The sequence below is a fragment of the Colossoma macropomum genome, unplaced genomic scaffold, assembly GCF_904425465.1.
Source record: "Colossoma macropomum unplaced genomic scaffold, Colossoma_macropomum, whole genome shotgun sequence".
In the NCBI taxonomy this organism is placed as follows: domain Eukaryota; kingdom Metazoa; phylum Chordata; class Actinopteri; order Characiformes; family Serrasalmidae; genus Colossoma; species Colossoma macropomum.
The window spans coordinates 1,988,627-2,060,715 of NW_023494804.1; the positions used below are offsets into that span (position 1 = coordinate 1,988,627).

Genomic DNA, 72,089 nt, shown 5'->3' on the forward strand with positions numbered 1-72,089 from the left:
TAGTGAATACTGAATAATTCATAGTAGTTACTGAATACTTCATAGTAGTTACTGAATAATTCATAGTAGATGCTGAATAATTCATAGTAGATACTGAATAATTCATAGTAATTACTGAATAATTCATAGTAGATGCTGAATAATTCATAGTAGTTACTGAATAATTCATAGTAGATGCTGAATAATTCACAGTAGATACTGAATAATTCATAGTAGATACTGAATAATTCATAGTAGATACTAAACCATTTACAATACATATTGAATTATAAGCCACAAGATTAATAAAAATGTTTTCATTTTTTTAAGTGAAAGCATCTTAAACGTAATAAAACTATTAAAAGCTGTAAAATATTGCTGAATCTAATTGTATATATTTACTTTTAACATTTACATATAATATTGACTACATTTAAGACGCTTAAATCACTTTTTTGCAGTTGAAGCCGAACGTTCAAGTCCCTGTAGAGCCCGTATACACAGGTTTTGATCATGCACATTCACACAACATCACATGTCAAAATAACTGTTATCTTAGCTCCATCCTGAAACTGTACGTTAATAATAAGGTTTATCCTGACTGTGGTACAGGTTAAGTCCAGGTTTGAGCCGTATGCTAATTATTTTTGGCCATATTTCTGGGTGCATTAATTGCTGTGTGCGTGTTGCGTCTCACACAGGGGAGCAGGTGTGGTAGTGATGGTGAATGAAGGTGTGGGGGGGGCGGAGGGGGGGGGGCAGGTGTGCTACAGTGAGGCTGGTAACTAAAACACTGCTTCTGCATCTGAGCACTGGAAAGCGATGGTTTAGCATGGTTCTGACACACAGAGGTTCTTCTGGTGCCGCAAAATGTGTCGGATCTTCAGCGCCTGGCTGGTCCTGACGTTCCTCAGCATCGCTGGAGGACACAACACCCTGCAGGAAGGTAGGAGGACACAGACAGCGCAGTGTTTGAGGGGACAGCGTGATGATTTATGGTGATGTAATGTTTAAAAATGTAGCATTAACAAAAAAAGCAAAAGACAGTTCTGGCACACGGACAGCAGGCAGGTTCAGTCGTGTGCGAAAGTCTGTGCACCCCTGGTCAAATGATGTGTTTTGATTTTCTAAGTGAAAAAAAAGCACATCCTCTACAGAGAAACACTTAGACATGACATTCGTTGTGCTAATTCTAGTTTAAATCTTTGGAATAACATAACAAATTCAATTGCAAATGTGCCAAAACATTTGCACAGGCCACAATTTATGTTTTTACTGCTCCTAATATGTCAAATAAACATTAATTGTGCATTAAAATGAAAATCAATGAACCATGTTATTAGACCAGGGATGCACAAACTTTTGCATACAATTGCACACACAAACACACGTACATATACATTCTATTGTTATTTTAATCTGCTGAATGTAATAATTCACAAAATAATTGCAACTTTGTTAAATTATTATTGAGATATTGCCTATTCACATAAGAATAACTACAATGTTAATATAATAATAATAATAATAATAATAATAGTAAAAATAAACAAACAAACCAACTAATAAAAATTAGTGTTATTTCTACTCTTCTACTCTTTTAGCAACTAAATATTAGGTCGGTAAAGGACATTCATTTAATTTATCTGTTTAAAATCTTGCCTGTTGGTGTCAAAAACAACAACAACAACAACAACAACAATAATAATAATAATAATAATAATAATATGTTCTATTATCTAGCATCTTTCACAAAACCCCACTGTAAATCAGGATGAGAGTTAGAGAAACAGGATTACTGTACAGTAAATAACACTAAAGGTGTCATGCTGAGATTTACAGGATGAAATATGAACTGTATAAGTGAATCTGTACTGTCCTATGTGTTCATCTGTTTTTCTCTGAAGGCTCTAACCCTCTACTCTGTGTGTTCCAGGCTATGCCTTGTCCCTCTCAGGTTACCACCTGTGCTCTGGGCTGGACTCTGTGCCGGTCACCAGTGTGGTCTCCTCTCAGATCGCGTCCTCCCAGCTGAGGCCGTGTGGAGGCTGGTTGCCGTGGAAAACATGTAACGTGACAATTTACACCACAACTTACAAAACCGAGGTCAACTACATCCAGAAAGAGGTGACAAGGTGCTGCGAAGGCTTTGAGCAAGTGGGCAGTTACTGCGCTCTGAGTGAGTAGCCCAACAGAGGACGCTGCAGAACACACAGTGACCACCAGATGATGCTGTTAGCATTTCCCACAGAAGTTTCACTAGTCATATTAGATAAATAAGTCATATTTATTATTATCTATTATTATTAAGAAGAATTCATCAGCATCTTTCAATGAAGGATCGTGCAGTGCACAGTAAAGACCACCAGATGGTGCTGTAGGGATCACTAGGATTTCACGAGTTGTCAGGCCATAAATAAGATTCATTTACATATTAAACATCTAACTATAAGTAAGAAGACTTTTTCCAATGTTCCTTTATTGTAATAAGCAATAGTTAATGTAATGCTATAATAAGTAATAATATAATAAATAATAGTTAAATTGTATGTATGTAGAGTATTTCACTAGTTTGTTATTAGTCATTTAATAACAATAAAGTTTTTTGCATCATTTTCCTATGAAGAGCATATTATATATATATATATATATATATATATATATATATATATATATATATATATATACACACTTACATTGAAAGGTAAGAGTGTTGTTGGAGATACTTGTTTGTCTTTGGACAGCGATGATATATATATAGACAATATTTCAGTAACACTATCTTTCAGCGAAGCATCTATAAATGAGTTTTCATATTAATCGTAGGATTATAAAGGTTGTAAAGGCTTTGCATCCTAAATATGTCCAGTATCATTGACTTCATTTACAGAGATTATTTTTGGTGTATCATTTTTGATGTCAGCCCTGAACAGGAGTGCGGAGTTCACTGCTAAACCTGGAGTGTGTCCAGTGCGGTCTGGCCTGGGCCCCGGGCCCGGCCCTGGCCCCGGCCCCGTCCCCGGGCCTGGTTTACAGTGCGAGTGGGACACGGACTGTCCCGGCTGGCAGAAATGCTGCCAAACTGAAAACACCAGCCACTGTGTAGAGCCTCACACACACGGTGAGAACGTTAGTCCATGCTTTACTGAAACACTGTGACACTAAACTGAGCCAATCAGAGGCCTTTAGAGAAGCTTTAACCCACAGCAGACTGAACGCACTGTTACTGCTGCATTGCAGAAAATCGTCCAATCAGGACGGTTCTCTCTGTGGAATCTGGGCAGATGCAGTCAAACAAGCTCTCCCATTGGTTAGGACTCCAGGAGCTGAACTGAAGGCCTCACACTTTAGGTTAAGAACACTCTTAAAAAAACATGGTTCTTTAAGGGTGCTTTAGTAAGGGCAATGGTTCTATTTAGAACCATGAGCTCGTTATAAAACCATCTGCATGCTTAAATGGTTCTCTGCATGGTGAAATGGCTCTTCAGACTGACAGAGAATGTGTTGTATATGGTTCTATATAGCACCGAAAAGGTAAAGCAGAACACTTTTTTTGTTTTTTTTATAGAACCGTTTTCTATTGAGACGATGTCAAGCTGGTAACAATATAAGAACACTTTCTGATGTTTTCTGGAACCATTTTCTAAAAGGGTTTATATAGAGTCATATACCACATATTCTCCATCAATCTGAAGAATCATGTCACCATGCAGAGAACCATTCAAGCATGCAAATGGTCCTATAGAGAACTTATTGTTCTAAATAAAACCTTTGCCTTGAAGAACCATCCTTTTTAAGTCTGGACCAGCATAACAGGATAGAGGAATCAACCAATCAAACATATAGGCAGGAACCTAGTCTCTCTGGATGTTCTAGATACTGATTAGCTACTAGATACTGGCTACAGTCACTGACTGTGGACAAGAGCCATAGTCTAAGCTACGTGACTACTGCACACATCTACTAGAATCCTATAATAAACTATATTTTTACAGTTTACAGTTTATTTGATTGATATTCGATTTGCTACATCACCTCACAGACGTGTCTGTCAGATGCTGTCAGTGATTAATAATGTTTATCTGTGTTGTTAGTGAATGTGAGCGGGTGGCTCAATGTGACCGTGGAGGTGAAGGTCCCTTTCCATTTGGTGAACACCAACAGTGGACTCTTCAACCACACACGACTGCTGCACTCCGTGGTTCGTATCAGTACACAATTCTTTTTTACAGTTCTTCTTTATTCTGCGATGCAAATTTAAAAATATATCTAATTAGAGCCCATGGTTCTAATAAAGTGGCCAGTTATTGGAAGCACATGGTGGGTGTTTCTAATAAAGTGGCCAGTTAGTGGAAGCACAAGATAGATGTTTCTAATAAAATGGCCAGTGAGTGGAAGCACAAGATAGGCGTTTCTAATAAAGTGGCCAGTGAGTGCAGGCACAAGGTAGCTGTTTCTAATAAAGTGGCCAGTGAGTGGAAGCACAAGGTAGCTGTTTCTAATAAAGTGGCCAGTGAGTGGAAGCACAAGGTGGGTGTTTCTAATAAAGTGGCCAGTTAGTGGAAACACAAGATGGGCGTTTCTAATAAAGTGGCCAGTTAGTGGAAGCACAAGGTAGGTGTTTCTAATAAAGTGGCCAGTTACTGGAAGCACAAGATAGATGTTGCTAATAAAATGGCCAGTTAGAGGAAGTTCAAGGTAGGTGTTTCCAATAAAGTGGCCAGTGAATGTAGAACTTGTTAACAGTGTGTGTGTGTGTGTGTGTGTGTGTGTGTGTGTGTGTGATGTAGGTGACTGGAGCTTTGAGTTTTCCTTCAGTCTCTGTGTACCATGTGACCTCATGGCCTGCTGGACCGGTCAGTACAACCTCCACACTACTGCTCGGCTCCTCTGACCTTTCTGACCTTCTGACCCATGCTAAGATGTCCACCAGGCTGCAGCTTCTTCTGGAGAACATTGAGGAGATCACCGCTGTGGACATCAGCGGTAAGAGTATGTGTGTGTGTGTGTTTTGAAATCAGTTTGTTTTCATGATTCATCATCAACATTAAACACCAGCTTTACATTACAGCTCATGAGTCACAGGAGAACATCTCTCTCTCTCTCTCTCTCTCTCTGTCTCTCTCTCTCTCTCTCTCTCTCTCTCTCGCTGTCTCTCTCTCTCTCACAGTCTGTGGACATTTTGAATGGAAACTTAAGACTTACATTCTTTATGGTTCTTTAATGGTTCTTAAGTAAAGACAAAAGGTCCTATCTAGAACCATGAACACTCCAAAAACTATTTGTTTGCTTAAAATAGTTCTCTACATGGTGAAACGGTCCTTCAGATTGATGGAGTTTATATAGCACCAGATTGATAGGGTTTATATAGCACCAAAAAGGGTCCTGCTATTGATACAAGCTTGACTTCGTAACGTTAGAAGAACACTTTTGGTGCCATTTTCAAAAAGGTTCAACATAGAACCATATACAACACATTCTCCATCAATCTGAAGAATATAGGTATATATGGTTCTATACAGAAGCATTGTCTTTACTGAAGAATCTTTAATAGTGTACTTGTTTAACAGCGCTTTTTACTGATCCTTTCATCTTATTCCAGCATTATTTTGATTTTGTTTTATATTTTAAATAATTTTTTAAATGTTAATTACTCTAATTTTGCACATTGCAATTCTTTCTTCTTATTTTACTATTATTTGGATTTGGATATTTTAAACTTAATTAATTCTATATTAATTTATTAATTAATTCTTAATTAATTCTATCTAATATTTTACAGTTTTATTATCTTAATGGTTTGTTTTTAATGCTTGTGTTTTCATTTTAACCTTCGCCTGATTATAGATTTGTTTTCTGGGCCTTTGTCCGTGTGTCAGTCTGTAAAGCTGCTTGTAGGAAGCGTGCTATATAAACAAAGATTTGATTAGATTTGATTTGATTAGCTATGATTGATACCCAGTATTTTGCATTTCGTGGAAACGAACCAGATTCATTATTTACAAGAATCTTTCCAAATAATGTCCTGCAACGCTGGCTGTCCTGTGTGTGTGTAGACGTGGATGAGTGTGTGACTGCGGTGTTGAAGGACTGCGCTCCTCATTCCAACTGCACCAACACACATGGATCATACACCTGCACCTGTCCACCTGGATCTACTGACCTTTACCCCAGCAGGCCAGGAACGCACTGCACAAGTGAGTAAACATAAAAAACTACAATGTACAGTATAATACATTACAGTGTAGTGACCTTCCCACCGGCAGGAGCGCACTGCACGAGTGAGTAATGCTACAAATTGCATTTACAGTTATAAGTTGTACTTAAAATAGTAATCAAAAACAGTAATCTCTTGCAATTCAGTAGCCAGTAATTAACTGTAAATTAATTAACAAATAATAAAAATAGTATTAGTATTTATAAGTACTTTGTGGCCACCAAATTACCACCGCAAATTTAATTTAGCACCAATCCAGCTGCACTCACGCTGGGGCTGAATCTCAAACAGCTCCCTGCTCCCTACATAGTGCACTACGTAGGAGTTTATACTGGATCCTGCAGCCCAACAGAGCAAAATACAGCTAAGAAACAGTCATTTGGAATTCAGACTCATCCACACTCGATAAATGATGCACCGTTTGGCTGTAGAGGCTGGAATTTCTAAACTTTCATAGCTAGAACACTATTTAGGGAGTACGGAGCCGTTTGGGATTCAGCCTGGGTTTGATGCTACTTCTGACTGAAACACGGACATTAGAATTGTGTAAAACATTCAAGTGACATTTTTAGACTTTTATACTGCAGTTTTACAGTGAATCATACTTACAGTACTTTAATTCAGGCCTGTGATATTAATGATGGAGTTGTTTAGCATATTTAGTATCTTTTAGCCTGTTAGCTTGCTGAACAACCTAGTTCTAGATATGAAAATAAGTTGTCAGCCCCTCAGTTTAGATGAAGACCCAGGAAGGAATGTATGTATATTTTTAGGTAAAAATCTAGTGAGCATCAGATACTACCTGGTGAGCACCAGGCACTATGTAATGAGCAGTCGATACTATGTGGTGAGCACCTCATACTATCAGGTGAGCACCATATACCATGGGCTGAGCACCTGATACTATCAGCTCAGCACCAGACATTAGGTAGTGAGCACTAGATACAATCAGTTGAGCACCAGACACTATGTGGTGAGCACCAGATACTATGTGGTGAGCACCAAACACTATCAGATCGAAACCATACACTATGTGGTGAGCACTAGATACTATAAGGTGAGCACCAGATACTATGTGGTGAGCAGCAGATACTATGTGGTGTGCACCAGATACTATGTGGTGAGTACCAGATGCTATGTGGAGAGCACCAAACACTGTCAGATGAGCACCATAGACTACCAAAAATTAATTTACCACATTTTTTGGTGCTTGCCAGATAGCATCTTGTGCTCACCATATAGCATTAAGTGCTCATCACATAGTATCGGATGCTCACTACTTAGTGTCTGGTGCTCACCTGATAGTATCTGATGTTTTTCCCCTAAAATATCAAATACACCACACGTCCTTTCAGGGGCTCTGTAAGTTTAAACAGAACCGGGTTCTTTCTTCATCAGTACACTGCCTGGTCAGTGTGAGCAGCATTAGAGTCAGAGATTATTCATTAACCGCACAAGGATTTTTATGACATGGCGCAGTTTTACAGAGGTCAGTTGTTGTGAGGCGGTCGGTGTGTATATGTTGTGGATTTTACAACGGCTTCGAATGCAGTTCAGCCAATCAGATTTTAGGACCGCTATCTGTTTTATAGTCAGTATTTTGCTGCTGTAATTATTATTTTAATTGCAGTTGTGTATGTAGTTTTGTGATTGTACAGCAGACTCTGAAGCAGGCGCAGCTCTCTGACTCCACTGAACGGTTTGTTTATATTGATTGTAGGTAACTCCTCCACCCCCAGTAGAGAGATCTCTAATGTCAGTCTGGTCAGCGCAGGACCGCTGCGGAAAGCTCCTGTTGAGGAACCATCACTATCCACCACTCTGTCCACCACTCTGTCCACCATTCCGTCCACCATTCTGTCCACCACTCTGTCCACCATTCCGTCCACCATTCTGTCCACCATTCTGTCCACCACTCTGTCCACCATTCCGTCCACCATTCTGTCCACCACTCTGTCCACCACATCCTTCAGTACAACGTCCAGCACTCCAACCAGCACTCTAACTACTACTGACCCTCCTGCATACAGTATGTAACTCTTAACAAGCTTATTAATAGAAATAAGTTAATAAATTGATTAATTAATTTGTTTATTTATAAAGGACAGTGCATATTAAGCAACTTGTAAATGTGGCAGTGTCTTCCAGCTGGCTAATTTACAGGAACACACATACACACTCAATCAAAACTGTGCATAACACAGTAAATTCTAAAGCAGAGATGGTCAGATGCTTTGTTTTTGGGAACAAAAAGCCAAAAAGACAAAACAGTGCTCCTTATATCTTCCTTCACTGTCCATTTTATCAGCTCCACTGACCATATAGTTCCACTCTGTAGTTCTACAGTTACAGACTGTAGTCCATCTGTTTCTCTGCATACTTTATTACCCTGTTCTTCAGTGGTCAGGACCCCCACAGGACCCCCACAGGGCAGGTACTGTTTGGGTGGTGGATCATTCTCCGCACTGCAGTAACACTGACGTGGTGGTGGTGTGTTAGTGTGTGTTGTGCCGGTACGAGTGGATCAGACACAGCAGTGCTGCTGGAGTTTTTAAACACTGTGTCCACTCACTGTCCACTCTATTAGACACTCCTATCTTGTCGGTCCACCTTGTAGATGTAAAGTCAGAGACGATAGCTCATCTGCTGCTGCACAGTTTGTGCTGGTCATCCTCTAGTCCTTCATCAGTGGTCACAGGACGCTGCCCACAGGACGCTGTTGGCTGGATATTTTTAGTTCTCGGTCCAGCAGCGACACTGAGGTGTTTAAAAACTCCAGCAGCACTGCTGTGTCTGATCCACTCGCACCAGCACAACACACACTAACAGCACCACGTCAGTGTTACTGCAGTGCTGAGAATGATCCACCACCCAAATAGTACCTGCCCTGTGGGGGTCCTGTGGGGGTCCTGACCACCGAAGAACTGGGTAACAAAGTATGCAGAGAAACAGATGGACTACAGTCTGTAACTGTAGAACTACAGAGTGAAAGTATATGGTCAGTGGAGCTGATAAGATGGACAGTGAGTGTAGAAACAAGGAGGTGGGTTTCATGTTATGGCTGTAATAGTACTTAAAGGTAACCCATTAATAGTTCATTTACTGAGCTGTTTTTATCTGGACCCACACGTAATCCAGTTACATCTGCCTTGATAACTCTACAGTACAGTGTCAGAGGCTGAGCCTGCTGTGCTACAGTATGAATGCTTTCTGTCTTCAGATAATCAGACCCTCAAAGCAGTGACTCGTCTAACCAACGTGAACTTCACTGAGGCTCTGCTGAACACCAGCAGTGAGGAATACCGCACCCTCGCCGAGAGCATCATAAACGAGGTAATGAGCCACTCCGTAGAGAAACGAAGAGGGTCAGTCGCTGCAGTAGAGCTGGATTAACCTAACATGTTGATTCTGATGAAATGATAATGCTTAGGTTAACGTAACGTGCTTTAGCTTTGAACTCACTCCAAAAATATGACATAGTTGTAGGTGAACTCACTTTAAATGTAGGCAATATATGTTATATTTCTCAAGATGAGATTGTTGTAAGACTATTATAAGATTATTCAAACTATATCTAGACATTCTACCCTTTTTAGTAATTTTATCCAGTAATATTACCTCACTGCAATTTTACTTCTTTAAAGGAATAATGCTTGATTATCAGCCAAAACTACAGTGTAGTGGAATAATTCCCCCTGATTCCTTTGTATAAAGAAAAATAGTCTTGAGATGATCTTATAATTCTCCTACAGCAGCATCATAATGAGACATATTAGATATTGTGTCTGGATTTGAGATGCCTTCACTAGCAGCGTGGTGGACTCCATGAACATAAACAAAAACATAATAAAATATGTAATTAATGGTGTCCCTGTTGACAAAATAACTTCTAATGATTTGGAAATATCATACATGTATATTTATACATATATTATATTATACAGTACACATACAGTATATTATACATGTACGATATACTGGCCACTTTATAAGAAACACCTACCTTGTGCTTCCACTAACTGGCCACTTTATTAGAAACACAAAGCCTGTGCTTCCACTAACTGGCCACTTTATTAGAAACAAATACCTTGTGCTTCCACTAACTGGCCACTTTATTAGAAACACAAAGCCTGTGCTTCCACTAACTGGCCACTTTATTAGAAACAAATACCTTGTGCTTCCACTAACTGGCCACTTTATTAGAAACACCTACATTGTGCTTCCACTCTCTGACCATTTTACTAGAAACAAATACCTTGTGCTTCCACTAACTGGCCACTTTATTAGAAACACCTACCTTGTGCTTCCACTCACTGGCCACTTTATTAGAAACACCTACCTTGTGCTTGCACTCACTGGCCACTTTATTAGAAACACCCACCTTGTGCTTTCACTAATTGGCCACTTTATTAGAAACACCTACCTTGTGCTTGCACTCACTGGCCACTTTATTAGAAACACCTACCTTGTGCTTGCACTCACTGGCCACTTTATTAGAAACACCCACCTTGTGCTTTCACTAATTGGCCACTTTATTAGAAACACCTACCTTGTGCTTGCACTCACTGGCCACTTTATTAGAAACACCTACCTTGTGCTTGCACTCACTGGCCACTTTATTAGAAACACATACCTTGTGCTTTCACTAATTGGCCACTTTATTAGAAACACCTACCTTGTGCCTGCACTCACTGGCCACTTTATTAGAAACACCTACCATGTGCTTCCACTAAGTGGCCACTTTATTAGCAACATCTTCTCCTCTGTCTCTCCAGACTTTGCACTCTCTGCCTCCAGACATTCTGGAGTTGGTGCGCTCTGGGAAGGTGATAGTGCAGATCACTGGACTCTCTCCAGGCAGCGTGGTGGTCAATTTTGCCCTCGTCTTCCTGCCCAACAGCACTGAGCACATCCTAAACGTGGCCGACGCTCTGATGGAGTCTCTGCTGAACAGCTCGCAGTTCAGCATCGACAGGAACAGCACTGTTATACAAGGTTGGCTCATATTCTATCATCAACACACAGCGCTTTAATTATTCAGGATGTTGTGTGGGGTCCTGTTATAAACACACTGCCCAGTAAAGGTGTAGACACCTACAGCTGTGCAAATATTTCTGCACCCCTGGCCAAATTCCATGTATGTTTTGATTTTCTGAGTTTAAAATTAGTGAACAGGTCCTCTACAGAGGCACTTCCGCACCTTTTAACACACGGTTACTGTTTATTTACTGAATTCAACACAGTGGCTAATATAAAACATGAAAAAAGTAAAAATTGCAGACAAAATCTGTGTACTGTGTAATTTGACCAAGGGTGTTTAGACTTTTGCATTCGACTGTAGTTTTACAAGATGTTTTGCTTGGGTAAGCAAAGCTGATCAGAATAATCGTCCGTGTTGAGGGTGTGTTAACTTTTTTGCCTTGCCAAACACACTGCTTATCAAATTTTTTTAAATTAATAATACAAATGATTATGTTTTCTTTGTAGGTTTTGAATTATTTAACATTTTACATAGATATCTGTTTTAGGTTTCACCATTTTTTGGAACGTGATGTTTTACAGCCCTCTAAGTTCTAGGCATTAACTGAGTACCCATTGTGAGGTTCTAAGTTTGGGTAACATAGTAAGTACTAAGACAGTATAACTAAATCACACTGAAATCAACAAGTTCTAGGTATTTTCTTTGTACGTGTGTGGACCAGTCTCCACAGTGCTGATTCATTTCTTTATAAATGTGTTTCGGTAAAATTAAGTAACCAGACAGTCTAACTTAACAAGCTTAAGTAGTTCTTTGCATAAAGCGTTCTTTAAATTGATAGAGAATGTGTTGTATATGGTTCTATATCGCACCAAAAAGGGTTCTGCTATTTTTACGATCTCAAGCTCGTATACAATAGAAGAGCCTTTTTTGGTGCCATAAAGAACGGTATACAACACATTCTCCATCAATTCACCATGCAGAGAATGACTTAAGCATGAAATGGCTTTAGATAGAACTCATGGTCCTAAATGCAACCATTGCCTTTACTAAAGAACCCAGAAAAAACCATCTTTTTAACTGTGACGTTCAAAAGTGTCCTGAGTCTCTGGATAGATGTGATGAAGTCCTGTGACCTTCTTGCATGTTGATCTGTGGCTGTGCGGCAGGTTGTTTGTGTAATGAGCTGTGCTAACGCGTTCTCCTCATTATCAGATGTGGATGAGTGTTCTCTGCAACAGGCCGACTGCTCCCCCTGGGCCGACTGTGTGAACACCTTTGGGTCGTACACCTGCTCCTGTCAGAGAGGATACACTGACGCAAACCCCTCGAGACCTGGACGCACCTGCCAAGGTACAGCAGCACTTCAGCTGCAGCGCCAGATCCACTCAGAGCCGGTGGAAAGTTCTATCGGTCTGTTCTACAGGCTTTAAACGCCACAAATGCACACACAAAGAAGTTCCAGCTCGATGTTTAAGTCTCCAAACCAACATCACACTGATGAAGATGTGAGGACAATAGTAGATAATTCACTCTCATCCTCAGAAGACGCTCTTTCGCCAAGTTTAGACTGAGTTCTCTCTGAATTCTCTTTCAATCATCAGATTTGCGCAACTGCATGCAGTTACACATTTCCACCAGAGAGGTCTCCAAACCCCCAAAACTTACATAGCGCAGCTTTAATAAACAAGCGTATCCTCTACCGTTTAAACTTATTAAAAAAATGCTCGTCACTAACGGAACACTGAGTTTTAGTCTGTAGGCGGAGCCTTATTTTAGCCACGCCCCTGCATTTTAGAGCAAGAAGTGAGGCTGCATCCCTGTCCCTCATGGCCACATGGTGAGCAGTTAGATTCCCAAAGGAAATGTGTCCCAAAGTCTGAAAATCAGTGTGGAACTTTTTTTGCAGTTCAGCACTTTTTGTGTGCCTTAATGAAAAATATGATGATTTTATGTATGAACAGCTGTTCAAAGCTGTGTTTGCTGGTTAAGTTTTTGAGTTATTCAAGGCAAAAACACTACATCGTTAGGGGTGAAAATCTCTTGAATGTAGGCAATAAATGATAAATGTAATGCTTAATTTCAGGAGAATGACATTAGATCAAACTACATTCGCTTTATTGTACATAAATATACATAAAAAACATTGAAAACAATAATATAGGGTATAGATATTTAATACATTAATAGTGACAGGAAGTAAAGTAAGTTTTTTAAAAGTTTTTTTTTAGTAAAAAAGTATAATTATTAAGTATTAATAATGAAGAATTAATTAAGTATAATATTAATTTTTAATTTGAGAAGTTTTATTTAATATTCAATTTTAGCAAAAGGTTTTTTCGTCTAACACTTTGCATGTAAGATTTTTCTGCCTATTTCTAGATGTTTATATTTGCATCTAATCTTATGAAGTGCAATTCTTGAATTTAAGGCTTGTGCCTTCAGTAGTTTCTGAGATATAGAGGCCTTAAAAAGTGGATAAGTCCTTAATTTTAGTCTTTCATTAGCAGCAGAGAAAATGATTCGAAATTTAGCGAGTCATTTTATCTGAACTATTCATATGAAAGCCAATACATTTTCTGTTTACCTACCAAAACAGCAACTACTGTGATAAATGTTTTCCAATTTATGGCAGATTTTTTTCATGTGCACTGGAGCAATTTGGCCATCAATATCTGCACATCAGAAGTATATCAGATATATTAAATTCTGGTATCTATTAGTAGATACTATCTAGTATTACTCTTGTAATAGTTGGGTATTATTCTTAAAGTAACAAAGATTTTCAATATATGAGCAATTAAAAAGGAAATAAAAATAAAAAAATAATACCCTGACTATAGTTTAAATGGATATTTCTCATATTTGACAAAATTGAATATAAAATACTTGGTACAGTTGGAAAGAGCACATTTAAATTAATGCTAAATGTGAAGTTAATATCATGAGCTCGACTGTATGTTTAAGATATCAGACTGAAATGCTGTTCTAAGCCGTATAAGTCAGCTGCTGTGGTGAAATTAGCTCATTAAGACAACATTAAAGGTCATGTCCACCTCTACTAGTGTTTATTTCTCAAGATACAAGGCTAAAATCTTGCACAGACTCCCAGTTCCAAACAAGTAAACAAACAAACACATGTATTTGAAGTATGAACTATAAACTGTCTCTAATAGAGTATTGAGCAAATCTGAGCTGCTCAGCGAGGCACTTTTCTGAAATCTGGTGTTTTGAGGCAGACTCCATTCAGTTCTCATCATCTCCAGTTCTTCTGTCTCCATAGAGAACAGCAATGTGACAGAACCCAGCACTGCACACCCGAACGTGACCGAGTCATCTGCATCTACGACCCAAACGTCTGCAACAACGACCGGACATGCTGACAATGTGACCCGCACAAGTCCTGATGCTTTAACTACAGATGCTCCCACCTCTGCTCCAGGCAGCACCAGCACGATCTCCACCTTATCAACATCATCTACAACATCATCTACACATTTATCCACAGCATCATCTACAACACTGGAGCATCCAAACCACAGCCAAACCACAGAGTCACCCTCAACACCTCTGTCTTCCACGACTACCACGACCACCGCTGCATTCCTCCACACACCAATCATCTCCGAAACAGAGGCCATCTCAGTGAACTGTAGGGCCGGATCCATCGCCGTCTTCGTGGCACAGGAATTCCTGAGACTGAAACGCATCTCAGAGGCTTCGCTGTACCTGGGCCAACCACACTGCGGCCAGATGGGTGTGAACAGCACCCATGTGCAGCTCATCGTGGCCTGGGACGAGTGTGGGGTGCAGATCCATAGAGTAAGCCTTCAATAGATAACAGCCCACAACATGAGAGGAAACCAAGGCCAGCCAGTCTAAAGCTGCTTGGTACTCTGACCACTGACTTGACTGTACGACGGCGTTTTAGGGCCACTGTTAATAAATATAAAAACAGTAGACTTTGAGAAAAAAGTTAAAGTGGTCTAACTGTAGGGGGGCTAACTGTAGGGGAGCTAACTGTAGGGGGCTGCCATAACGCGTTGGGGTCTCGGTTGCTGTACTGTAGGGGGGCTGCCATAACGCATTAGGGTCTCGGTTGCTGTACTGTAGGGGGCTGCCATAACGCTTTGGGGTCTCGGTTGCTGTACAGTAGTGGGGCTGCCATAACTCGTTGGGGTCTCGGTTGCTGTCCTGGCGCCGGAGCTCCACTCACTCCTGTCTCTCTGTGGATCATTTTGATCATCATTATCGCTGTCTGTGAAACTTCATGCCTTCTTTGAATGGGGGGAGATGGAGCCCCGATAGCCATGTAGACGACCCTGCCTGAGGTTCTCCTTCAACAACACAGACAGACAGTTTCCTCCGAGTCCGTCTGGCTCTTTATTCTAGATAAACACAGTTTCCTGCTCAGCCGTTTCAGCCGGTTCTTATACTAATAACAGGCTGGTGCTGATGAGCAGGAGAGACAGGGAGACTGAGTGTTTCTTTATGGGTGAATCGATATGAAAGTAGAACTCCACCAACTCACCGCGCCCTCATTTAATTTGTCTAGCATTACTATAATGTCCGGCTACATTGAGGGGGCGCTATATCTGTAGTGGAAAATGAAGTAGCTGGAACCAAAAGCGAGTGGGGTTGAGTTGAGCCATACCATGCAGTGGAAAAGTGGCATAACAGTCCAGTTTTTGGTTCATATGGTGGCTGTTTTGCATTAAAACTGAGAACCAGGGATGTGCATTCCAACTCATTTTGATGTTTGAGTGTCCATCAGAGTTAAAACGTATATTGGATTAACTGCAAACAACAGAAAGAGGGAAAAAAAGACTTGAAAACATGTTTTATTATTCAAAAATAGCCGAGGGAAATTAGAAGGTTTTTTTGTATAATGAGTCACGCAAGCTGCCTGTTCAGAGGAGCTAATGAGCTAATGCTAACTTTGGAAGCTGATGAGATCTTCTACATGAAGTCCTTTATCTGTGTGCCAGCAAGTCACTTTGCCAGAGGATGTATATATATATATATACACATATATATATATAGTATATGTTTGTGGATCAGCTAGAGTAGTTAACCTGAAAAATGTGAATTTAACATTTTTTCAGGCCATCATGCAGGAATTTTATGTCATTTTGGAAAGTTAAGGACATAAAAATCACTAAAAATCAATAAAAGTATATTTTCATTTTTCTATAGCAAACAGGTTTTGGGCAGCAGGACGCTAACATTACTTCTACTGAGCACTGATTGGTTAACATAACTGCTACAGAGTACTGATTGGTTGACATTACTACTACTGAATGCTGATTGGTTGGCATTGCTTCTACTAAGCACTGATTGTTTCGCATTACTGCTACTGGGCACTGATTGGTTAGCATTACTGTTACTGAATGCTGATTGGTAATGATTTCTCAGCCACTGATTACTCTCTCTACTTTCGTAGGTTTTACTCAGTATCTGAGAGAAAACTGTGTATTAATTGTTGGAACAGAAAGAAGATTTATTGTCTAACATAAAATTGAAAACATTTCTGTCAGCAACACTGTTCAGGAGTTCTGTGTCAGTATTAATGTACAGCAGGAATGGAAAGGTGTAGGACATTCATTCTCCATTGTCTAAAGTTGTTTTGGCGTTTGTGTCTTTCAGAACAACACCGAGAACACCACGGTCCAGGTCATGCTCTACAACAACATGACCATGTGGGTGTTGCCCAACTTTGCTCCAATTGCACAGCTCGAGGTGCCAGTCATCTGTACCTACATGAACAAGATCATCATCTCCACGGGATACGAGTCCTCCAGGTACCCGGCTGCTATAGCAACCGCCTCTGCGGACCCTGTAGATCTCTCTGTCTCTTTTAGCCTGCAGTAAACACAGTGGAGAAAATAGTGGTGGTATACACTGCACCACAATTAGAATGGAGAGTTCTAGAATCCACCAAGAATTCTAGAACAGCTCAGATTTTCCAGAATAGCTAAGGCTGGCTTTAGGCTGTGAAACGTTCACGCAACTTTAGTTGCTTGAAATGTACACAAAGCTACATTTTATTGGTGTTGCATGATATAAGGCCTCCTGCAACTCACTTGAAACTCATTTGCAACAGCCGCAACTATCTCAACTTTGTGGAACAGCCAATCAGAACACACATGACGTACCATGTGATGATATCATTTCAATTGAGTTAGCTTATTTAGCAAACTCCATTCTTCACACAGAAACGATGATTAAAATGTTGGCAAAATAGAATGGCTATATTCTGTTTACCTAGCCAATCATTGTGCCATCTAGTGGAACATTTGAATATTGCATGCAACTATTTTTAAAAGTGATTTCATGTTGTGTTGAAATTAAGTTTCATGCAACTTGCAACGTGCAACTAATTGAATGAAAGCATGAAAGTTGCACCATGTTAAGTCGGCCTCAGAATGCGTTCATGATGGCAGGAAACCATTGACAGAAAGCTGGGTGTCACATATTTTTTAAAGGAGCCACAATTGGAGATTGTGCTGCTGCTGGTGGCAACTTTCCCAACTTTTGATGACGGCTGCAGCGGTGGAATAAACCAGATGTCTTTTCTTTCTATAAACATGAACGCAAGAGCAGGAGAGTGGACAAGACACTGCAATGTTTTATCATTCTCACACCAAAATGGACGACACGAGACTATGTGTGATGTCTGTAGAACTGTGTTGTGATGGTGAGAATTTCCAGTATGTAGTTCTGCTGAACAGCTCTACAGCACAGACACTGTGCATGAACAGCCGTCGTGTGTGAGCTGCAGAGTCGCTGCTGCATCACTCCTGCCACACAGAGGCAGTCAAGGCGTTTCCATGCACTCAATAATCAAATCATAATTGGATTTCTGCAGTTATCTGGTTATTCAAACGGTCATGTAAACAACATACTCTGATCTAGAAATCTCATAAAGAGGCTGGATTATAGCTCAGTAGTCAGATTTCTCAGTGCATGTGAACTCTTACTCTGATTTCTTTCGGATTTCTCAATCTGCCCATGTGTGAAAACAGACTGGAAATAAGTGAGCAGCGTCGCCGCGACACGCAGCGAAAAACATTTGCAGTGATGATGAAATTGACTACATGCTTGACGAATTGAGGGATTTAGATATTCTTCATATTTTTCAGGTAAAGCGGCGCAATGTTTTAAAAAAAGCTGCAGCATAAAGTTTTACATTACGTTTACCTCTCGTCTTCTCCTGTGAGTTTACTGGCTGGTTGTAAAGCAGAAATCTTTTTACTGTCTGACTCATGTAGACCTGGAGTTTCCTCATTCGGATTGGATTACTAACAAAATCAGATTTTCTGCAGTTATCCGATTATTAAGTGCATGTAAACACACTCAGTGTGGGAAAAAAAGGACTGTTCGGCTCACGGGATGAAGCGATACTGAAGCGATTTAGGAGCAAGAGAGAACACTGATGCTCAGAGCCAATAAGCACAATCACGTTGCTCTGCTCCCACTCTGCTCCCACTCCTCTCTGATGGATGGTGAATGTTTACAGTTGAATTCCAGATGCACCAAACCTAAATTTCAATGAAAACACACCATAATAAACATTCACACCTGTTCAGAACACTTTTCAAGTTAAAACAGTGTCTAGCACCTTCGCTGATTACTAATGTATTGTTATGCAATGCTAGTGTAATGTTTATATCCCTTCTTAAGCTACTTAGACATGATCGACGGTGCAGTGCTGGGATCAGGGACGTTCCATGTGACCGTGCGTCTGCTGAACGGGACGACTCCTCTACCGCAGAACTACACCCTCTCCCCCAAGGACGAGGTGATCATAGAGGTGGCGGTGAATTCCAGTGTCTCCCAAATCAAAGTGGTCATCAACAAATGTTGGGCGAATCCCAGCAGCAACCCATCGGAATCGCCCCAGTACTTCTTTCTGGAAAACAGGTCTGTGATTTCATCAACTGTAATATAGCATATCAAAATAGTACACTACACTTATTACAGTACAGTATGTGATTTTGGACACAGCCAAGGACTAAAATAAATACACACACTGCAAAATGTGAGTCTAGTGTATATCATCTTGAGTCTAGTGTATGTCCAATATATCTAATATTTCTTATTATGAGATATTATGAGAATATTTAACCTATTTCTGGACATTTTTATTTGTTTTAAATCATTTTATTTAGTGAAAGTGTCTTATTTAATTGGCAGATAATTATACTTGTTTCAAGCATTATTATTTTTTTAATTTTCTGAATTATTTCTCGAAACCATTAAACTTCTGAGCAAAAAAATAAAAAGGGCCAAGCCCAAAATGGCAAAACATAAGCTTTTAGTGGTCTTATCAACCAACCAATAAACAAACAGATAAAGTAAGTTAATAAGTGAGAGTTTTTCCCTTTGATTTCTTTAAATTTTATAGTTTTTTGTGTAAATTTGCAGACAGTCTTTTACAGAAAGAAGAGTCAGTATTGATCCACTCAGCACTGACGGCTTCAAACAGCTGGAAAACACTGCAGAGCTGGTTTGTGTTTAATGTGAGACCAAATATTCACTATAGGGTTTAAATCTGGACTCCGACCGGCCAGAACCAGCAGTAAAAAACATGATATTTGGACCTGTTTTTTTGCTCAGGAGTGAAGAATTATCTGCCAATGGAACGACACACTTTCTTTAGACAAACATTACTCAAAACAAGCAAAACTGTCTACAAGTAAGTTTATTATTCTTACAAAAGTCTTATGATGAGAAATGTATGATGATTTATTTACTATATTTAAGACTTGCCGCATAACATGTTTGCAGTGCAGACTGGTATCAAGACAGGGATGCGAACAATAATTATGGCACAGTATTACAGAACAGACACAGTTAACAGAGACGACTGTATCCGACGTGAAGCAGAGATTGGATGAACACCATGAGCTAGTATTGCTGTCTTTTCCCCTCAGCTGTCCTCTTCCGAACACCTACACCACCGTGATTCAGAACGGGAACTCCACCAGGTCTCTGCTAGCAGTCAATGTTTTCTCTATGGCGAACCTGGATATTATTTATCTGCACTGCCAGATCCAAATCTGCATCGAGACAGCGTCGGCCACCTGCAGACCTGTGAGTGTGTCTCGTTTTCGCCTTGATTTCAGACTGGCCTGAGCGTTCCCTCACTGCACCACCACTGTACCCTCAGTGATTCAGTTTACCATAACTGTACCCTCACTGCAATTTCACTGCACCCTTTCTGGGCCCCGAGCTATGTCCTCACTGGTCCCCATCTCAATCTGTACCATCACTGTGCTCTCACTGCACCTGAATTGTACCCCCACTGTATCCTTGCACCCTTCCTGTACCTTTTCTACACCCTTTGTGCCCCTCACTATACTCTCTTTACTTTATTGCACCCTTACTGTACCACCACTGCAATTTCACTGCATCTACCCCTCACTACAAATTTACTGATTCTTTCTTGCCCCCAAACTATGGCCTCACTGAACCCTAACTGTACTTTAATTTTACTCACTTCACACACTTTTCCCTTACTGCACCCTTAGTCATTGCACCCTTACTGCACCCTTACTGCAATTTTACTGCACCTTTTTTCACCCTTTTTTTGCTCCCAAACTGGGTCTTCACTGTACCATCACCACATCTGCACTGTAGTTTTACTGCACCCTCACTGCAACCTCACTGTGTATCTTCACTATATACTTATTGTACCCTCACTACACCTACACTGTACCCTCACTGCACCTACACTGTACTGCCACTGCACCCAAACAGTAGCCTTACTGCACCTTCACTATGTTTTCTGACTATATACTCAGTGTACCCTAACTGTACCCTTACTGAAGTACAGTGGTGATATAGTTAGTGTCTTTGTGCTCTCATTGTACCCTCACTGCATCTACACTTTTCCCCCACTGCACCCTCAGTCATTGCACCCTTAGTGAACCATCACAGCAATTTTGCTGCACTCTTTTTTGCCCCCAAACCGTATCTTCACTGTACTGTCACCACACCTGCACTGTAGTTTTACTGCTCCCTCAGTGTACCCTTACTGCACAATCACTGTAACCTCACTGTGTATTCTCGCTATATACTCATTGTACCCCCACTTTATGTCAGTGTAGCTGCACTGTACACATCTACACTTTACCCTAACTTTACCCTCACTGTACATCATTGTACCATTACTGTACCCTCACTGCGCCTACACAACACCCCCACTGCACCTACAATGTACACTCGCTGCATCTACACTGTACCCCCCCTGCACCATCCCTCCACTCTAAACAGAACAAATCTAGGACAAATCACAGTCTGTAGAAAAATAATTATGGTCTCATATATATATTATGTAAAAATATCACAATTATGTATTATATATCATGAGACAGACTTATTCTATTTCTTTTTCTTATTCTATCTTAGAGCTGCCTGGCGAGGAGCACCAGAAGCTCTAATGTAATTGGAACAGCAAAAGCTTCATGCGGACCTCTGCTTAGGTCACACTCAGGTGAGCAACAATCTTCCAGATTCTTCTCTGATTAATTAATTTATTATGTGTCAGCTATTAGTAAATTCATGATGCCTTTAAATTCTGTATTAATGCTGCACACTGTGCCTAACAGCTCTTAACTGTGGGAACATCGGTGTAACACGAAGCTTACAGTGAATTAGTGCATTATTCTAAATACAGTACACATACATCATACAGTATGTATAGTATTAATCAATACATTATTAGTTATTATCAATATTGTCCTCACACCAATAGGGTATGATTCATAATGAATACTTATGACATTATATTTTCCCTCTAGTGACCCTCGAAGAGGCTATTCAGGGAACGCGCATCATCGGTTTCATTCTGCTGGGAGTCGGTCTGTTTGTTTTTGTCACCATCGGCATGGCAGCACTCTCGTACTACAGAAAGAGGATGGGGAACTACAACTTTCACTTCAAACCCCGCCTGGAGAACTTCACCTATCACGTTTTTGACAAATAGATGATGTTAGTGAGTTTTTCATATAATGAGGCTTCAGACATGTAGTATTTCATAGAAGTCCTCACACTCATAACTACAGGACTTACACAACAGTTTCACAGTAGATACTAAATAATAAGCCTGCAGTTAAAGAATTAATTAACATATTAAATGAATTGTAGCTTAATGTTCAAATTATTTCTGCATGTTATAAGTATATATATTTAATACAACTATTACATTAACATCACTATATTTTTATAATGCCCACGAATAGGCCGATATACAATGCACTTTAGAAACTCTGCTGCTTTGTCCTTTGATGTTATTAATTTCATGTCTGATTGATTCTAATAGAAAGATGGTTGTTTGGAGTCAATGATGATGAGATACTGTATGAGATACTCTGTACGTCAAATATTCTTCAGTTAGTGAATAAAAGCCTTACATTAATCTTTTTGTGGTGTAATTTTTAAGCAAAATACATTGGGAGATACACTCACTGGCCACTTTATTAGGAACACCTACCTTGTGCTTCCACTAACTGGCCGCTTTATTAGAAACACCCCCCTTGTGCTTCCACTAACTGGCCACTTTTAGACACAGCGGTGATCCTGGGTTTTTTAACCATATCAGTGTCACCGCTAGTTTGAAAATGGTCCACCACCCAAAAATATCCAGGCAAAAGCAACTTTGTGGTCAGAAACTGACCGCTGATGAAGAGCTACAGCAGTGGTGTCTTATCTACAAAGGACAGGTGTGGCTGTAGGTTTTTATTCCAAACAAGCAGGAGCTCAGCTGATTTTACTTGTTTAATCAACTGGTCTCATTTTTCACACAGGTGATCAGGTGTGCTGTAGGTTTCCAATAAAGTGGCCAAGCAATGTAGTGGGGAAATTTCTCTCTTCTTCTTTACTTCATGTTCACTAGAGGGCGCTCTTCTATAAGCTTTGGGTGCCTGTGTGAACCAGCTGCTAGTTAAATATGGATAATTAGATGAAAGTGCTGATGATTAGAAATGAGTGCTGCAGGTAATTAAGGAAGGTTTGTGGATTGATTCCTGAAGACGCATCAGAGGTGAGGCCTCCATTATTAAAACTGGAGAGTTTAATCAGTGAATCAGAGAATCCGTGAAGCTTTAACATGTTTAATTCTGCCGAGTCTCAGTGATTTCTAAGCACACTGTAATTAATCAATTAACAGCCTCAATTAAGGATCAATCTTTATTACAGTGCAGTCATCAGCAGGCCGAGTGAGCGCTGGGCTTTCAGTTTGGGCAGTGAAAGAAAGCTTATAAACATGCGCTTGAGTGTGTGTGTGCACTTGTGCATGTGTGTGTGTGTTTTATGTGTGGTGGTCCTCCTGAGAGTTGGAGGGTACCATCTGGGTTGGGGGTGGGGGGGTTGGAAACACACAAACACATACAGAATAGTTTTATACAACATCAGGACTTAGGCATCTATATGTAATAATAATATGTCCCGTATATCTTAAAAATATGTACGTATTTATATGTAATAATAATATGTCCCATATGCATTATATACATCTACTCATATGTGAATTGCTCTTTAAGTTTTAAAAACGAAACAGGGGCTTTTGTTTTGAAAACGTCCACCTGAGCTTTTCCAGTGCTCTGCTGTAGTGCAGTCATTCATCTTCACTGTGTTCAAAAGGGGAGGCATCGCTATGGTAACAGCTCAGTGCAGCCTCATCCTATTCACATAATTATCGTGGAAGAGAGAGAGAGAGGGAGAGAGAGAGAGAGAGAGAGGTAGAAGAAAGAGAAAGAGAGAGACGGAGAGGAAGAGAGAGAGAGAGGGGAGAGTGAGAGAGAGGGAGAGACAGAGAGTAAGAGAGGAAGAGAGAGTGAGTGAGAGAGAGAGAGAGAGAGAGAGAGGAAGAGAGAGAGAAAAAGAGAGAGAGAGAAATAGAGAGAGTAAAAGAGAGGAAGAGAGAGAGAGGAAGTGAGAGAGAGAGAGGGGTAGAAGAAAGAAAGAAAGAGAGAGGGAGAGGAAGAGAGAAATAGAGGAAGGGAGAGGGAGAGGGGGAAGAAATAGAGATAGAGAGAGAGGGGGAGAGTGAGAGAGAGGGAGAGCAGAAGAGAGGGGGGAAGAAAGAGAGAGGAAGAGAGAGAGACAGAGAGAGAGAGAGAGAGAGAGTGAGTGAGAGAGAGAGAGAGAGAAACTCTCACTCTCCCCCTCTCTCTCTATCTCTATTTCTTCCCCCCTCTCCCTGAAAGAGAGAGAGAGAGAGAGAAAGAAAGAGAGAGAGAGAGAGAGAGAGAGAGAGAGAGAGGGAGAGAGAGAGAGAGGGGGGTGGGGCTGAGGGTGGAGGTGGAGATTTGAATTACACTAGTATTTATTTCTGTAAGAGAAAACAGCAAATCTGCATGTTCAGTAGATGCAGTGAGACAAACATGATCTATACTGAAATTAATCAATCAGAACTTTCCAATACTGGGCTGTGAAAACGATCAGATTCAAACATTATTAAATATACAACACAAAAATGAAATCTGATGCACTGAATTACTGAAGTAATAAACATGGCGCTGGTACAAAACGTCTTTAATTCATTTCCTGTCTGTGTTTCAGTGAAGAGTTACAGAAGGCTGCTGGGTAAATCAGTATTTTGGAGTGGAGTCACTGTTGACCCCCTGGAGTCAGGACACACTGTATTTATGAGCGTTAGGTGATCTTGGTGGGCTTCCAGAGGTCATTATTAATTCAAATGCTTTTCTCTCCTCTGCTCTGAAACAGGACCCTAACCTTGATCACCCATCGATGACTCTACAGACGTCTGTCCACAGGACTGACACTGAAACAGAGGATTAAACTCATATTTTACAACAGTTTAAACAGATCATCAATTATTATATCAGTTATTATATCAGTTTTATTATAATGTTATATTATATTTTCATAAAAGATCCATAATAATGTACAGTGAAAACAGAGTAACTGATGGTGATTACTTAATAATTCATAGAAGATACAGAATAATTCATAGTGGATACTGAATAATTCATAGTGGATACTGAATAATTCATAGTAGTTATTGAATAATTCATAGTAGATACTGAATAATTGTCACTGTTTAATGAATAATTCAAAGTAGTTTGATGATTGGTAGTAGATACTAAAAATCTCATAGTAGCTACTGAATAATTTGTTGTACAAACTTAATAATATTTAGAGAATCATTTATAGTAAACACTAAATAATAAATCTTAATGGAATAATAACCCTAGTATCTATTATATGATATTATAAGACAGGTCATATTCAAATCACTAGACCAGTGCGTTTCTTTATTTATTTTAAAGATAATTTATTGCAACAAATGATTACGATAAGTGATAAATAAGTAATAAAAATGTACACTAATTAATTAATTAAGGTAGAAATGTACATGAATAAGAATTGAACCCAGTGAGCGGTGAATCTGGACCTCTCTTTCCACATCTCGAGATATCTTTGATATTTAGTGGCTCTGTTAAAGGCTGTCTGAGCTCTAAATAATTCAGGAGATTTACATCAGGATGACTGACTGACTGATGAGAACAGACAGATCACACACACACACACACACACGCACACACACACACACACACGTATACACACACACACGCACACACACACGCACACACGTATACACACACACACGCACACACACACACACATGCACATACACACACACGCACACACACACACACACATGCACATACACACACACACACACACACGCACACACACACGCACACACACACACACGCACACACACGCACACACACACGCATATACACACACACTTGTGTGTATCACTGTGTGTATGTGTTGCTGTTTCTTCTATATTAATGTTTCAATGCTGGTACATGATATAAGTATGTCATGTCATAAATAGTGATGCAATGAAATTATTTTATTCAAATTTGCACATTATGTCCACATGAATTTTATATGCAAAAATATATTTTTTTATAAAATTAATGTAAAATGAAATAAATCAACACTGCAAAAATGATACTTTGGCAAGTGAAAACATCTTAAATATAGTCAACATATCTAATATTTCTCATTATAAGATTGTTGTAAGAATATTATAGCACTATGTAACTTTTTTCCATACATTTTTACTTGTTTTAAGTAATTTTATGTACTGAAAGTGTTTTATTCTATTGCCACATCATTTTGCTTGTTTTGAGAAATAATGCTTCAAAGAAGTAAAAGTATCTGCCAATAGAACAAAACACTTTCACTACATAAAATAACTTAAAACAAATAATAATGTACAGAAATAGGAGGAATAATCTCCTAATATTCTCCCAACAGCCTCATCACGAGAAATATTAGATATATTGTCTACATTTGAGATGTTTTCACTTGTGTAGATATCTTTTTTTACAGTGAATGGAGCACTTTTTCACTGTACCACTGTATTAATATGCAGCAGTGCTTGAATGTTGTACTATTAAGCTCTACAAGCTGGTTACTGTAAAACACTCATGTGTGCAGTGCGCTGACACATATATGCAGCACTGACGCATACATGTACACCTCGCTAGCGGCATTTAACCCACATACAGCAGCTGTAACATGCACACAATAAGAGACAGGACAGCCAGACTCAGAGATGACTTGCTATCATAATCATATTTATTTGCATTTGAATTTTGTACAGTGATGATTTACTGTAAGGAAGCACTTCATGGTTTGAACGACGTCTCTAATAGTGACAGTATAGCTGGAGCAGTAATACGGAACAGAAATGAAGTGTTTAGCACCGTTAGACCTTTTGCAAAACAGTCTGTGCTCAAATAATCTCTATGACTTTCTCTCACAGGGAAGCTGTCGAGTGATTTCCATCATTAGAATATACTACATATATACATACAGTACTTATAGCTTAAAGTCAGAATCCAGTTTACACTGTTTTCCCCCTTCAGGCCCTTAAACACTGCTTACTTCTTTAGCTTTAGCGCTGGAGCTGTGAGGCTAAAGTAGCTAACAAGTAATGGAGTGTTTTAGACAACTATTAGCATTAGCATGGTGCTACTTCCCTGCTGAAAAGAACAGCATAGACATTCCATGCTGGTCTAAGCTGGTCTTGTGCTGGTCTGGTTTAGCTGGTCACCTAGCATAATCATGCTGGTTGACTAGCATACTAGCATCCAAAACAAAACATATGCTAGTCTATGCTGGTTTTGCTAGCAGGGCTGCTGGGCTAAAATCATCGCCTCAAACCATTTGGAGCTGTTAAATCATCTGTTTATGCAGTTTCTGACACTTTAAGACACTCTGTTATATCTAAACATGGACTAAAGTACGTTAGCAGAGCTAAAAACAGTAGCAGCATCTCCAAGCCTGAATTTTGTCTGTGCTTTAGTCCATGTTTACAGATAACAGTGTGTCAACACTGCAAAAGATAGTCTCTTGTCAAGTGAAATGATCTCAAATCTTGTCAATATATCTAATATTTCCCATTTTGAGATGGTTGTGCACTTATTATAAGATTATCTATCTTATTTCTAGACTTTATTTACTTGTTTTAGGTGTTGTTTGCTGGTTTCAAGCTCATTTCTTAAAATAAGCAACATTATCTGCCAGTATAGTGAGATAATTTTACTAAATAAAATTACTGAAAACAAGTAAAAAATGTTTGGAAATAAGTTAGATAATCTTAAAATAAGCTTACAATAATCTCAACAGGAGAAATATTAGATTTATTGACGTATGTTAAAGATAATTTTATTTGACAAGATACCATGTTTTGCATTGTATAGCCCTATTGGAGCTGGATTAGCATCAACAGAGAAGTTCTGGTCTTGGAATCTGTGCGAGATTTGACTGGCCGTTTAGTACGGGATAGAGGATCTGTGTAATTACCCCAAATCACCCCAAATCACCCGGATTGAAACATCATTGAGCGGACGTTTATGTCAGCATTACGCGACAGGAGCTACACGTCTACACAATGACAACTCGCTGTGTGGCTAAACGGCAAATATGGCGTCAAAAATAAAAAAAAAGGAAAGAAAACGCAGTAGTGGACGAGTGCACTGCAAAAAATAGTATCTTGTTGAGTGAAATTATCTTAATTCTAGTCGATATATCTAATATTTCTTATTTTGAAGCACACTTGTTATGTTTGCACACTTATTATAAGATTATTTCTAAATTTGTAAATTTCTAAATTTTTAGTAATTTTATTAAGTAGAATTATCTCACAGAAACAAAATTATCTGCCAGTATAGTGAGATAATTTTACTAAATAAAATTACTGAAAACAAGTAAAAATGTTTGGAAGTAGGTTAGATAATCTTAAAATAAGCATAACAACAGTCTCAACAGGAGAAATACTGGATATATCGACTAGATTGAAGACATTTTACTTGATAAGATACTTTTTTTGCAGTGTGAGGAGACTTTACATCTCATTTCAATGTTGGGGTGAAGTGCGTTCTCCAAATGATGGTGCATAATCATAGTGTAAGGGAGGGAATATACACCAAATTGTTGTGTCTGCTTATTGTCTGCTTATGGGCTTGAGGATTAAAGAACTGGGTTTAAATCAAGCTCCATTTCAGCTGTTAGCCTTGTCTGCATGCAGCAAAAAATGGAGCCATTCTCTATTACCGGGTTTTTATTACATTACAGCATGGCTGTGATGTCGATTTGAACAGGACTGCTATTAGTGATTCTCTCTGGAATTATTACTTAGCACACTTGTATAAACTACGAACAGTGCAGATTCATCCGGGATTATAATTAGGGATCTCAATGATAATCACACGAAGTACAGCCCCTCCCCAGCTAAAACTAATCCAGCTCAAATGCGGCTATACAGTGTCAGAAACCACATAATCAAATCTATTTCCCAGATAAGCTAGCATATGTTGGTCTGCTGGCTTGATAAGGTAGGCAAACCGCTGACTGTTTGCCACTGTTGGCCCACCCAGGACCACCTGGACCACCCAGATTATGTCCTGCATACAAGATCTAACCTTTTTTTATTCTCCTCAAACAGATTTTTCCTGCACATAGCCTTTTATTTTGGAAAGTAAACTAAGACAATTGTTACAAACAACTGAGAGGCCTGATATGAAGTAATCATGTTGAAATTGTTGCTGACACTGTGCTGGATTAAAATGATGTACTAATCTAATTTACAAAGGATAACGAAAGAAGGAAATGAAGGAAAAATACGGAAATTGGACTTTGAGTGGAAAATGAGCACTGAAAAGTGGCTTAACCACCAGTGAGCCACCTGGAGAATGGTGAGCAAAAAGCTGGTAGACCACCAGTTTTGCTGTCAGTGGGCCAACGATGGCCCGCTATCCTCTTACTGTCTGGGATTAGAGATTACTGAACAACTCTACACGCTTTGAGGCAAATGTATGATGTAGTTAGCTTGATGCTAACTGGTTGTCCATAAGCTTCCATTACTTGTTAGCTACATTAGCCTCTTAGCTCCAGCGCTAAAACTAAAGAATCAAAGCTCCAAACATCATGGCTGACTGGCTGCATTTGGGGGAAGTGTGTAAACTGGATTTTTTGTCTTTAACCACTCTTCCTCCCGTTGCTGGTCAGTGTCAATATTTGACGTCCGGCGCGAATCGCACTACTGCCTTGCTGCGTGGTTCTGGTCGTTCCACCAGTGGCTCTGACTCTCTTCCAGAGGTACCCGGGGAATAATAATCACTGACTCGTCCCACGGCAGACTCAGACTCTCTAGCGGTGTTACAGGGCCGAGGAAGGAAGAGAGAGAGAAGAAGAAGGAGAAGAAGAAGACAGGAGATGAGATGTTTAATCTTAAGGGTGCAGCTGACCTTTGCCTCTGTGTTTAACATGCCCTTCCTACCGTCGCCTCGTTTGGAAGTGTGTAGCCCCCGTGTACCCATGTGGCCCCTCTCAGTGAGAAGTGAAACGCACTGTCCATCACGGCGTGTCTACCTGCACTTTTTGTGCCACAATCATTTTTCAGAAGGCATCATTCATGTAGCCTCAATATACTAACTCCTGGCCTCAATACATTAACTTGTGGCATCAATAAATTAGCTTGTTGTCATGATATATTAATTTATAGCCTCAATATATTCACTTGTGGCCTCAATATATTAACTCGTAGCCTCAATATGTTAACTAATGCATCAATTTATTAACTTGTGGCCTCCATATAAAATCATTTGTAGCCTCAATTTATTAACTTGTGGTCTCTGAATAAAATAATTTGTAACCTCAAGATATTAACTTGTGGCCTCAATATATTAACTCCTGGCCTCAATATATTAACTTCTGGCCTCAATGTATTATCTTGTGGTCTCAATATATTAACTCTTGACCTCTATATATTAATTTGTAGCCTCAATATATTAATGTGTAGCCTCAATATAGTAACTTGTGGCCTCAATATATTAATTTTTGGCCTCAGTCGCTGGTCACCCAGTTGAAACACCAGCATACAAAACACAACATAAGGTGTTTTTGCTGGTGACCAGCAGTGGAAGTTGTTAACCTTAATCCTGGTCTACGCTGTTTTTTTAGCAGGGTTTAAATAGACAGATGCCCATTTTTGTCCCTCTGACCGTCTGAAAAAGTTCAATGTTTTGTTCAGCATTGGTGACGAAAAACCCTGTCGGCTAAATGCAATAGGTCATTTGCACAAACCAAAGTTGCAAGTGGACGCGTACTGTTAGCTAGGCTAGCTGCAGTGAACTAGTCCAACAATAATGTGCATAAAGTTCAGCTGAAGCTGAAGAGGTATAGCATGAAAACTGTGGTGCATTGCTCTTCTTTGTTGTTGCTGCTAGTGGTGTAGCCCTTAACTTACATCGGCAAGTTACATCGGCAGTCATGTAACAGGTAAACTACATAAAGACCGGTTTGTACGTAGCAAATTGAACATTTTAAATATTAAATATTTTGTGTATCTGACGTATCTCTGACCCTATTTTTCTGAAAAAAAGGAATGATGTCATATTGCAATGATTTCTGAGCAGGTTCTGGATCTAGATTTATGTGGACTCAGTGCCTCACTCTTCCAAACGCCATTTAAATGGTAATGGAACGGTGCTTAAGAGGCCTTCCTGGATTCCTACAAGGGGAAATCGTGACGAGGGCATGTTAAAAACAGTAGTGAAACAGAGAGAACGTCTTGAACACGCTGAGAGTGGAGAAACAGTCTCTGTGTGCTTCAGGCTCTTCATCATTAGGGTATTTATACTGTAGCATGTTCAAGAAATATTCTACATGTTTATTCTGGGTGTCGGCTCCACTGCAGTTCTGTGTTAGAACAGCAAGAGTCAGTCAGGGCTTAAAGGCAAATGTGTGCAGACTTGAGCTAATGCTAGAGCTAACTGTTAGCCAAACTAGCTTTGTGTATGGCATAGCTGTGGCAAACTACAGCTGTTAATGAGGAACAGCGAATTGTGCAGTGAGCTTTGTGCCTCTTTAATAGCGGTGAATGCTACAATATTATAGCACAATATACAATGATCAGGCATAACATTCTGACCACCTCCTTGTTTCTACGCTCATTGTCCATTTTATCAGCTCCACTGACCGTATAGTTTCACTCTGTAGTTCTACAGTTACAGACTGTAGTCCATCTGTTTCTCTGCATACTATGTTACCCTGTTCTTCAGTAGTCAGGACCCCCACAGGACCCCCACAGAGCAGGTACTATTTGGGTGGTGGATCATTCTCAGCACTGCAGTGACACTGACGTGGTGGTGGTGTGTTAGTGTGTGTTGTGCTGGTCTGAGTGGATCAGACACAGCAGTGCTGCTGGAGTTTTTAAACACCTCAGTGTCACTGCTGGACTGAGAATAGTCCACCAACCAAAAATATCCAGCCAACTGCGTCCTGTGGGCAGCGTCCTGTGACCACTGATGAAGGACTAGAGGATGACCGACACAAACTGTGCAGCAGCAGATGATCTATCGTCTCTGACTTTACATCTATAAGGTGGACTGACAAGGTAGGAGTGTCTAATAAAGTGGACAGTGAGTGGACACAGTGTTTAAAAACTCCAGCAGCACTGCTGTGTCTGATCCACTCGCACCAGCACAACACACACTAACACACCACCACCACGTCAGTGTCACTGCAGTGCTGAGAATGAGAATGTCATAATGTTATGCCTGATCGGTGTATATAAAAGGAACCATTAAAGGGATCGAAAGCTGTTTAGTGCTACATTGAAGCAAGCTTTAAATTTGCACGATGGGAAAGTACAATGTTTATAAGATTGGATTTTTTAAATGTTAGACTGCTTTTTGACTGTCAGGTTGTTCAAGACAAAACAGAAGAGCTTTTTTAGATAAAGTGAAATTACAACACAGACACAAACACAGCAGGTAAGAAGACAAATACGGCACATAATACACTCAATTATACACTAAACACTTGTAGTTACTGACAAAGCAACAGCTAGCTTGACATCAAGTGTACAAATATCAGCTGTTTCCTGTAAAAAATGCTTTCATCTATTATTGACGTGGGCCTGTACGCCAGCGACATGCAATAAATCAGCAGAACATCAAAAGATATTATTCAGAATATCAGTCTTGGCTCAAATCGTACTGTTACTACATTCTGTGAGCGAGCGACAAACTCAAGGTTGAAAATTATGCATTCACTACAAGCCGTTCGAATTGCCTTGACCTACTTCTGTACCCAAGCCACTGTAACGAGACTGAAATCCTACAGCAGCTCACATCCATACATGAAATACACTAAAGACAAAACGAGTCCTTGGCATCCTTTAGGAAAAAAAGGATGAAGAACCATTTGATATGTAACATTACCTTTAAAAAAAGACAATACGAATGAGCCAACAGTGCCACACGCCTCCCCTATGACCCTACGCTTTCCATATGGAAGAGAACACATGGGGAATCAAACCAAAGCATGAATAACAGTACTTCATGAGAAGGTGTTTTTGTTTCCCAGTATAATCTAAAACCCTATGAAAATTAGCCCTTGGTGCTAACCTGAGCTATGGAAGCTGTCCAATCTAGAGTGCAGGTAAAAGCTTAACCCTTAGAAGTTCTATGTGAATTATTTCTGACTAGTAGTTCATTGAAACAAGTGGAGAAATTGTGTGGAAAGTGCAGATGCTAAACTTTCAATCCATTCCACGTCTGTGTTTGCAAGTATAAGAGGAGATATTTAAAGAGGATTTGAACTTGATGAAAAGTTATTGTGTTGTTTTTTCATTTTTAGACATTGAGTGTGTTTACATGCACTTAATAGTCTGATAACTGCAGAAAATCAGATTTTGTCAGTCATCCAATCAACACTTGTACATGCGCTTGAGTAATCAGATAACGGGAAAAATCTGGGTCTAAATGAGTCAGACAGTAATCAGATTTCTACTTTACAACCAACCAAACTCACAGAAGACGTGATATAAACGTAACGTAAAACTCAAACTTCATAAGCGGCTTTTTTTTAAAACATTGCGCCGCTTGACCTGAAAATATGAACAAACATCATCTAGAAGATGAAAAATATTGAAATCCATGTTTGGTTTCAGTGTCGCTCCAAAAGTGTTTTGCTGCGTCTCGTGGCGACGCTGCTTGCTTATTACCGGTACCGCCGTCTGTTTTCACACATGCTCAGACTGAGAAATCCGAAAGAAATCAGAGTAAGAGTTTACGTGCACTGAGAAATCTGATTATTGAGCTAAAATCCTCTTTATCTGATTTCTTAATTGGATCTTTTAGATCAGAGTATGGTGTTTACATGAACATTTGAATAATCGGATGCAGAAATCCAATTATGATTGGATTATTGAGTGCTTGTAAACGCATTATTAAAATGTCTAAAATTTAAAAATGCTAACTCAAATCTGTTGAAGTGAAATGTGAGTGTATGCAACAATGAAATAACTCAAATAGTACAGAGAAATGACAATAATAACTAAATAAAATGGCTTCTAAGGGTTAACTTCTAAAGTCGTGCCGATCTCAGGTGGGTTACCTTGGGTCAGGTAGTGCACAGCGCCACAGGTGTTGCTTTAGCGTCTGCACCCAACCAATATCTCGGATGGGTTGGCAGAGCTGAATGTAGTGGTACTGTTTTAGCACAACCCTTCAAATGAACGAGAAGGAGAATTTCAATTGCACAAAGTCATCGGGAAATCTCACAGATCGGAAAATCAAACAAACCACATTTAAAAAGCCAATCAAATCACAGTGAAACCACATAGAAATTAATACACGTCAACTTACTGGAGTGCTGTTCCAACTAAACATTTCCCCCTCATAATCTGACTACATCTGATTGTATATCTACAAGTCTTGGGTTCCTTTAAGCTTAATGTTTGAAACAGAGAGACAGGTGATTTTGGAATAAGGTGCTTGGCATCCTTTACTTGCCTGTGCATATTGCAGGGACACTTTGGTGACTCGGCCGAAATATATTGGAATCAGTGATGCAAAGGAATATATTTCCGAACTCAGCAATATGCACGGTGCGAAAGGATGCCAGAACCATTTCCAGTGAACGTGTGAACAAACACGTGTGAAACCAACCATAAACCAGCTCTACTCTACTGCATTAGACAGGTGGACTTCTCTTCCATGTGGACTTTTTTCACAAACGACAAACAAAAACCACAGTGAGACGGACACCAAGACAAAAAGAGACACGACACACATTCATATTTCACCTACCGTTCGCCTACGGCTCCCAAAACCCTCCCACCTCTCAAACAAAACGAACCAAGACACTTCTGTTTCTGCGTTTGCATTTATTAACAATAGTTTTCGATAAATATGAGCAAGCAGAGAGAAAGCACAAATCACATGATCACAGGTTATATTTGCTGCCCCATCGCACCACTTCAGCCTACTCTGTTTTTTTTCTTTCCACTTTTTGAATAATGCATGGAAGTACAGATAGCACCAGTGCTGAGCACGCATGTTTAATGTTGAATGAACATGTACGACCCCACCCGAACCCCTTGTCTGTCTTTTTGGATGCCGCACCACCCCCTTCCTCCATGTGTTTTGTCAATATTACTGTAATGCAAATCCCACCAAAGGCTGCAAAATGTTCATGAAAAGGCCCTCATGCTCCACCATGCTCAGCAAGAGCAGAGAGTGGCCTCAAATCGGTGGTCCGAAACCAGGGGCACAAAGCTAGCAACTTGAAGCCAGTGACAAAGAATTGGCAATTCAAAGCCAGTGGAGGCCCAAAGCTGGCAGCCCAGAGCCAATGGTGTTAAATCTGAAACGAGTGGCCCAGAATTGGCGACCCAAATTCAGTGGCCCAAAACCAACAGGAAAAAAAATTTAGCTCATAGTTTGTGGCCCAAGGCCAGTAGCCTGAGACTGGTGGTCTGAAACCAATGGCACAAAGCTGACAATTTGAAGCCAGTGGCCCAAAACTGCCAGCCCAAGTCATTGGCCTAAAACAACCAGGTCAAATACCAAAGGCCCAAAAACATGTTGTGGCCAAAAACAGGCAGCCGAAAGCCAATGACCTCAAACTTGTAGTTCGAAGCCAATGGCTGAAAATTGCTAGCCCTAAATTGGTGGTCCAAGTCAGTGGCCCGAAGCTGCTGGCCCAAACTGCAAGCCCAAGGATACTGGCCTAAAACTGCCAGCTAGAAGCCAATGGTATAAACCGGTAACCCAAACCTGGCGGCCGAAAGCTTGCATTCCACAACCAGGATGGGCAAATCCATCCCATGTTCATTAAAGAAGTCCAGAAATTATGCACCGTAACTTTTTTTGGAGGAATAACGGACCTTCAGTGAATACGGAATGGCCTTCGCTGAACAGTACCTGATAGCTGAGGGTTTTTTTTCCCCAAACCTGGCTTGGAAGCACAAGCCTGTGATACAATATTCAGACAGACATACACAAAGACCTCAGAGCTGTGGAGCATCCGGAATGGAGGTGGAGGACGAGAGGGAGGAGAGGGAGGAGGGACATCAATTCCCAAAAACAGATGAGAGTGGAGACAGACAGAGGGCTGGCAGAGGGGTGGCCCATGGCCATGATACGACACAAAATGCAGAGCATGAGTTCAGTCCCAGGAACTAAAACATCTCTGATTCACTCATCACAGACTGACTGTGCAGTGGTCTGTTACACTGACGTTGCATTGAATTGGTGTGATTCAAACGTCTACATCATGTCCACATTAGTAAAATCTATTACGTCAACTTTGTCTTTCAGTTCACTTACACTTGGCAATAACTGTTAGAAACGATGTGCACATTTGAATCAAATAACTCCAATACATCACCTTTTTCAAGTGTACTGTTGCTGACTGCTGCTGCATGTTTAGAGGCAATCCTTGCGTTTCAGGTGACATCACTGTATAATCGCTGCCATTATAAGGGGCGAATAGCTGCGTTAAGCTAATGCGATGCCTTCCTTCTATCTGCAAATAGATTTCCATGAATTCTGCTGCTCTCTCTCAGAATATATTCAGAATAAACCTGAGCTAATTCCAAGATTTGTCAGAACAATCTGGCTAACTACGACAATAAGCCTCCTTTTGATGTGATCAAACCTAAACAAGTTTGCTAACTGTCTTTAAACTACCTAGAACAAGTCCGTCGACCTTTACCTGCCTATGATCGGCATTTTCTACTGAAAGAACTCACAGGCTCGCCTGTAGATCGCAGAAATTAGAGGCAGTTTCCACAAAATGTTCTCTTTTCTACCAATGAATGTAGCTGGCTACATATTTAGGCATTAGCTAATTAAGCACATGTAGTATACTTCAGATTTAAGTGTATCATTTTGCATCAGAATCATTATTTATGCATATATTGCGTTCATAATTGAAATAAATCAGATGCCAGTCGTACGTTCCGCTAGCTAGCAGCATTTATGCCATTTGAAAGAGGCAAGAGTGAGTCATGCTAATGACGTAATTTCGTGTCATGTTTTACACATTAATCAAATGCTCATTGTTACACTAATAATTTAAATGAGATATGGAAAAGATCAGCGATGATTTCACTCAGAGTTGCCATGTTTATTATTGGCATGCTCTGCTGGAGACGTCATTTCTTTCATGCTAGTGGAATAAAAACGTAATATACCGAGAGAATCATGTTAGCTCTGGGAAATGACCTCGGCTTATTTATCTACACTCTCAGAAATAAAGGTACTAAACTGTCTCTGGGTCAGTTCCCCTCTTGCCACTGGGGTGGGTCCCTCAAGGGTCCATCTCAGTACCTTTAGTCAGGGAACATAACTGAACCATAATCCACTGAAATGATATGTTCTAAGCTGTACTGACTCCACACACCCCGTCTCGTCTCCAGGCTTTTATTTTACTGTTCTGTTTAAAACATTCAGTTATGAAAAGGTACAAATACGAACTTTTCACCGGGAAAATCTTATTTAAGGTTCACAATCAGACCTTAAAACCACTGTTGGACCCTTGAGGGAACATTTTCACTGTTTGTACCTTGATCAACGAAAACTGTTCCTGCACAGAACCTTTATTTCTAACAGTGTAGTTTGTCAAGGTACCATTTACATTTACAGTGTTTGGCTGACGCTCTTATCCAGAGCGACTTACAATGTGATCATTTTACACAGGTAGGTGAAGGTAGTGTTAGGAGTCTTGCCCAAGGACTCTTATTGGTATAGTGTAGGGTGCTGCCTAGGTAGGGGATTGAACTACAGCGCAGAAGGCAGAGGTGTTACTCACTACACTATACCAACCTTTTCTTCCCTTCCAAAGTAAAGTAACACATCATTGTTTATATGGCAGCCATAACAGAGAACCACATGGCTGAAACGCAAGGATCCCTAAAGACTGTGTGATATTTTCAGCACTGAAATTTGGCCTATTTGAATTTTATATTCTTGCTGTCCAGTAAACGTAAAACTGCACTCCACAAACCTGTATCCTCAGAGAAGGCCGTAGTTTTTGGGTTAACAAGAAACAAAAAAAAAAACAAAAACAAACCATGCAGCGTAAAACACAGAGAGGGAAAGCATTCCACACGGACTGCATTCGACTTACCAGGACCTCGAGGACAAAAACACAAAAGAGAGAACAGTCAGGGGAGGAAGAGGAAGGATTATTCACCAGCACACTACAGGACCACCACAGCCCAACAAAACGGGGGGAACCACACATCAAAGAATCATTAATAATAAATAAATGGAGTCTGTGTGAATAGCAAGCAGCTCTTTTATTCTAATCTCTGGGCATTTTGAGCTGAGATCGGCCATCTGTCCCTTAAGGGCTAATCATGTTGATGAAGTGTGAATGGGGTGGACGGGGGGGTTCTAGTGTGAACCGCAGGGTGCAGCATCTTTATATTTAAAAAAGGCAAAACACATTTACATGTGGCATAACTTTTAGAACATATGGTCTCTTATTCCATTATCTAACATAATGACACATCCAACATTTAATGTCTAATCTATCATGTTTTCCAAAAGACACATTTACAGTACATCCCATAATGCATAATCATGTTACGATAATCTAGTTGGTTATCCTAGCAACAGAGAGGCCGAATTACGGAATGACCTTCAGAGTAACTCAATAGTCCTGCTGTCATTTGGAGGAAATGATGAGGCGTCAGTAGAGTTCCTCTAATTATCATGTTGTTGGGCAGTTTACAAAATCACAGTGCAAAATAAACAAATCCATAATTACGGTACATATTGACAGAGCTCCAAAGTGATCTAACGGTGAGATATTCATCACTTGGGGCATCGGCGAAAACGGAAAAGTACACAAGAGGCAAAGCAGGCAAAAGATCAATACATCGCAAACCCAAGCTGCACATTTATCAAAGGTTTTTTGGAAGGAATGAACCACTTCTCTCTTTAGGCTATGTGCTGCATAATTCATCACAAAGGATCAATCTGAGAGAGTCAGTCTGATGTAGGTTGAGGCCCATTGTTAGAAATCCTTGATAAATGCATCCCAGCGATCTGTGTGCAGATGGAAGCTAAACCATACAGTCAATCGCTCCATGCAACATTAGAGAATCATCCATTGGCCAACCAAAGGAGGGTGGGGGGCGGTTGCCATGGAGACCTCGCCGTGGAGACGAGGAGAGCAGGCGGATGGAGGAGCAGGAGCAAATGCAAACGCCCCCACATGATGGGTGGTCACGTGATGAGGGGCAGCGTGGAGAGAAAACCCTGACATTTTACAACCACAACAACCCAGCGACCTCAGGGAGAGAGAGATAGAGAGAGAGAGGGAGGGGGGGGCAGAACAAGAGACATGGAGAAACACACATGGAGAGGAGAACATGAGACATGGAGAAAGAGAGAGAGCGGAAAGCAAGAGTGATGAGAGAGGGAAAATGAAGGAGACAGCTGGAGGGGCAGGAATACAGAGAGAGAGAGAGATAGAGTGGAAAAACATACAGAGACAGAGTGACGGAGACAAGGACACAGTAAAAGACAGCAGGAAAGACAGATGAGAGAAAGAGAGCGGGGGCTACAGACACGAATGAGAACCTCTTAATTGATATATTTTGCAGCCTTCGTTGGCTTTTCACCCCTTTCTGGAAGAGAGTAAATGAAAGTAGAAGTGCAATGGTTTTTACTCTTTCGCCTCAGCCAGTTTGTTGTTCATCTCTTTACTTTTCTCCTTGTCGCCCTGCGCCGGCCGTCTCTCTGGCTGGTTCTCCGAGCCTTTCTTTTTGGAGCCTCGCGCCGAGGCCGCCTGCTTCTCCTTGGACTTCTTCACCGCTTTGCCCTGGGAGGTGGTTGAGGAGGCGACCTTTTTTGGTTTGGATCGGGGAGCACTTGTTCTGTCCACCTATGGATGAGTGTTAAAGTTTGGGTGAGGAAAATCAAGCATTTTGGTCCAGAGAACAGTCACACCAGTGGACAGTCACACCAATGGACAGTGACATCAATGGACAAGCACTCCAGAAGAACATAAACTGAAAGTTACGTCAATGGACAATCACACCAGTGGACAGTCACACCAATGGACAGTGACATCAATGGACAACCACTCATGGAGAACATTATTATACAGTTACACCAGTGATCAGTCATACCAATGGACAATCACAGCAATAGACAGTCATATCAAGAGAACACTAAGGAAAAATATGCTCTATTGGAAAATCTTGTTGATGGACAAGCGCTCCGGGAGAACACAAATGGACATTCAAACCAATGGACAACCAGACCATTAAAAAAATAAGAAATCACAAATAGACAATCATACAAAGACGAACAGTAATGGGCAATCACACCTAAGGATAACTACATGAATGGACAATGACTCAGGAAGAACAGAAAAGGACATTTACTCCAATAGAACATCATATCAATAGACAAGCACTTCAGGAGAGCAGTCACACCAACGGACAATCACACCAATGGACACTCAGACAGTGGACATCCCCCAGGATATTCCAAACAGACAGTCATACACCAATGGGCAGTCACTCCTTGGGGCAAGGACACCAATGGACAATCACTCAAACAATCAAAACAATAGACAGTCACACCACAGGACAATCACTCCAAGAGGAACAGAACAATCAAAACCAATGGACAGTCACTTCAAAAGAACACCAGAGGACAGAAAATGGACAACCACGCCAATGGACAATTAATGAACATCAGACCAATAGCCTTTCACACTCGTGGACAATCACACTAGTGGACAATTAGCCCAACAACAACACCAATGGACAATAACACCCATGGACAATTGCAAATCAATCTAGGAGAACACAAATGGACAATCACAGTAATAGACAGTCACACAAATGGACAATCATTCCAAGGAAAATATCAATGTTCACACCAAAGGACAACTGCACTAAACTGAACCCCGATGGACAATCACTCCGGAGTAAATAAAACAATCATGTCAATGGACAACCATGTCAAGATACAGAACTTTGCTGGTGACATTCCAGATAAATAAAAATAATGCGTGGCCATGACTTAGTAAGGTGTGGGAACGAGATAATTAAGTCGGGGCCAAGAGATCATGCCTTATTAAGCTGTGGTCAAGGCTTATTCTTCTCGTGGTCGTGCCTTACTAAATAATGGCCATGCATTAGGATCTCGTTCCCACGCCTTACTAAGTTGTGGCCACGCATTAGGATCTTGTTCCCACGCATTAGTATGGAATGGCCACACATTATTTTTATTTATATGGGATGTCACCAGCAGGGCTCGGTATCAATAAACAGTCACACCAATGGACAACCATTTCAGGAAGACACAGGTGGCTATTCTCACCAATCAGTCACTCCATTTCCAGTGTGTCTCTTGAGTTTTTACACAGATTCAAATGTGAAAGTGAGAATTATTCTGTATTTTATCCAAAGGTCCTGCTGAACTGCAGCTGGAGGCAGAATCTATAAGCAGTTTACCCAGCAGCATAAAAATGAGGCAGTGATAAAGTGCAGCAGCGCAACGCTGAGACTGGACCACAACAAACTTTTGAAAAATGCCAAACCACAGCAAAATAATGCAGGCAGTGTAGTTAGGACTATCAATCGATTACTGAACCGCTGCCAACAAATGCTCTCACATATAAACATTCTCACTGTGCTGTGGACTAAATGCATCACACACAAACACACACACACACACATTCACAGACACAAAAATGTTTCATTCTTAATTATTAATAATGGAGATTTTCTCTTACCTTGCTAGGCTCTATGTACGGTTCGCTGTACAATGACCGTATTCTCCTCCTCTCCAGGGCCTTGTTGTCAGCAGGCTGTAGTTTTGCCTGCTCTCCCCTGAAGGTGGCGCTATAGCTGGTCTCCAGGTTGGTCTTTTCATCTGGAGGCTGGTACTGAGACTTGGCCCGGATCAGTTTCACTGGCTTCACGTCTGTGTAAGCTTTAAACTCCGTCCTGCACAGTGGAGAATGGGCGAGATGGTTAACACGACCACATCGGCATCTTTGAGTCTAATATGCTTATACAGTCCTTGGCCACTTTATTGGAAACCCTGCCCTTGTGGCCCCACCTTGCTGGTGTACAGTTAGCCGATCTGTTCGTGCACAGTTTGTGTTAGTCATCCTCTGTCAATGGTCAGTTTCTGACCAAGGAGCCGTTCTCAATCTACAGTGCAGAGAGTGGTCCGCCACCCAAGTACTATCTGGTCTACAGTGGTCCTACAGTAGACCTTATAAGGTGGCCAGTGAGTAGAGGCACAAGATAGGAATGTGCTACGTTAAAGTGCTAAGGGAAAATGATCAATTAAAATATATATATATAGGGGAATGGGGAAATTCTACTAAAGAATGCTACACTATATAGTATTGGGACACACCTCTTAATAATTGAGTTCAGGTGTTTCAGCCACACCCATTGCTTACAGGCTTGCAGTCTCCACAGACAAACACTGGCAGTATAATGGGTCATACAGTGACTTTAAACATGGCACTGGCCTAGGATGCCACCTCTGCTACAAGTCAGCTTGTGAAGTTTCTGTCCTGCTAGATCTGCCCTAGACAACCGTAAGTGCTATAATTGTGAAATGGAAGCGTCTAGAAGCAACAACAGCTCAGCCATGAAGGGGCAGTGCCAATCCTCTGTTGAATCACTCGCTAATGAGCTCCAAACCACCTCTGGAAGCAACATCAGCACAAGAGCTGTGTGTTAGGAGCTTCACGAAATGGGTGTCCATGACTGAGCAGCTGCGCACAAGCCCATGCACAACATCAAAAGTAGGTGGGTGTGTTGTGGTGTAAAGCGCCACCACTGGACTCTGGAGCAGCATCTGTCAGTCTGATGGACGAGTCTGGGTTCCCACAGACTCTCCAACATCTTGTAGAAGCTTCCCAGAAGAGTGGAAGCTGTTAGAGCTGCAAAGGGGGACCAACTCCATATTAATGCCTATGGATTTAGAATGGGAGTCATAAAAGCTCCTGTAGGTGTGATGTGTAGGTGTCCCAATACTTTTGTCCATATAGTGCATAAATACTATGGGGAATGCTACAGTGACTTTAGAGTCCACAAGGAAGAAAATGAATATGGACTCACCCCCTTTTACAATCACGAGAAATGAACAGATGAGGAGATCTCAGAGAGAGTGATCACTCTTACACTCTCACTCCCTCACTGGTCTCTCTCTCTAACCACCCCACCCCACCCCCTCCCCCACCTCCGTTTCTCTGGGTCAATCTCTCTCTTGTGCCAACTCTCATCTCAGTTTAAGGGATGATATTGATTAGGTAACACTGTTACGGTCCGGGGAGGGGAGGTCAGAGCTCTACAGCCTCGTTACTGCAACTTTACAGCAGTTATCCCGAGCAGGAGCTCATATTTCTACACAATCACATCAGTGTCTGAGCGAGAAGCAGAGAACACTGGACATTACACTGCTCTGCACTCACTGTCCTCCTGTATTACAGTATATTCCTCATCATTCACTCACTCTCAGCATCACCGCCGGGGCGAGAGACGGGAGTGAGCGTGCGGAGCTGAATAAAGGTAGCATTAAGGAAACCTGCTGTTCAGTACAAGTGAAGTGTTATGCAGTTAATAGCCCAAAGAAAGGATGTAAAAACATGATCATAAGACCAGCCACAGCAATCTGTTCCTTCTTTTATTAATAACATCCTAATATGTTTGCTTGCTTTCCTGTCGTTTGTTTATTTAGTATTTGCTGTATGTAAGCACTGGCATCTGTGTGGATCACAAAACTGATTGTTGCTATGTATAAAATGATGAAAAATTAAAAAGATTTTTAACGCTTATAAAATAAAAGATAATGTTATAATATAGAAATAAGTAGAATAATAAAATCTATAAATCTGTCTGCCCTCCCCCTTTACTTATTGAGTTTCCAGCCTAAAACAGCACTTAAGTTATTAATTTTTTCAGTAAATATTTCTGAAGATATTAGATTTAAAATAACTTTACCAAACTGCAGCGAAAATGTGCCTCCTAACAACCACCTGGAAGACCTGGTCAACCCCAAAACTGCCCCATCAGATAAACAGCACTTAAAGCTTTCATCTCTGAGAGAGAGGAGAAAATCAAGCTGATCAGATCTGAAAACATCCACAGGTGTTTCTGTCCATCCTTCCACTGTGAGAAGACGACTCAGCGCTGTGGGTCTGAAAGGATGTGTAGCGGTTCAAGAAGAACCTCACTGAGAAAAGGAGACGGACACATCAAACAAAGAAGCTGAACAATGGACTGACCACCCCAGAGTCCAGACCTCAACACCACTGAATGGGTTTGATTACTTCAGAAAATGATCAACCAGCTTCTAAGACTGAACTTTGGAGGTGTGTCTGCAGATTCTTTGAGGAGCTGAAAGTGAGGCTCCTGAAAAGAATGGAAGCTGGAATAAAGGGAAAGAGTGACTCACTGACTCACACAGCTGAGAGTAGATTCAGCTGTTGAAGTTTCTGTGTGATCTTCTGTTAAATATGTTTTCTCACACTAAACAAATGAACAGCTGATTAAAGAATTTGCGCAGTAAAGTTGTGAGATGGTGATGGAGAGAAAGTCCAGCAGACTTTATAAAAATACAGTTAGAGCCACATAAAAGCCCCGCTAGATACACCAGCATAGACCACTGTGACTGGTCACCAGCAAAACCAGCATATGTTGTGTTTTGGATACTGGTATGCTGGTCAACCAGCATGACCATACTGGGTGACCAGCTAAACCAGCACTAGACCTGCATAAAGCAGCTTAGATCAGCTTAGACCAGCATGGAATTCATAATGGTACATACTGTGTTTTTTCAGCTCCAATCTGTGAATATATCCAAATATTTCTCATTAGGAGACCGTGGCAAGAATATCATACTATTCAATTTATTTTTGAACATTTTTACTTGTTTAAAGCAATTCTATCTTACGAAAGTGTCTTATTCCACTGACAGATCATTTGCTTTAAGCAGTGTTTCTTGAACTTAGCAAAATTATCTACATTATTACTCAAACAAGAAAAATAATCTGCCAGTGGAATAAGAGACTTTCATTAGATGAAATGACCTAAAACAAGTAAAAATGTCTAGAAGTAGATTAAATAATCATACAATATTCTTACAACAGTCTCATAATGAGAAATATTACATATATTGATGTTGCATACTAATACATAGGCCTAAATATGGATTATATATATATATATATAATTTTTCTTTTCTTTTTTTTACTTTTTCCATAATGTGAAAATGCCCATTACTCTAGAATTTCATGATGCAGGGACCAACAGAAATGGTCCAAAATTCCTTTGAGAAAAATCTTTTTACACTGACTTTCATTGTAAGTTAAGAAAGTTTTTTCCTTCTCCTGTAAAATGACTGTTTTGGATATGGAGTGATGATATTATATATACAGTAAGTGAGGAAGACAGGAGCTGAGGGTGGTGGTGTATGGTTTTCTGTGCTGGAGTGAGTGGATGTGATGAAGAGTGGAGTTATCTGTAGTGTGTGTGCTGTTATATAACAGCAGTGAGTGCTCAGCTCACCACACACACACACACACACACACACACACATCCTGAATCACAGTGCAGAGTGTTACTGAACACACACATACACATACTCGCACACACAGAGCACGAGGAGAAAAACGACTGTGTGTAACAGTGCTGTTATGAGAAGAAACAGAGAGGGAGAGAGAGAGAGAGAGAGAGAGAGAGAGATCCTTAAGCAGCAGTGTTGTTTTGCTTGGTCCCATTTCTACACGACAAGAAAATTTTATATCTAGTCTAAATGTCTGATATTTCTCATTCTGAGATTATTGTTTTGATTATTCAGTTTATTTCTTAGTTTTTTACTTGTTCTAAGTCATTTTATCAGAACCACCAGCCAATTTTTGTGATTGTTGTGGACCAAAATGCTTTTGATTTGCAGTGGCAAAATTTTTAAGTATGTTTTTTTTGTGGTTGCTATGTAGAAAACTGTAAAAACAGCCTAGACCAGCATGCATCCCATAACGTGCCAAAACTAGTAAGTCTAATAAAAAGCACTTTAAATAAGTATCACACAATACAGTGCAAATATATCCATTTCAAATGAACATTAGTGCGATTATAATTCATCAATATTTGTGTGCAACGTTATTGAAAGGCTTGAGTTCAGTCCTCAGCAGCTACAGCCTTAAATAAAATGTTACCAGCTGCAAAAAGAAGATGAAGAACAACATGAATGACCAATCAGCACGTGTGTCTTTAAGCCAATGGGGTAACTCAGAAGCAGCTGTCAGTCAAATCAACTCTCTATTCTTCCCCACACAATGGAGGAGTGAAGGAGGCTCCGTGCAGGACCATGACGAGGAGAGAAAGAGAGCAATCTGTCATTCTAAGACTCCAGAGATACAGTAGGACTGGTAACAATGACCCCAATGTCCCAGCGTCCCGCAGGCGCTTGGTACCAAATCTAAAACTGTTCGGTTACCAACTCACAAACCAGTACGTTTCCACAGTGACTTTACAGCGATGAGTAGGCCAACGTTAATATCCCAGTGAGCACAGAGCAAAATATTAAAGCTTGAATGAAAAATATGATACAAATTTGATGAAACACAGCTTTAAACCCGCTGATCAGCCCAATCTGAGAGCTGTGTGGGTGTGGCTAATGAGCAGCGTGATTGACAGCTCTCTGTCCAACAATAGCTTGCTAGCTTTTGGTTATGCTGGGTTAGCTTTAGCTCGCTAAGCTTCTCTAGCTACATTCATAATACAAGCCTCGTTGCTCAAATCTGATTTTTTGCTCAAATCCGATCTCTCTGACAGGATGGTTCACACTCGTTTAGGTAAGTGACTCAAATCTGCGAACCGGCGTCCTGAAATGACCCTCATGAGCTCATCCTACTCAATGAATCACGAGCATCATCAGCACAAACTAACGAGCAGAACGAGCTTCGCTGAGAAGATCATTAACTCTGATCAGCTCTCAGCTTCATTATTAGAGCGAGACGAAGGAGAAAAAGGTGAGATGAGCTGCTTTTCCACAGGTTTACAGGCTTTAACTTCTGATCGGCGCTGCTGCCATGGTAACGCTGAATGATGGCGCAGCGCAGTGGAAAAAAGCACATGAATTCCTATCTGAGTGTCACATTAAGGTCATATGGCCACGAATCGGATACGTATCCGATCTAGGACCACATATGAAAGTGGCTCAGATTGGATTTGAAAAGATCAGATTTGCATCCACACAGCCCTGAAAACATCAGGTCTGAGTCACATTAGGACAGAAAATCAGATTTGTGCCACTTCAGCCTGGTAATGTGAACGTAGAGTCATCCAGAGTCAGAAACCACAGAATCAAGTCTATCAGAGGCACTGAACACCTCCACACAGTCTGAGACGAGTGTGTGGTACTTTAGGAATGCAGTCAGCACCACGCTAACAAGCTTACTTTACTCGTTAGCTACATTAGCCTCGTAGCTCCAGTGTTAAAACTAAGGAAGCAAACTTCAGACTCCAAACTCGTCTTGGCTGATCAGCTACAATTGGAGTAAGAAGGGAAACTGGGTAATAATGTAATAAAATAATAAAAAAATGTAATTTCTGGTCAAATTCCAGGAAGCTCTTCAGGAAATTGTACTTGTGACCATAGGTTCCTATCATTGGTTCTTCCTCATGCTCTTAGGAAAGTTCTCCTTTTGACTCTTGGTTCCTCTCAGTGGTTCTTATTCTTGCTCATAGATAGTTTTGTGTCTTGGTTCCTCTCAATGGTTCTTCCTCATGCTCTTAGGGAAGTTCTCCTTTTGACTCTTGGTTCCATTATTTGGTTCTACATCATGCTCTTAGGGAAGTTCTCCTTTTGACTCTTGGTTCCTTTAAGTGGTTCTTCATCATACTGTAAGGGTGCTTTCCTTTTGACTCTTGGTTCCTCTCAGTGGTTCCTCCTCATGCTCTTATGGAATTTCACCTTTTGAGTCTCGGTTCCTTTAAGTGGTTCTTCATCATGCTCTTAAGGAAGTTCTCCTTTTGACTCTTGGTTTCTTTAAGTGGTTCTTCCTCATGTTTGTAGATAGTTTTGACTCTCAGTTCCTCTCAGTGGTTCTTCCTCATGTTTGTAGATAGTTTTGACTCTTGGTTCCTCTCAGTGGTTCTTCCTGATGTTTATAGACAGTTTTGACTCTTGGTTCCTCTCAGTGGTTCTTCCTCATATTCGTAGATAGTTTTGACTCTTGGTTCCTCTCAGTGGTTCTTCCTCGTGTTTATAGATAGTTTTGACTCTTGGTTCCTCTCAGTGGTTCTTCCTCATATTCGTAGATAGTTTTGACTCTTGGTTCCTCTCAGTGGTTCTTCCTCATATTCATAGATAGCTTTGACTCTTGGTTCCTCTCAGTGGTTCTTCCTCATATTCGTAGATAGTTTTGACTCTTGGTTCCTCTCAGTGGTTCTTCCTCATGTTTGTAGATAGTTTTGACTCTCGGTTCCTCTCAGTGGTTCTTCCTCATGTTCGTAGATAGTTTTGACTCTCGGTTCCTCTCAGTGGTTCTTCCTCATGTTTATAGATAGTTTTGACTCTCGGTTCCTCTCAGTGGTTCTTCCTCATGTTCATAGATAGTTTTGACTCTCGGTTCCTCTCAGTGGTTCTTCCTCATATTCGTAGATAGTTTTGACTCTCGGTTCCTCTCAGTGGTTCTTCCTCGTGTTTATAGATAGTTTTGACTCTCGGTTCCTCTCAGTGGTTCTTCCTCATGCTCGTAGATAGTTTTGACTCTCGGTTCCTCTCAGTGGTTCTTCCTCGTGTTTATAGATAGTTTTGACTCTCGGTTCCTCTCAGTGGTTCTTCCTCGTGTTTATAGATAGTTTAGACTCTCGGTTCCTCTCAGTGGTTCTTCCTCATGTTTATAGATAGTTTTGACTCTCGGGTTCTCCCTCTATCGTAGTGTTTTGCTTCTCCTCTCTTCTCCCTATTTCGTAGATAGTTTTGACTCTCGGTTCCTCTCGGTGGTTCTCCTCTGTCACAGATCTCACTGTACAGACGAGGCTGATGTGAATGGAGCTGAGTGTTATGTAATCCGGTCTGCAGTCTAATCACTGAAATTATCCGCCTAATTTACACACTTGAACCTGCTGACCCCTGGCGTAAGGCTGACTTTCTGAATGTACAGTCCAGTTTGCTCTCTGTTTCTTCAGCCTTGTTTCCATGGCGACACATTGGCGCCATAGGGAGATGTAAGGCAGTGCCAGAGCAGTGCATTGTGGGAACAATCTTGGCACCATGTCTCTGTAGTATTACGCTTTGATCAGACAAGAGCATGAAGATCACTCCGAATGATTTTACTGTACTTATGTTTATATGTATTTACTCTAAAGTTATGTTATGGCATGTTAATATATATTAATATATAATATATTGCTATTATATGCCAGTTAAGATGATCTTAATACCACAAACTGGAAACACAATTTGAAAACAGTATTAATACAAGAGGTGGTGATTTAACCCTTTCCTGCCCTCTCTTTGAGGAAGCCCAGTATTATTTATAGTTATCATTCAATACCTGCTTTATCAAATCAATACTTCTTTATGTTGAATCAGGAGCTGCTGATGGAATTTAATGAATCCATGTGATGTCTTCAGGCGAAATCAGGAGAAATCTAAAAAAATCTAAATTTTGTTCTTGAAACCAGCTCACAAACTAGCCTACAAATAAAAAAACCAAAATCTTGTCAGTTTTTCCTGTTTTTATTTTTATTTGTATCTATTTTAATTATATCTGATGGTTTAGCTGGGAAGAAACACACTTACTGCCCTAATAAATGGTTTAAAAGGTTTTAAACAGTATGTACTGTACATATATATCTCAATTTTCTTACATTTTTTACATAATTTAAAAAGTCCACACACCCATTTACATTGTGTTATATACACACACACACACACACGCACACACACACACACACACACACATGTACACAGCCCAGCAGGTAGCCCCGTCTTCACAAATGTATGAATGCTGCTGTAGAACAAATAACCTAGAATTAATATGTTACTATCATTCTCAGCACTGCAGTAACACTGACGTGGTGGTGGTGTGTTAGTGTGTGTTGCGCTGGTCTGAGTGGATCAGACACAGCAGTGCTGCTGGAGTTTTTAAACACCTCAGTGTCACTGCTGGACTGAGAATAGTCCACCAACCAAAAATATCCAGCCGACAGTGTCCTGTGGGCAGCGTCCTGTGACCACTGATGAAGGACTAGAGGATGACCAACACAAACTGTGCAGCAGCAGATGAGCTATCGTCTCTCACTTTACATCTACAAGGTGGACTGACAAGGTAGGAGTGTCTAATAGAGTGGACAGTGAGTGGACACAGTGTTTAAAACTCCAGCAGCACTGCTGTGTCCGATCCATTTAGACCAGCACAACACACACTAACACACCACCACCACGTCAGTGTTACTGCAGTGCTGAGAACGATCCACCACCCAAATAGTACCTGCTCTGTGAGGGTCCATGGGGGTCCTGACCTCTGAAGAACAGGGTAAAAGGGGGCTAACAAAGTATCAGAGAAACAGATGGACTACAGTCTGTAACTGTAGAACTACAAAGTGCACCTATATAGTAAGTGGAGCTGATAAAATGGACAATGAGCATAGAAACAAGGAGGTGGTCATAATGTTAGGCCTGATCGGTGTATAAGTGTACAGGTTACATCAAGCTATAATGAACCTCCAGTTTGGTCCTTTAAGGCATGAATCCTTGCAGTTTCTCCATGTTTTTCACTTTATCTACCACTTTAGCATCTGCTAAATGAATAAATGTAAATATAAATACAGTAGAAAGAGCTTTAGGATTCGTGATGTATCAGCACTGCAACCTCTGATCCGTCGGCTCCTTCATTCTGTCACGTTTACTCCACTCTGACTCCAACAGAATAGAAATGAGATCAGTGAAAGTGCTTAGACAGACAATTCTCTCTCTCTCTCTCTCTCTCTCTCTCTCTCTCTCTCTCTCCTTTTCCCTCTCTCTCTGCTGCTGCTGCTCCACATTTATTGATCTCTGAGTCTGAGCAGTAACACTGCTTTACCTCCACTGCACACAATACCTTTACACAGATTCAGCTGTGAAAGTCAGTTATGCTCTTTTCAGGCCTTTTCAGACAAACTCAAACACAATATCACCCTCTGTTATACGAGCACTAGCAGTTCAGTCCAGCTAAACAGCCTGCTGACCTTGAATTGCCATAGAGGCAACAGTAAAACAGCTTAGAGTAAATCAGAATTTGTGACACTGCACTTAAGGGTTAAACACCCATGCAATGAAAGCTCAAACACCCACGCATTAAAGAGTTAAACCCCCATGCATTGAAAGGTTAAACACCCATGCATTTAAGGGTTAAACATCCATGCCTTTAAGGGTTAAACACCTATGCATTAAGGGTTAAAGACCCGTGCATTTAAGGCTAAACACCCATACATTTAAGGTTTATAATCTCATGCATTTAAGGGTTAAACACCCATGCATTTAAGTGTTACACAGCTATGCACGTAAAAGGTGAACACCCACAAATTTAAGAGTCAACACATGCATTTAAACACTCTTACATTTAACAGTTCAACATCAAGACCTTTAAGTGGTAAACAAGCATTGGACAGTTAAACATCTATGCATTTTGTGTTAAAGGTCTTTTTTTTTGCTGTTTCTGTCATTTTTTGACATTGAAACAGTCAGAAGTGCAGATTGGAACGCGTCCATTCAGAATGTAAAGGTGAATGTAATTCATTACACAACTCACTAATAATAAGGTTGCATAACTAAATTTGAACAGTACTGCAGTAACTGTAAACATGTCGTCGTTAATTTGCTGAATGAACACTCGCGCTCGTAGGTATTTTTGGAAGCTGCTGTTAAAGCTTTAGATACAACACTACATTACAGCCCGGCGTGGTTTTGTGTGTGTGGAGGGTTGGAGGCGAGCTTGGCTGGAAACCAGACACTCAGACGTACCCATTCTTTCCACCACGCTAAAGAGTGCTAAACCTGTTATCTTACATCTGTTACTCCTCTCTGCATCCGCACACGTCAGCGCTGTCTCCTCAGTGATGTTCTACAAGCATTTAACTCCAGTAGAGCAGCTGGTGCTCCGGTCTTCCTGTGTTCTGCTGTTATTTGCTGTGTCATGCCACACTGCCATCACAGTGCCATAAAGTGGAGGTCTAAGGTCAGCAGGTCAGCAGCTTTGCACAGAAGCCCATTTCTGCCCCTTTAAATAAAAAAAACAAACTAGCACATAATTATCATGTTTTCATCATTAAGGGAATTGCTAAGTCATTATTTTGCGAGTGCAGACCACGCCTTGAGTGGAGGGGGATAATGAGAGGAGGGGAGCAGGTTGCTAGAAGGCTGCCCCCCCAGTACACTGGAGATCGTGTGCAGGCGTGGATAAAGAGGAGAAGAAGGAGAGGTGGGGTCCGAAATTACGCCACGAGGATGAGGAGTGAAGGATGTGTATTTTATAGGAAGAAGGAAGTGAGAAGGAGAAGTTTCAGGCATGGTCTTTCCTCAAACCAGTTATACCATAACTCCATATTGTGCAATTAAATCATTATTTTGCAATACTATGTCATAATTTTAGATGCCATCTCATTATTCTGAAATACTAAGTCATCATTTTGAGATACTATCTCATTGTTTTGGACAATTAAGTCATTATTTTGAGATACTATTACATTATTTTGAGATACTAAGTCATCATTTTGAGATACTAAGTCATTGTTGAGATACTATTACATTATTTTGAGATACTAAGTCATCATTTTGAGATACTATCTCATTATTTTGGACAACTTAGTCATTATTTTGAGATACTATCTCATTATTTTGGACAATTAAGTCATCATTTTGAGATACTATCTTATTATTTTGGGATAATAAGTCATCATTTTGAGATACTAAGTCATTGTTGAGATACTATTATATTATTTTGAGATACTAAGTCATCATTTTGAGATACTATCTCATTATTTTGCACAACTAAGTCATTATTTAGTTCAACTAAGTCATTATTTTGTGAAAGTAAAGTTGTGAATCTTGTAAAATGTATTCTGTGTTTTATCTGAATCTTGTATCAGTCATTATCAGATATCTGATCTTGTGTGTAGTTTTACAGAGACTTCTTCAGTAAAGAGTTCTGACACAGAGCTGCTGCCGCCGTTAAACATTCCTAACAACTAACTGGAACAATGCTTAGACTACAGCTGACTTCACGGTCTGTGACGTATCTAGAACTTCCAGAAGGACTAGAGTGACGCATTTTCTCACCTCTCATTTTAAATCAAAGCATGAGTGGTTGATTCCTCTGACTTCCTAATGATGTTGGTAGTTAACCTCAGATTTATTACACTTAACCACTTAGCAACACAATGGCAACCACTCGTAACCCCTTAGCAACCACCTGGAACACCACAGCAGCTGCCTAGCAACCGCCATGCAAGTGTACTTCCTAGAATCTACATGATGTGCAGGTTCTTTTAGCTTTAAAGGGGTTTTTCACATCTCTCCTTTACAAAAACAGTCCTCTAAACAACAAACCATGGAAACATCTCCAAAGAACCCTCTCTGGCACATTTCCAGGGGCAGCTGTCAATCAAATCAGCTCTCTTTTCTTCTCGTCACAATGGCAAACTGAAGGAGGCTCCTGACAGGCTCTGAGGTTTCAACTCCCTGAAAGCAGCCGCTTCCAAAAACAAGCGCTGATGGCTGTAAAAGACGCCAAAGGAACAAAAGAAAGGAAGCAGAAGCGATTTGGAGCAAAAAGAACAAAATCCTCCAGCATCTCGGTTATTTTTAGACGAGAGAAACAACAGAGGCTTTAAAGTGAGGCATGTTTTTAATGAGCTAAACTCACAGTGTTGTTTAGATCCACTGTAAGTCTTGTAAATTCTATTCATGGTTTTTGTAAATGCTTAAAAAATAGTTCTAAGGTTCTTTAGTAAAGGCAATGATTCTATTTAGATGAGTCCTATATAGAACTGGTCCTATATTGAAATGGTTCTTCAGACTGATGGAGAATGTGTTGTGTATGGTTTTATGTAGCACCAAAAAGGGTTCTTCTACTGTTTTTGTGTCAAGCTACAGTAGTAGAACCCTTTTTGGTGTGATATAGAACCATATACAACACATTCTCCATCAATCTGAACAATCATTTCAGCATGCAGATCCATTTAAGCATGAAATGGCTCTAAATAGATAGAACCACTGCCTTTACTAAAGAACCCCTTATTTTAAGAGTATTCTGTTCTACGTTTTGCTCAGTCCTTTTGTGTTGGAGCTGTAAAAACTGTAAAAATTATTCCTGGGCAAATAAAACCATCTTGCATTTGGTCAATATATCTAATAATTCTCAATATAAGATTGCTGCAAGAGTATTATAACACTGTTAACCTCTTTCGAGACATTTTTACTTGTTTTGAGTTTTTTTTTGCTATTTGTTATTGAAGAATCATCTTATTCCATAAGCAGATCATTTCTTTTCATGTATTGTTTCTTTAGGTAGATGTAATTACTCAAAACAGGTAAAAATATCTAATATTGGGTTCAATAGTATTATAATATTCTTACATTGTGTTACGCTTCATTCAAAAGGCAGTCAAGGCCAAAACACTCCTTAAGGCTTCAAATGGGTGGGGCTAAACTGATGTAGGCTGAATAGGTGGAGATATGTAAATACTCTGGTCATCACAAAAACAATTTATCATAAGTGGCTAGTGTTAGTGCTGCATAGTTTCCATATATGGGCGGAGTGGGGACTGAATAGTATGTTTGGAAAATGTAACTACATTTAAATAAATATAGCTAATAATAATAATAATGTAAAGTTGTATTTAGTGTTAGTAGTTATCCACAAAAACTAATCAACTGCAAGTTACTAATTACTTCTCTCAAACTGTAATGAGATTACTTCTGAAAAAAGTAATCTCTCTACTCTATTTCATTACTTCTGAGTAAAAATGAAGGAAAAATACAGTTTCAGTAATTTATTTAGAAAGAAATAGTAAATCATTTAAAAGGCCTGTTACTGTCCTTCACTTTCAAACACCACAAGGTCAGTTCTACAGATTTGAATCAAGAACTGATGCAGTTTGAGTAGAAATAGTTCAGAAACAGAAGCAGCTGAAATAATCTCTTAGTGAATACAGTGTTAATGTTACAGAGCTGGTTGTGAATATAAATGAGGTCTAGTCTGTTTAGATGAGCTTCTCTTCTTCAGTTCGGAGATCTTTACCCATCACTTTCATATCAGGGTGATTAGACACCTCAGCTGTTCACTGACGCAGACAACACACACACTCGCAAATTACAGACAAGGATAGACACAGATAATCTACATAGAGGAAATGTATGATTTAAATGCATTGCGGATAGTTTACTGTGTTGCCTTACAGACGGTGAGTTACAAAAAGTGAGTTTACATTCAGTTTACCATATATGGGCCCTTTAAGGTTCTGTGTTTAACCTTCTGTAGGGTCTCTGCACACACACACACACACACACACACACACACACACACACACACACACACACACACACACACACACACACACCAGGGACAGCAGTGACGTTTCTGTTCTAAACCCAGCTGTGGCACTCCTGCCATCTGCACCTTACAGCAGAACGCTGACAGATTAACACAGAGCTGATCTGCTGCATCACACGCACACACACACACGCACACACACACACACACACACACACACACACACACACACACACACACACACACGCACACACACACACACACATTAAATTCTCAGGCTGATTTTACTTCTTTAGTTTTTGCACTCCAGCTTCAAAGCTAATGTAGCTAACAAGGGATTAAAGTTTATAGGTGTAACCATGGAAATGGGTTTAGCGCAACAGTAATAAATGGATGCAGCATAACTACAGAAATGATTGTAGCGTAATTATGACAATAGATGTAGTGTAACTATGGCAATGGGGGCAGAGTAACAATTAAAAAATGGGTGTGATGTTACCAGGTAAATTAGTCTAGTGTAACCATAGAAACTGGTATAGCATAACCATGGAAATGTGTGTAGTGTTACCATAGGAATAGGTCTAATGTAACAGTAATAAACAGGTGAAGTGTAACTATCGAAATGGGTATCGCATACTGTAACCACGGAAATATTTGTAGAGTAACCATGGAAATGGGTGTAGTGTAACCATGGAAGTTGGTGTACCAAAACCCTGAAAACAGGTTCAATGTAACCAGGGAAATGGGTGTAGAGTAACTATGGAAGCAGGTGTAACATAATCATGGAATTTGATTGATCCACTTATCAGTAATAAAATCTACTTCAGATGACTTTCAATCATCCAGATTATAACAGCTGGAGTTGACCTACACTACAGATTTCCCTACAGCATCTGGATCACTGTGAATGTGGATTTCAGTCCAAAAGAACAGAAACTACAGTTACATGCAATCGTATTGCTCACCTGTACGAGCTTCCTGCAGTGACCTCCTCCTTAATTTGTCTGTTAAGAGCATCCACGGCCTCCCTTCCCTTTCCCATGCTAACGGGGGCCTCCGCTGACCCCTCCTTCCCTGTGGTGACCTTGTTCTCCTTCTCCACTCTCTTTGCCTGCCTCTTCTTCCTCTCTCCCATCAGCATCTCCTTCTCCTGCACCTTGTCGGCGATCTGGCTCTTCTCCAGGCCGCTCTCCGGTGCCGGTTTGGGTATCCAAGGGTGGTCACCCCTCCTGGGCAGAGGCCAAGGCTTGTAGTCCTGCCGGTATTGGGTCTGGCTGTCGAAGGGCACCTCCGGGTTGTGATATTCGCTCTTCGGCTTGCAGCTCGGCTCCGGCCGGACCTTCCACGGTTTGAAGTCCTGCCGCATGACAGACCCGGTAGCTTCCTCGCGCCCATCCCGGGTCACTTCCTGTCGAGGTCTGTCCCGTTCTTGATCCCGCTCCTGACTTCTCTCCTGCAGCCGGTCTCGGGTTCTGTCTCGGGTTCTCTCTCGATCTTTCTCCCGATCTCTCTCCCGATTTCTTTCCCGATCTCTTTCCCGCTCTCGCTCCCTATCCTTCTGCAGCTGCTGAGTCTCCTCCGACGCCTCCGAGTACTTGACAAAGACCAGCGGCACGGCGATGTCGGCCTTGTCCAGCTGGGTCCAGAATCGGGCCATGCAGCATGCCCTGGCGATGCACGGCCACGCCATGACCCCTACAAACCCTCAAATCCCACTGAAAACCCCACCGTACCTCCCTAACTCCCCCTCCCCTACCTCCCCGTCCCCCTTCTTCGATTCTGTCACCCCCCTCCTCCTCCTGCTCTCCTCGAGCTGCAGCCGTGTCTCGCTCTCTCGCTCGTCCAGCTGATCAGTGAAAGCCTGGAGCTGTTCGTGCTGAATCTCACAGCAGAGTGAATCTGCTCTGAGCGACTGAAATGGCGGAGCTTCTGCTTCGCTTTTGCCTTTTAAACGCCCCCCCACCATCTCCCCGCCCCCCCTTCTCCTGCTCCTGTCCCCTCCCCATCTCCATCTGTCTGCAGTGGGCGGAGATAGACACAAAGAGAGAGAGAGAGAGAGAGAGAGAGAGAGAGAGAGAGCAGGGGAAACCTCAACATCCACATGATCAAAACACATCACAGAGAGCTTGCAGGATCCTTTCTAAAGCACAGGCTTACATTCAGAAAGCATGATGTGCCAATTAAAGCGAACTCTTCTATTCAGTAAGCACAATCATATATTTTAACATACTCAATACACAAATTAAACTCAGTATTTAGCAAATCTTATATTTGTAAAGCACAATCTTTAATTTACAAAGATCTATTTTCTAACATTTTATTGTCATAGAGCTCAGAGTGCAATGATCTAGTATTTAAAGGTCCTTTAAAACTAAAAACTTTAACATTGTAATTAAATACTGTGATTAGCAAAATCAAGAAGTTATATTAAAAACAAAAACAAACAAAAAATATATATATACACTGATCCTTGTTTCTACGCTCATTGTCCATTTTATCAGCTCCACTTACTATATAGGTGCACTTTGTAGTTCTACAGTTACAGACTGTAGTCCATCTGTTTCTCTGATACTTTGTTACCCTGTTCTTCAGTGGTCAGGACCCCCATGGACCCTCACAGAGCAGGTACTATTTGGGTGGTGGATCATATCACTGCAGTAACACTGACGTGGTGGTGGTGTGTTAGTGTGAGTCGTGGATCAGACACAGCAGTGCTGCTGGAGTTTTTAAACTCACTGTCCACTCACTGTCCACTCTATTAGACACTCCTACCTTGTCGGTCCACCTTGTAGATGTAAAGTCAGAGATGATAGCTCATCTGCTGCTGCGCAGTTTGTGTTGGTCATCCTCTATATAGTTCAGCTGTAGCTGCTTTTCTCGCATCTCCAGCAGGAAACCTTTCCTCAAAAGTAGAACAGTTTCTTATAAAATATCTCTTAACGTTCGACTTTTAACGAGGCTGAGGTCGCTTCTCATTCGCCAGCTTCTTGTTCGATTTTTCTCATTACACCTTAAATGGTGCCTGAGATGGTTCTTCAAGGGTTCCTTAATAAAGACAATGATTCTATATAGAACCATGAACGCTTTGCATCTTTGCATGGTGAAATGGTTCTTCAGATTGATGGAGAATGTGTTATATATGGTTCTATAAAGAACCTTTTTAAAAAAGGGTTTTATATAGCACCAAAAAGGGTTCTTCTATTGTCATGATTTCAAGCTTGTAACATTTCACCACGCAAAGAACCATTTAAGCATGCAAATGTTTATAGTTCCATATAGAACCATTGTTTTTACTAAGGAACCCTTGAAGAACCATCTGTTCTAAGAGTGTACATGAAGAATGTAGGAAACAGGCCATGCTGAACCAGATGCAAATACTGACATTTATAAAACACAACCTTACATTAAAAATGCAGTCAGAAAGCAGGAAACCCACACAGAAACCTAATGAAGCTCTAATCTACAGTTCTAAATGCTGCCTCTTTTAGCTTTGAGTGGTCCGTTATTCTGTGTGTAGGAACCAGATGTACTTGTGTTTTCCTTCAGGCTCTTTAGCCACCTGTCCAGGCTCAGTGGAGGTCAGTGCAGAACCGTGACTGTTAGAGTTACACACTTAAAAAAAGATGGTTCTCCAAAGGTTCTTTAGTAAAGGTAATGGTTCTATTTAGAACTGAGTTCTATATAGAGCTATTTCAAGCTTATGTGGCTCTTTGCATGGTGAAATGTGCAACAGTCCATGAGCAATACATGTAAAATACCCTTATAGTGTTCATTCAAACATTCATTCATTCATTCATTCCCACATTTATTCATTCTTTCTTTCTTTCTTTCTTCAGTGAAATTATTTTCCATTCCATTAAATTACCATTCATTCATTCACTCATTCATTCATTCATTCACTTCTACATTTATTCATTCAATCTTTCTTTCTTTCTTTCTTTCTTTCTTTCTTTCTTTCATTCATTCATTCTTTCTTTCTTCAGTGAAATTATTTTCCATTCCATTAAATAACCATTCATTCATTCACTCATTCATTCATTCATTCATTCATTTATTCCTTTTTCCTATGTTTAATGAATAGTTTTTACTGTCTATAATTCATTCATTCACACATTCATTCATTCATGCATTAACTTATTCACTTGATTACTGTTTCTTTCTTTCTTTAAATCTTTTCTTTTTCTTTCATTCATTCATTCATTCATTCATTCATTCATTCATTCATTCATTAACCTATTCATTTGTTTGCTGCTTCTTTCTTTCTTTCTTTCTTTCTTTCTTTCTGAATGGCTACCATTCATTCATTCATTCATTCATTCATCCATCCATTCATTTTTTATATGTTTAATGAATAGTTTTTACTGTCTACAAATTCATTCATTCACAACTCACTCACTCATGCATTCTTTCTTTTTTCATTCATTCATTCACTTATTTGTTTGTTTGCTCTTTCTTTCTTTCTTTCTTTCTTTCTTTCTTTCTTTCTTTCTTTCTTTCTTTCTGTCTTTCTGTCTTTCTTTCTTTCTTTGTGGTCCGTTATTCTGTGTGTTGGTACCAGATGTACTTGTGTTTTGCTCCAGGCTCTTTAGCCACCTGTCCAGACTCAGTGGAGGTCAGCGCTGAACCGTGACTGTTAGAACTACATACTTAAAAAGATGGCTCTCCAAAGGTTCTTTAGTAAAGGTAATGGTTCTGTTTAGAACCATTTCATTCTTATATGATCCTTGTGTGGTGAAATGGTTTTAAGATAAGATAAGATAATCATTTATCAGTCCTGCGATGGGGGAGATTCACACAGCTACAGCAGCAAAGGGGCAGAAAGGCTCTCAAGAAAAGAGGAGGAGAATTAACAGACAAGATGTTAACCTTATTAATTACTTAACAAGGTTACAGTTTGTTATTTGTTACCATATAGATAATATATATAATACTAAAGATAAACTATAAACTCTACCCTTCACAAAATTAACAATATAAACATTATAAATAATAAAAAAAAAAACATTATGAGGATATTCTAAACATACTGCACAGGAAGTATTGCTGTGATAGAGAATGTGTTGTATACGGTTCTCTATAGCACCAAAAAGGCTTTTGCTACTATTATTATGCCAAGCTTGTAACAATAGCAGAACCCTTTTTGGTGCTTTATGGAACCATTTTCAAAAAGGTTCTATATAAACTTAGGTACAACAAGTTTGTGGGCCTTCAGTTAAAGCCTTAAATGTCAAAACTGGGTCCAAAACAAGGAAAACCCACATCTGTGCTAATGCTAATTTCTGCTAGCGCTCCTACTGAATCTCTATAGTGATAACAGTACTGGTTAGCGCTCAGCTAATGCTGGTTTATATGAATATTCTTTGTAAAAGGCATCAACATAGATATTCCTTGTTTGTAGCAGCTTTACAGTGATTTTCATAATTTAGTGGTTAAGCTGTAATCAGAGTGATTCAGAGCGGTTTGGTGTGAAACGCTCTGTTCTAGAGAAACTTACCGAGTCAGAACTGTTCACAGTGGTGGTGATAGGAACCAGACGTCCACCTCTAAAAGCTCCCTCACAGAAAGTTCCTACATGAAATGGTTATGAATTCACTGCCTGATGACTGAGACACTGTTTTATGATTTTAGCCTAAACCCCTTAAAATCCAAGGCTTAGGACATATAAAGGCTTATTATTCAGTAACTACATGGACTACAAAGCAAACTAACTGAGTTATTATTAGGTTATAGAAGTGTGTAGCTTTGGGCCCACTGGTGGGCCCTGGCTTTTTAAGGGGTTAAAGGTGCAGTGTGTTAGATTTAGTGTCATCTAGTGGTGAGGTTGCAAACTGCACCCAGCTGAATCCCGCTCCCTCACCACCCCCTTTCCAAGCGTGTAGTAGAACCTACGGTGGCCTGTCCTGATTTCGTTTTGCTGCTTCATGTTTTCTCTTCTTTGACGGTGAGGATTCACCCTCTCTCACTTTCTCTTGTGCTAAATAATAAGTTTGATCCTTCAGTTGTCAAAATCTGGGTTCTCAAACTTCTCATAACACAAAATGGTCAGCAGCACCGGCAGCTCCACTGATTCTTCTTCTTTCAACGTCTTCCAACCAGAGGTACAGCGTCACCAAATTCAAGCTCTGGGCTACTGTAGAAGCAAGTTTTGTTACTATATTCTATTTCTGATAATAGATCCCCCGAAATCTCACACACTGCACCTTTAACCTTCTGAGCTCTGAGGTCTCTCGATTTGTTCATATCTTCTTAAATCCTCCTTTAAAGCTCTTCATATATCATGATCCTCATGTGTTTCATATCTAAATGCTCCGTTATCTTCATCACTACTTTCCAAAACCGCTTCAGCAGCTGTAAACTCTCTGCACACCATTTCACATGAGTCTCTGATGTGGACTGAATGAAGAATGAAGGGTTTCCGGCGTGATGGTCAGTCCTTAGTGATTTCCTGAGTGTCCATTGGTCAGTTTCACACAGAATGTAGATGGACACACGAATCTACCAGTTCCACACGGTGAGAGGCAGATGACGTGTATCTCAGCCCCTCTTCACAGGCTCATAACTCCGGATGTGAGTCTCGTATGACCTCGTGATAAGATGGAATGGAAAGGGCGACTCTACAGATTCAGGAAGTGTTTGAACTGGATTTCTGAGCTGGATCATCACAAAGATACAGACACAGATAGAGAAACAGAGAATCTGACGTGAGGGTGAGTTTGTGGAGGGTTAAATCCATTCATGCTGGAGGGAAAATGCAGGCCATTGTTGTTGTGAAACAAAATAGAAAACTTAGTATTTCAGATTTTCCACTATTTTCCATCATCAACATTCCATATAAACTCAGAAGACTCGTGTAGGTTCACTGGTGGTTCTGGATAGTAAATATCCATATATTTGTGTTGTAGTCATGGCGACCCCTGGTTTCTATCACCACCACTGTATGGAAGTGGGATACACAACATTTTAGCAAAACTCAAGCTCATCCTGCTGTATTGACTGCTGTGTGCTTCAGTTTACTGTAAGTGTCTGTGCTCCATTGATCAGCTTGTTGGATCTGGGTCAAAAGTCTGAATGCCTTGATAGAGAGACTGAGCGCTGGGTAATTAACCCTTACACTGAGGTGAGAGTGCAGATACAGTGTGAGTGGAAGGCAGACTTTGTCCCCTCGGCTCTTTTCTGCTCGGTTCTCGGACTCTTCTGCTTCTCTTCTGCTCAGGCTCATCGTTTTCGTCCCGTTTTCTGCCATGAAGATCGACTTCGCTCCAGCTAATATTCCTCTGAAGAGGAGGCTGCAGACGGCCGCCGTGCTGAAGTGGGTCTTCTGCTTCCTGGCTATGGGTGAGTGTGTGTGTATGTGTGTGTGTGTGGGGTTATAGGGTTTACCCTGCTTCCTGCAGGAGCGTGCTGAGAGCTTTCCATCAATATTTTGGTCTAATGCTCTAACAGCTGCTCTAAACAGCACCGGGAAGACTCTGTGTGTCTGTAATGAAATCATTTGTGGGGAAATATATTTTTAACTTTGTGAAAAAGTTTAAACAGACTCTACAGTGTCGATGCTTGTTGCATGAAGACCTCTTTCCATGATCATTGTATACAAATGACTCAGTCCCAGCATGCTTGTGAACTCTAAACAGAACCCTGCAGTACTCTGACGTTGACAGCTTGATCGTCAGCTCCTCGTGACTTATGAAAGCTTGTGTGGTTTTTTGGTGGACTCGTCCTGAGCGCTGTACTCAGTGCAGTACAGTCTGATAACGTGCAGTGAGCGATTGCACAACAGCCCTGCAGTGAGATCGGTATCAAATGATCAAAGACAGACTGAGGCCTCTGAGCAGCTCCTGCTTTACTGCTCCTTCTGTTTCTTTCATTCCTACATTCTGTTGTCTTTCAGTCTCTCTCTTTTCATTTTCATCCATTCACTTATTCAGTCTTTCTTCCTTTCTTTCTTTCTTTGATTCATTGATGTTCTTCTATTTTTAATGAACAGTTTCTTCTGTCTGAAATTCATTCATTCAAGTTTTTTCTATATTTAATATTTAATGAATAGTTTCTTACATCCATGATTCATTCATTCACTTTTCAGTTTGTTCTTTCTTTCTTTCTTTCTTTCTTTCTTTCTTTCTTTCTTTCTTTCTTTCTTTCTTTCTCCTTTGACCGTTTATTCATTAATTCATTCATTCTTGCATTTTTTCTTTCTGTTTAATGAATAGTTTCTTCTGTCCATCATTCATTAAATCATGCATTATCTCTCTCTATATGTAGATGTGTCCAGATGTGTATCTGTATGTTTGGTCTGTGAGTCACAGCTGGGTGTATTGATGACCGTCAGCGAGGTGTGTGCTAAATAAGCACTTCCTGTCCGTTTAGCTCCGCTGTGCTGATGTGAGAAACCTACAGACTTTAATCTGCTGTTACAGACCAGCTGCAGCGTCCAGATCAAACACACAGCCCTAAACCAAAACCTTCATTTTAACCCTTTGAAGTCACCAACAAATAACGGAAGCATTTTATATTACCTCTTTCACATGATCTATATATCTATACAGTGTAGCTCAGTGTAGCTCAGTGTAGCTCAGTGTAACTCAGTGTAGGCTCTGTGTACCTCAGTGAAGACTGAATGTAACTCAGTGTACCTCAGTGAAGACTGAATGTGACTCAGTGAAGACTGAATGTAACTCAGTGTACCTCAGTGAAGACTGAATGTGACTCAGTGTAACTCAGTGTAACTCAGTGTAACTCAGTGAAGACCGAATGTGACTCAGTGTAACTCAGTGTAACTCAGTGTAACTCAGTGAAGACCGAATTTGACTCAGTGTAACTCAGTGTAACTCAGTGTAACTCAGTGAAGACTGAATGTGACTCAGTGTAACTCAGTGTAACTCAGTGAAGACCGAATTTGACTCAGTGTAGGCTCTGTGTAACTCAGTGAAGACTGAATGTGACTCAGTGTAACTCAGTGTAGACCAAATGTGACTCAGTGTAACTCAGCGAAGACTGAATGTGACTCAGTGTAACTCAGTGAAGACTGAATGTGACTCAGTGTAACTCAGTGTAACTCAGTGTAGACTGAATGTGACTTAGTGTAACTCAGTGTAACTCAGTGAAGACTGAATGTGACTCAGTGTAACTCAGTGTAACTCAGTGTAGACTGAATGTGACTCAGTGTAACTCAGTGAAGACTGAATGTGACTCAGTGTAACTCAATGAAGACCGAATGTGACTCAGTGTAACTCAGTGAAGACTGAATGTGACTCAGTGTAACTCAGTGAAGACTGAATGTGACTCAGTGTAACTCAGTGAAGACTGAATGTGACTCAGTGTAACTCAGTGTAACTCAGTGTAGACTGATTGTAACCGTGTTATTGTATGTGTAACTCAGTGTAGATGTATTGTAACTGTGTCATTGTGTGTGTAAGTCAGTGTAGACTGACTGTAACCGTGTTATTGGGTGTGCACTGTATGCAGTGAGTGTGACTGTGTTGCTCTGTACAGTCTTGTTTCTAACAGTGTGTCTGTAACTCTGTGTGGTCTCTCCTCAGCTCCCTGCTGCATCCTGCTGTTTATTTACCTCCTCTTCACTCGTTTCTGGTTGGTCAGTGTGCTGTACGCCACCTGGTGGTTTATTGACAGGGACACACCGTCTCACGGGGGGAGGAAAGTCTCCCTGCTCTGCCACATGCCCCTCTGGAACTACATGAGGGATTACTTCCCTATTCAGGTAAAAAAAAAACAAGACACCTGCACAGGTAACATCTCACTACACTCCACTGACGGAGCATTTAAAATAACCACACAATCTTACATTCTTTCTGTTTTTTCCTTTATTTATTTACATATTTTTATCGTCAGTCTTTCTTTTTCTATTCTTTCATCCTTTCTTCATTGTTTTTTTCTGGCTTTCTTTTTTAGCATTCTTCCTTTTACATGTTTGTACTTATTTTTTTTCCTGCCTTTCTTATTTATTTATTTATTTTAGTTCATATTTTTTGTAGATTTTCACTCCCGTTTTTGAGTCCCCTTTAAAAACTGTCTTTCTTTTCTTTTCTTTTCTGTTTTCCCATTTTTGGGGGATCAGGAATAATGTAATGAGGTCTGCTCTGATTGGCTGATTTACAGTGAGGCACTGTGATGGCTCACATAGAAGCAAGTGGAAATAGACACAATAATAAACCAGTGAGCCATGTGTGAAAAATTTAATGTATCCAGTATAATATATATAGTATAAAGCATATTAACATACAAATATAAACACTGATGCATTTGATCTGTACACTGCAAAATACGATACCTTGTCAAGTGAAATGATCTTAAATCTGGTCGATATATCTAATAATTCTCATGTTGAGCCTGTTTTGAGCTCATTATAAGACTATTTATCTAATTTCTGGACATTTTACTTGTTCTAAGTAATTTTATCAAGTAAAATCAAGTCACTTTATTGACAAACAATTCTGATTATTTGAAGAAATGTGCTTGGAACAAACAAAATGATCTATAGTGACAATTTTATTTGATAAAATTATTTTTCCTTTTCTTTTCTTTTCTTTTCTTTTCTTTCTGTTCTCTCTCTCTCTCTCTCTCTCTCTCTCTCTCTCAGTACTTTTAGTCTTTATTTATACTTTATTGTCTGATAGAAGCTGCAGAAGAGCTTACTGGACTAACCCTGTTCTAAAAGCATTTCACCAATGCAACACTGCCATCTAGTGTCCAACAGACAGATGTACAGTTTGCCCAGTTTAACCAAAGAGTTTAGTGGAGCACAATTACTGCCAGCTTTCCCAAAACACAGACACACTTAGTAAAAGCTTAGAATAAAACTCATTTTAACGATAACATTGTCACTGTGCTTCAGTTTCAGGGAAACGAGAGTTACAGAGGGTTTTATTGTGAAGGTTGAGTTTTAAAAGTTCTACCTAAAGCATTTATTCAGTGGTTTACATTGTTCTCTGGTGTCTACATAGAAAGTCTGGGTGAAAAATGCGCAGATGCAGTTTTACTTGCCCATTTACAGCCCTGTGATTTGGCCCTAGAATGAAACAAGCTGTTTTCAAATTTTTGGGGGCTCATGAATATTGTAATGAGCTCTGCTCTGATTGGCTGGTTTACAGTGATACACTGTGATGGCTCACACAGAAGCAAGAGGAATTAGACACAATAATAAACCACTGAGCCACATGTCATCTTTCCCCTTTAAAGTGATAGTGTTTGTGAAAAATTAAATGTATCCAGTATAATATGTATATATATATATATATACATGCAATAATGCAATGGAATCAGTGGAAGGTACTTCAACAATCAGTACTGTGTTATCTACTTAATCTTTGTGGATTTGTTAAAGGGTTTGTCAAAAAGGAATTCCACTCAATATTCAAAATTTCTGCATACTTCAAACATTGAGACTTGAACAGAGTGGTTTGGTGTGAAATGGGTCAGATGTCTTTACAGTGGTGGTGATAGGAACCAGGGGTCGCCATGACTACAACACAGACATAGACATTTTATTTACTATCCAGAACCACCAGTGAACCTACACGAGTCTTCTGAGTTTATATGGAATGTTGATGATGGAAAATAGTGGAAAATCTGAAATAATAAGTTTTCTTTGGGGACTATTTTGCCTCACAACACCCGGCATATTATGTATCCCTCCATCATGAATGGATTTTAAAATCTTTCAAAATCTTCTTAAAACTATCATAAAACAGTGTCTCAGTCATCAGGCAGTGAATTCATAACCATTTCATGTAGGAACTTTCTGTGAGGGAGCTTTTAGAGGTGGACGTCTGGTTCCTATCACCACCACTGTGAACAGTTCTGACTCGGTAAGTTTCTCTAGAACAGAGCGTTTCACACCAAACGACTCTGAATGACTCTCTTTACAGCTTAACCATTTAATCATGCAGAAAATTTGAAAAATCTGTGGAATTCCCCCTTAAAGCAATCTTCAACAGACTTAATTGTGTGGTTTCTGAAATTGTATGACTCACTGTTATCTAAAAAAATGGGCTAAAGTACGTTAGTGTAACTAAACACAGCGTAGCAGCAGCCTGAATTTTATCTGTACCCCACACGATTTGAGGTAAATAATAATAATAATAATAATAATAATAATAATAATACCTTTACAAACCTTACAAAGGTAATAATACCTTTAGAAAGAGAGGCCAGTTAAAACCAGCATAAGAGAAAACATCCATCCATCCATCATCTAAACCGCTTATCCTTCTGGGTCGTGGTGGGGTGCTGGAGCCTATCCCAGCTGTCGGGAGGCAGGATACACCCTGGACAGGTCGGCAGTCCATCGCAGGGCGCATAGGAGAAAACAGAGGAAATAAAATCATTGAATAATCAATAAAAAACAAGAACTGAATGAAAATGTTAACAATAGAAAATCCTAACAATAAAAGTAGCAGTAAAATACTGACAAACAGGGTGAAGTAGTAATAAACAGTAATAAACATTTGATTTAGCAAAAAAACATTTAATTATCTAAAATAAAAAATAATATTTAAAAAATATTTAAAAAAAATTTAAATACATATTTGCTCCAAATAATGGCACATAACTCAACAAATATAAAAACTAAATTTAAAAGGTACTACTTTTTAAAACTGATGACTAAAGATGCGACACTGTTAGAAATAAAGGTTCTGTTCAGGAGGATTTTTCGTTCATCAAGGTACAAACAGTGTAAATGTTCCCTCAAAGCTCCAACAGTGGTTTTAAGGTCCGATTGTGAACCTTAAATAAGTTTCTCCAGGTGAAAAGTTCGTATTTGTACCTTTTCATTACCGAATGTTTTAAACAGAACAGTAAAATAAAAGCCTGGAGACGAGACGGGGTGTGTGGAGTCAGTACAGCTTAGAACATATCATTTCAGTGGATTATGGTTCAGTTATGTTCCCTGACTGAAGGTACTGAGATGGAGCCCTTGAGGGTTCCACCCCAGTGACAGGAGGGGCACTGACCCCAGAGACAGTTTAGTACCTTTATTTCTGAGAGTGTAGTGTGAGATGATTTAGACATGCGGTAGATTAGCGTCATGCTAATTGGTGGGGTATAGGCTTCCATTGCGTGTCAGCTGAAATTAAAGAGGCGACATGTCTGAACCGCGTTTGGGGTAAATTATGGGAACTTTCATGGCTCAGAAACCAGAAATCACCATGAACTGAATCAGATGAGACTGTGAGGTCAGTGGCTCTTCTGTCGTCTGATGGTGGACCTTCCCTTAAAAAGTCCCTCGGCAAACAATAACTGTTCATGTTTGGACACTTTAGACTGAAAATCACAAACGCAGTGAGAAAAATAAGCATATTAACGTGCAAATATAAACACATCACATTCTAACTATTCATTTTCGTCTCTGTATTTTTTGCCTCGATGCATTTGATCTGTTTACTGCATAAAAACGATACCTTGTCAAGTGAAATGATCTTAAATCTGGACAGCATATCTAATATTTCTCATGTTGAGCCTGTTTTGAGCTCATTATAAGACTATTTAACTCATTTCTGGACATTTTACTTGTTCTAAGTAATTTTATCAAGTAAAATCAAGTCACTTTATTGACAAACAATTCTGATAATTTGAAGAAATGTGCTTGGAACAAACAAAATGATCTGCCGTTATAGTGAGATCAATTTATTTGATAAAAATTCCTAACACAAGTAAAAATTTGAAGACCATACACTCTGGACGCTGTGCAAAATGTAAATAAAAACAAAATGCAATGATGTGCAAATCATTTAAACCCTATATTTCTTTGAAAATTGTACTAGGACAACATATCAAATGTTGAAACTGAGAAAATGTATTGTTTTTTGAAAAATATTTGGCCATTTTGAATTCGATGCCAACAACATGTTCCAAAAAAGCTGGGACGGGGGCAACAAAAGACTGGTAAAGTTGTGTAATACTAAAAAAGACCTGGTGGTTGATTGGCAACAGGTCAGTAACATGATTGGGTATAAAGGATCTCAGAGAGGCGGAGTCTTTCAGAAGTAAAGATGAGGAGGGGTTCACCACTCTGTGAAAGACTGCACCATCAAATAGTGCAACAATTCAAGAAGAACGTTTCTCAATGTAGAATAGTAAAGAACTTTCGCTTTTCATCATCTACGGTACAAAATATCATTAAAAGATTCAGAGAATCTGGAGAAATCTCTGTATGTGAGGTACAAGGCCAAAAACCAAACTACAGCAGTGTCTCCTCAGTTCCCAAACACTTACAGAGTGCTGTTAAAAGGAAGAGGTGATGAAACACAGTGAACAGGCCCCCGTCCTAACTTTTTTGGAAGGTGTTGTTGGCATCAAATTCAAAATGGGCAAATATTTTTCAAAAAACAATCAAATTTCCCAGTTTCAGCATTTGATATGTTGTCTTTGTAGTATTTTCCTTTAAAAATATGGTTCACATGATTTACACATCATTGCGTCCTATTTTTATTTACATTCTGCACAGCGTCCAACTTTTTTGGATTTGGGGTTTTAAATGAAGGACTCTGACTTTTGTGTGAAAAAGTAAAAATGTCTAGAAATAACCATATAGTCATATAATATTCTCACAACTGTGCAGTAATGAGAAATATTATAACATCTGGCTGGATGTAAGATTTAGGACAGCATTTGTTTTGTTTGAGTGGTCATTATGGCTGTTTTTCTGTAGTTCCTGTTCAGTTCCCCTGCAGGACGGTGCTGTTATCAGAGATAAGACTGGCCGGTGTTTGTTACTGAGTGTGTTATCACTCAGGGCTGGACGCTCTTGGTACGGAACTGTTCTTATCTGATCTGATCTCTGTATCTCTGAGCAGGACAGAACCTTTTATATACTCTTTCGCACCTCCAGTGTTTCCGACTATGATTGTAAACACCAGCTCTGACGCGCTGACCATGAGCTCAAAGGTGGAGGCCGAAACACTCAAACAAACAACCAGAGCCAGTGAATCATTACTGCACCTCACAATAATGATGGACAGTTCATTCTTGTGGGTGACAAGGATCACATTTAACATTAAATATATACATATATAATCTGTTTCGAGTCAATGTAATCAAAATCACTATTTATATTAGTTTCTAAAGTTTTTAAAAAAATGATAACAAAAAATGTATCTATTTATAATCTAATCTGCATACCTTTCAATTCTAGGCTGCTATTTATAATTTTGTGACTACTATTAATTATTGTTTTTTCAGTGTGTACTATTAATTATTCAGTATTTACTATTATTTATTCAGTATCTACTATGAATGATTCAGTATCTACTATGAATTATTCAATATCTACTATGAATGATTTAGAATCTATTATGAATTATTCAGTAACATCTATAAATTATTCAATATCTACTATGAATTATTCAGCATCTACTATGAATGATTTAGTATCTATTATGAATTATTCAGCATCTACTATGAATGATTTAGTATCTATTATGAATTATTCACTATCTACTATGAATTATTCAGCATCTACTATAAATGATTTAGTATCTATTATGAATTATTCAGTATCTATTTTTGAATTATTCAGTGTTTACTATGAACTATTCAGTATCTACTATAAATGATTTAATATCTATTATGAATTATTCAGTATCTACTATAAATGATTCAGTATCTATTTTTGAATTATTCAGTGTTTACTATGAATTATTCAGCATTTACTATGAATTATTCAGCATTTACTATGAATGATTCAGTATCTATTATGAATTTTCTAGTGTCTACTCTGAATTATTAAGTAACGACTGTGCATTATTCAGCATCTACTTTGAAACTGAGAGTGATGATAGCAGTTGCTGTATAATTTATAGAAGTTATTGACCAATCCATTTGCAGTAACTCACCTAAGGAGCCTTTTTAAGGAGGTAAATAAAATGACTTTAAGCTGTAGGAGCACCAGACGGTTCGTGTCAGTGCTTATGTCGTCTTCCTCCTGACGTTCTGAGAGAGCCCAGAGGCGAAAAACATGACTGACTGAATGTTGAGTGTTCAGAGGGATAAACACAGTGACTGACTTCATCAGGGGGAAAATTGGTTAAGCTGTAACTCTGCGCTTCACCACCATCTCTAATCCGGCAGCTCCTCTGCAGATCAGCTGCTCTCAGTGATGTGAGCGTGTCCGAGGCAGCGCTGGGCGTCAGACTCAGAAACGAGTCTGTGCTGGTCTGAGCAGTTCACACTTAACATTTCTAACCCCGTCTTCCCGTCTGTGTGGAGGCCAGTCCACCTGTGGGGATTGTGTTTGTCTCCTCCAGGGCAGCTGGTGAGTGTTCATGTCCACGTTGGTCAGTGAAACAGACCAGTGTGTGGAGTTGGAGCTTCTGTGAGCTACTGTTTCCTATCACTGTATAAAAGAAGCTCCACACTGCCTTTACTGTTGAATTCAGTTTCTGACCCACGTTCAGAACCCATTTCATATCACTATGGAAACACTTATTAAGTACAGACATATTCATGTATTTTCTGGATGAAAATTGCAGGTTATAACACAAAATAAAGATCTACAAATTTTAGCTGTGCTAGATCTTG

General features: G+C 40.0%; 3 protein-coding genes across 3 annotated transcripts in view; 2 read left to right on the forward strand and 1 right to left on the reverse strand.

The window, feature by feature from the left end:
- Positions 1-849: 849 nt before the first annotated feature.
- umodl1 (uromodulin-like 1) lies at positions 850-22,581 on the forward strand. The gene is made up of 17 exons (XM_036595062.1): positions 850-925; positions 1,916-2,158; positions 2,903-3,100; positions 4,074-4,180; positions 4,770-4,965; positions 6,036-6,180; positions 7,957-8,001; positions 8,134-8,225; positions 9,417-9,529; positions 10,972-11,191; positions 12,390-12,527; positions 14,458-14,996; positions 16,833-16,975; positions 18,858-19,097; positions 20,111-20,270; positions 21,588-21,672; positions 21,980-22,581. Exons 1-17 carry the CDS (start codon positions 850-852, stop codon positions 22,162-22,164), a joined length of 2,925 nt encoding a protein of 974 aa, XP_036450955.1. The 3' UTR covers positions 22,165-22,581.
- A 7,099-nt stretch (positions 22,582-29,680) lies between these two features.
- On the reverse strand, positions 29,681-57,512 carry map6a (microtubule-associated protein 6a). The gene is made up of 5 exons (XM_036595259.1): positions 56,522-57,512; positions 41,784-41,997; positions 39,703-39,917; positions 34,131-34,241; positions 29,681-29,876 (listed from the first exon to the last, which is right to left on the reverse strand). The coding sequence occupies exons 1-5, from the start codon at positions 57,244-57,246 to the stop codon at positions 29,738-29,740; spliced, it is 1,404 nt and encodes a 467-aa protein (XP_036451152.1). The 5' UTR covers positions 57,247-57,512; the 3' UTR covers positions 29,681-29,737.
- A 5,148-nt stretch (positions 57,513-62,660) lies between these two features.
- mogat2 (monoacylglycerol O-acyltransferase 2) overlaps positions 62,661-72,089 on the forward strand; it is a 20,939-nt gene continuing 11,510 nt past the window's right edge. The window contains exons 1-2 of the mRNA XM_036595245.1: positions 62,661-62,891; positions 65,093-65,271. Of these exons, the coding sequence (XP_036451138.1) occupies positions 62,798-62,891; positions 65,093-65,271 (273 nt within the window). The 5' untranslated portion in view covers positions 62,661-62,797. The remainder of the gene's footprint in view (positions 62,892-65,092; positions 65,272-72,089) is intronic.

Coding starts and splice junctions, on each gene's coding strand:
- map6a (XM_036595259.1), bottom strand. CDS start 57,246: ATGGCGTGGCCGTGCATCGCCAGGGCATGCTGCATGGCCCGATTCTGG. Junction 41,998..56,521: donor ACTGCAGGAAGCTCGTACAG/GTGAGCAATACG, acceptor TCCACTGTGCAG/GACGGAGTTTAAAGCTTACA. Junction 39,918..41,783: donor CGTACATAGAGCCTAGCAAG/GTAAGAGAAAAT, acceptor ACTCATCCATAG/GTGGACAGAACAAGTGCTCC.
- umodl1 (XM_036595062.1), top strand. CDS start 850: ATGTGTCGGATCTTCAGCGCCTGGCTGGTCCTGACGTTCCTCAGCATC. Junction 926..1,915: donor ACACAACACCCTGCAGGAAG/GTAGGAGGACAC, acceptor TGTGTGTTCCAG/GCTATGCCTTGTCCCTCTCA. Junction 6,181..7,956: donor GGAACGCACTGCACAAGTGA/GTAAACATAAAA, acceptor CTCTAATGTCAG/TCTGGTCAGCGCAGGACCGC.